Source organism: Parasteatoda tepidariorum, chromosome 1, assembly GCF_043381705.1.
Source record: "Parasteatoda tepidariorum isolate YZ-2023 chromosome 1, CAS_Ptep_4.0, whole genome shotgun sequence".
Taxonomy (NCBI): domain Eukaryota; kingdom Metazoa; phylum Arthropoda; class Arachnida; order Araneae; family Theridiidae; genus Parasteatoda; species Parasteatoda tepidariorum.
In genome coordinates, this window is record NC_092204.1 from 45946749 (window position 1) to 46018837 (window position 72089).

General features: G+C 30.1%; 6 protein-coding genes across 10 annotated transcripts in view; 3 read left to right on the forward strand and 3 right to left on the reverse strand.

Moving 5' to 3' along the window:
• Nucleotides 1-6747, forward strand: part of LOC107446083 (fatty acid hydroxylase domain-containing protein 2) — a 73035-nt gene extending 66288 nt beyond the window's left edge. For both annotated transcript variants that reach the window (XM_043051606.2, XM_016060630.3), the window contains exons 6-7: nucleotides 2582-2854; nucleotides 4399-6747. In XM_043051606.2, the coding sequence (XP_042907540.1) occupies nucleotides 2582-2854; nucleotides 4399-4552 (427 nt within the window). In that variant the 3' untranslated portion in view covers nucleotides 4553-6747. The remainder of the gene's footprint in view (nucleotides 1-2581; nucleotides 2855-4398) is intronic.
• A 4499-nt stretch (nucleotides 6748-11246) lies between these two features.
• Nucleotides 11247-15753, forward strand: LOC107447823 (zinc finger protein 888). 2 transcript variants are annotated; one of them, XM_016062853.4, is made up of 2 exons: nucleotides 11247-12314; nucleotides 15540-15753. In XM_016062853.4, exons 1-2 carry the CDS (start codon nucleotides 11400-11402, stop codon nucleotides 15543-15545), a joined length of 921 nt encoding a protein of 306 aa, XP_015918339.2. In that variant the 5' UTR covers nucleotides 11247-11399; the 3' UTR covers nucleotides 15546-15753. The 2 variants fall into 2 exon arrangements, with proteins under 2 accessions (XP_015918339.2, XP_042907484.1); XM_043051550.2 differs by having other exon boundaries at nucleotides 11266-12877.
• A 4641-nt stretch (nucleotides 15754-20394) lies between these two features.
• On the reverse strand, nucleotides 20395-37568 carry LOC107447822 (protein toll-like). 2 transcript variants are annotated; one of them, XM_043051544.2, is made up of 7 exons: nucleotides 36126-37568; nucleotides 33547-34438; nucleotides 29980-30545; nucleotides 27329-27455; nucleotides 26359-26547; nucleotides 22542-22668; nucleotides 20395-20997 (listed from the first exon to the last, which is right to left on the reverse strand). In XM_043051544.2, exons 1-7 carry the CDS (start codon nucleotides 36804-36806, stop codon nucleotides 20730-20732), a joined length of 2850 nt encoding a protein of 949 aa, XP_042907478.1. In that variant the 5' UTR covers nucleotides 36807-37568; the 3' UTR covers nucleotides 20395-20729. The 2 variants fall into 2 exon arrangements, with proteins under 2 accessions (XP_042907478.1, XP_042907476.1); XM_043051542.2 differs by lacking the exon at nucleotides 27329-27455 and adding an exon at nucleotides 28598-28724.
• A 3497-nt stretch (nucleotides 37569-41065) lies between these two features.
• Nucleotides 41066-49405, reverse strand: LOC107447819 (uncharacterized). The gene is made up of 4 exons (XM_043051534.2): nucleotides 49247-49405; nucleotides 44836-44953; nucleotides 43638-43759; nucleotides 41066-41318 (listed from the first exon to the last, which is right to left on the reverse strand). Exons 1-4 carry the CDS (start codon nucleotides 49283-49285, stop codon nucleotides 41199-41201), a joined length of 399 nt encoding a protein of 132 aa, XP_042907468.1. The 5' UTR covers nucleotides 49286-49405; the 3' UTR covers nucleotides 41066-41198.
• A 6073-nt stretch (nucleotides 49406-55478) lies between these two features.
• LOC107447821 (uncharacterized) lies at nucleotides 55479-64283 on the reverse strand. Of its 2 annotated transcripts, none has more exons than XM_043051525.2 (4): nucleotides 63852-64283; nucleotides 62248-62322; nucleotides 59109-59145; nucleotides 55479-57358 (listed from the first exon to the last, which is right to left on the reverse strand). In XM_043051525.2, exons 1-4 carry the CDS (start codon nucleotides 63863-63865, stop codon nucleotides 57143-57145), a joined length of 342 nt encoding a protein of 113 aa, XP_042907459.1. In that variant the 5' UTR covers nucleotides 63866-64283; the 3' UTR covers nucleotides 55479-57142. The 2 variants fall into 2 exon arrangements, with proteins under 2 accessions (XP_042907459.1, XP_042907452.1); XM_043051518.2 differs by having other exon boundaries at nucleotides 62248-62325; nucleotides 63852-64250.
• Nucleotides 64284-64311: 28 nt separating this feature from the next.
• LOC107447820 (guanine nucleotide-binding protein-like 3 homolog) lies at nucleotides 64312-65916 on the forward strand. The gene has a single exon (XM_016062850.4). It carries the CDS (start codon nucleotides 64517-64519, stop codon nucleotides 65825-65827), a length of 1311 nt encoding a protein of 436 aa, XP_015918336.2. The 5' UTR covers nucleotides 64312-64516; the 3' UTR covers nucleotides 65828-65916.
• Nucleotides 65917-72089: the final 6173 nt, after the last annotated feature.

Sequence of the window (72089 nt, forward strand, 5' to 3'; positions counted from 1 at the left end):
ATTAAAATGTAAGTCTTCTAAAGCAGCACTGTGACTGAAAAAAAAATCTGACATCTTGATGGTTAACCAGAAATCGAAGTTACTTACTGTTAGTTTTACTTACTTTTGAAAAATTAAAAAACTATTAAAAAAATAAAAACTCAAAAAAATGTATGCTGGTGATGAGACTTATTCCTGTGGTTTAAATTAGCTCTAAATCAAGTCCTTGAAATTGTTCAAATGTTTCACTAACTTTGAGGCAACCATTGATGTTTTTAGGAATAGATCCTCAACAGTAATAGTGAGGCAGTCTAGGATGTAGTCCGAAGATGTTGGCATGTTGCAACTTGAGCATGGTCGAAAAATTTTCCTTCCTTTTTCAAATCTCATGCCATTAATGAGTGACCAGTTTTATGTCTACAAAGCATTGTTAAGATCCTTCAAGGAACTTCAAAAGTTATCCAGCAGATTTCCTAATAAACCAGTGATGAGCAGGGTCTTCCATAGGTCTAGTTTCTTCCTTAAAATGGAAAAATCCTTTTCAGAAAGAGGCATCATAATTTCTTAAATTCCAGGTAGGTCTTTGGCTCTGGATTTTGACAAGGTGCCATCCCTTTTATAAGTAAGGAGATCAGCTACAGAGCTAGATCTGATTCCTTATGAAAATTGATATGATGGACTGTACTTTTAAGTAGTATATCATGACTGGTGAAGCATTTTTTAATGGCTAGGATTACTGTTTGGGAATCAATTAAAAAAAGCTCTTTGGAGAAATTTCTTTTAGAAGGATCTTATAGTATTTCATGTACAGTATGCTAAATTAAAAAATGTATCACGCTCTAATGATTGGATTTTCAGGCACTACGTGTCCATTTTAATGGTTCACGGGGGTGACTTCAAATATGCTAATTAGTGCTAACTATTAATTAAGTTACGAAATCAGACACAAAAATGTACTTTCTCAGAATAAACATAGATATTTTTTTTGCTTATTTGGATTTCTAAACCTCAAACAGAGATGGGCATTTGTCATTCAGAATAATGAATGAAGAATGATGCATAATTATTCAAAATCTTCCTGAATAATGAATAAAGATTTATTCATTAGTCAGAAATGTTTTGAATAAAGAATAAATCATTCATTATTTTCAATAATTATTATTTAATTCATTGGACAAGAATAACTGAATAATTTCATTGCTCAGCAAAAATGGGCACGGAATACTCTAATTGAGTACAATTGTGACAACTGCAAATAAAACGTACATGGTAATTGCTACATTAATTTCTATTGATATACTACTAGAATTTTGTTTTGTGGTGGCATAATTTCTTTTTCTAGACATTTCAAATACAGAAAATTCTCTATAATAAATTTCTGCCTAGAGTAGTGTTATATTTTTTAATTATATATATAATATAATATATAAATTACAAACATTAACTCTTCGCGGTTCACTGTATATTTTGACCACTGCTTTGTCAGTACATACTGCAGTATTAAACTGTAATTTTTAAAAAATATATCTGGAAAAGTGAGAGAATTTTATTCTTCTGCAACCCTGAAAAGATACTTATTTTTTGTTAACCTTTTTGGATTTTAGAAAAAAATATCAAAGTTTTAAAATTTATTGCTAATTCAAATTTTTAAAAAAGAGTTAATATTTTTTTATTTTATAATCAGTCATAAGAGTATTGGGTTGTAAAAAATAATATTGCTGCAATAATTTTTCCTTTACTTTGAAAAATTCAAAAAAATATAAACAATTTACTTGTTCCAAAACTAATTTAAAATTTAAATTAAGTAAGATACATTACACATTTTCAAATTTACGATTATGTGGCTGCTAAAAATTAGAATTTTACTGATAGTAATAGTTTTCCTATGACTGATGAATGTGATGCAAAAAAGAAACTTCCATTTTTATTTGAAATAATTTTCAAATTAATGGCTGCACCAATAATATTATTATATCAGAGAATATTTTTTTAACATGGTTTAGAAACATGTGAAACTTAATATTGTTTCATCAAAGTTAACATTATGAGAGAAAAAAGCTGGCAGGGTGAAAATTATGTAAAATATCAGTGAAAGCAATATTTATTTTTTAATGTAAATATAGATGTAGAATTGCAATCTACAGCAAATTTATTATGCAATAATATGATGAGAATGTGACAGTAAAAAAAATTTGGTAATGTTCAATATTGAGCAATATTTAAGAAGATAATAAATTTCAATCATTATAAAATGATCAATTTAATTAATATCCGTATAAAGTGCCATGAAACTTATTGTATTCTTTGGAAAAATATTAATTTTCCATCAGAACTATTGCGAAACACATTGAAAAGAAACTAACAATTTGTATAGTTGCATTTGTATAAATGTATATTTTCAGTTTTAAAACTTTTTTATAGTTTTAAATTTGGAATATTTTTTTTTTTACTCAAAATGTGTTTAAACAAGTGAATTAAAAGTTTTATTTTAAGCATATTTTTCTAATATTTTTTTTTCTGCATTGTATAATGTTTAACTTTTCTATTTTTCTTTTCATAATCTAATGTAATGTTAAAGAAGAAACTTTTCTTATAATTTTAGGCTTTTACACCACCCACGTATTTACAAATATATTCACAAGCGTCACCACGAATGGACTTCACCCATTGCCATTACTGCTATATATTGCCACCCTGTGGAACACATTTTTTCGAATTTATTACCACCTTTGTTGGGGCCCTTAGTTCTGGGTAGCCACACAGCAACGTCTTGGTTATGGTTCTCAATGGCTATCTTATCTACCCTGAATGCTCATTCTGGTTTTCACTTTCCTTTCTTTCCTTCACCTGAGGCTCATGACTTTCACCATTTGAAGTAAGGACTTTCACACTTACTATATTTTAGAATATAAGTGGAATAATCAACCCATACCTTCCTCCAAAAAATATTTCTACATTAAACACGGCTATATCGCAACAAAATTTATGTGTTCAAAGCAATCACCTTATTCTTTTTCTTTTATGACATTAATTGATTTTGTTCTTATAACAAAAGTAGTTAAGAAATTTTTATTTTATAATTTTTGATTTCATGATTTTGAGTTTGAGAAGTCTATTACTTAGCAGAAGTGGAATCTTTATGTGACTCTTATGTTTATTTCACTCTTTATTTAAGTATGGCAATTAAATATGACTTTGTTTATTTCACTCTTTACGCTATGAAATATTGCTGTATTAATCTTATACGTTTGATACAAGAAAAGTAACTAATGCTTCTTTAACTGAATGCTTTTTATTTGAAATAAGGTACATTTATCTTAAAAGTTTATAGTGATATAAAAATTAATATTTTCAAACTCACTTAACTTTTCTTCTATAATGAAAAATTATTTTATGTTTCAATGTTAGTAAACACAAAGTTAGTAAAATTAAAAACAATTACAATTTTTTAATATTTGTTTATTTTAGTATTACTAAATTAACAGCAATGATCTGTAATTATACAGCATAAAGAAATATCAAATTTGTGCCGAAAGTAAAAGTCCAAGATTTATATTAGGGTTTGTATAAGACTATAATTTAAAGATGTTATCTATTTTTCAGCTAATTATTAAATATCATGCCATCAAATATGATGCAAACGACATTTAATAATAATTCATTGTTGACAACTTCAAATTTCTCACTATTTTATAAGTTGATTCCATAATTAGCAGTTGCTTTTTTTAAGTATATGTGAATTATTTTTATTCTGTGATTTCATGGTCATCAAAAATCATTTAAAAATATGTTTATTTAACCAAAAATGAAATGTCGAAATTTTAATTTTGCTTCCATTTTAAATATTTAAGAAAAATCTCTCGCTCAAAAGCAGAAAAAACTTAAAAAATATGTAAGTTTAAGGAAAAGAAAAATTTTTTGATTTTAGCATATTTTATCAGTTGCTCATTCTACCTCTTTTCTTACTCATTCTCATATTTGAAACAGCTGTAACAGGTACCTTTCTCAGCTGGTTTATAACAGAGAAACACTATCAGTATTTTTTATTTGCTGTATTATAACCAATTTCAAGCAGTTGTTCTGTCAGCATATTTTCTGAGTGAATTTCTGACTGCCATTTTTATTAATTTTTGTACATTCTCTGTTATGCATGGTACATATTTAAAAACTGTGTTATTATTCCTCATTTTTATTCAAACCAATGCAGACATTAATAGACTATTTTTGAAAAATCAAGAACTGTTAAACTACTGGTTTAAACCACAATTTTAGACTACTTTTTGTAGTTTGATACCAAAAAAATGTCTGATGCATTAACTACTCCTATCATGTATATTTACTGTAAAATATCAATATCATGAAAAATGTACATATTTTGTTGCAATTTTTTAATAAACCTAACTTTTTTCTTCCCTGCAGATTTAATCAAAATTTTGGAGTACTTGGAGTGTTAGATCGCCTGCATGGAACAGACTCCCTTTTCCGCAATAGCAAAATGTATGAAAGGCACATCATGTTACTCAGCTTAGTTCCTTTAAAACAGCTCTACCCAGATGATCCCAAGAAGAAATAGTATTGTTTTTCCCCCCACTCTCATTTTTCAATGTGATTTCACTCACTGTCTAAATACGATTGTTATTAGTCATTGGAAGTGCGCTTGGTTTCTACAGTTAATTCATTAAACTATTGTTATAAAAAAAAGTCTTAAATTTCTTTATTAGCTTTTAATTTCTCCATTCCAACCATATCATTACTTTTGTTCACAACTGTGTTTCAATTATAGTAAATTGTGTATGTAGGTATTTATAGTTAAAACATTCACTTTCTTCCTACAGAGGACTTCGTAGCACTTTGAATTGTTGAAAAAAAAAAAAAAGAATTATATTAGTCATAGGAAGTTAGAAAACATAATTATATTGTTCTTGCTGAAATTTTTAAGCTACAGATAGAAAAATAGGTTTTAAGATTCTGTAATTAAGATCCAATTTAATTTTTTCTTTTTTGTTATCAGGTATATTCCATTTAGAAAGAAAACATTTAGAAAAACATTTTTGAGGTGATAAAAATTGCAGTTATAATGTAAAGTTTGATGTTAAATAAAGTAAATTTTGTAAACAGCGTTTCAATAATGTCATATGAGTTGTAAATATATATATTTATCCTTAATATAGTTAAAAACCTTGCAGTATCAATATAAGTTTTTTTCATAACTTTTAATTTTGTTTAAAATTACAAGTTTAAAATAAGTATTTTCTTTCTAATATATTCATGTTAGTTTCTAATATATTCTATTGTTACTTCAAGTGTTGATTAATATCTCAAATAATATGTATAACAGTTTTTGTCATGAAATATTTTGCACAATTTTCATTAGAAAGTTGTTATTTTTAGTACTTCTCCATTTTCGCTATATGCTAACTAATTTAGCTGTCGTCTTGCAGAGAAAGCTTGTTAAAATCCCCAAGCTCTTCAGTGCATCAATTTGTGTTTCTAAAAATAAAAAATAAACTTTTTTTTTAAAGTTTGTTGCTAACAATTTTGAGATAAAACTGAGTTTATTTGTTACCATCTTTCTTAATTATGAAAAAATTTGTCAGTCACTTCGTTGGAGAATTTTTTTTTTCTGTTTCTAGCATGCAGCTTAATTCATGTACGGATATTTTAGTTATTCTACATCTGAAAAAAATTTTAATTTATACTTTTATTATTGAGTCATCTAATATTTTATAATTTATGTTAATCTTAAATATCTAGTCTATTTTAGTTTACATTTAAAGCTTTAGTCATTGTTATTTATTTTATCAGGTTTTTCTTTCAATATTTTATTTTTGTTATAAATTCATCATTACATTTCATTTATTCATGTTCATTTTATTTCTGTGTGCACAAAATTAATGTTATTTCTAATTATTTGTTAAAAATTATTCTTGTTATTCATTTTGCATTTTATATTGATGCCTCAAAGTTTTACCTTTTTTCTTTATCTAATCATAAGTAATGTCATATTCACTTGTACTAGCAAATGAGTTTTAATCGTGTGAGGGGAGTATTTACTTCATTCACATAAAATACCTGGTTTGACAAGAATACATGACCAGACCAGGCATGGCCAGGTTTGACCGGAATACATGACCAGGTTTTGAATACATGACCAGATAGGGTTTAATTCTGAACAATTTATTTAGCAACCAGTTATTTCTTTTTTCCATTGATTTTGCAGACCTATTTTTTAAAGCGAAAATTCTGCGACCTGAAATTTTTACTAAATATACTGGCTGATGTTTATTAAAATATATATATATAAACATCAAAAAATATTGCTTACTTTTAAAAAACTGTGTGCTTATTATTTTGTAAGCTAATTGTTAAAATACCTTTTTGTTTGCTTTCTGAAGAATAAACAATTGATAGTAACAATGATGGTTATTTCTACTTGGTTTTTACATTTTAAAGTGCTCTACATGTTTGATAAAAATGTAACATCTCTATATTTATTCTATGTTCCATGCAATTGCATTATTCCTATGTTGTTATTTTTAATCTTAATTTAAATATAAATTAATGAAATTTCTTCGTTGATAAGAAACAGGTTTGAAATATTTTTAGTATTTAAATGGAAAATGTTTTTATAACGTTATAATTGTGTTTGAGTATTCTTATTTCCCCCTCAAATCGAGTAAATTAATCTTGCTGTTTATTAAGATAAATTGTGATAATGTTGAACATGTGTATATGTTTTTATGAATAAATCGATTTGCTTGAACTATATTCTGTAAGTAGTGTTTTTTGTATGAATTTATTACTTAATATTTTATAAAGCACTCATCTTAGTTGAGAATATCACAATCTCAAAAACATGTTATTGTGCAATTAAAATTTCCTTTTAATGTTAATAATTTCTGTTCACTCATTCATTTAGGAGCGTCCACTTATTTTAAAGACGCTTCATTCTACTATATAGATTTTATAATTATTAATAGTATGTAGAAACAATTTGTGTTAAATTAACTCTTTGATGAAAATTGCATTTCAATGTGAATTCTTTCCTGTATAGCAAATCAGTTTCTCACATGTGAATGCGATGAATTGGTAAAACATGCATATATATTTGTTCATTTAAAATGAACACCTAAGTATTATATATGTAATGACTTAGTATTTAGAAAAATTAAAAAATTATAAAAGCCAGTGTACTCTAATAAATATGCGCAAAAGCTGCCGACAAAAATTAGAGCAAATATTATGTGTGTGAGAATATATATACTATATATAGAGAGAGAAGTAGAAATTTTCAAAAGATGGTATGTATATAGGTATAGAAATTTTCAAAAGACGAACGTCATCTGAGCATTTGAATTTGGACAAATTTTTAAAAAGAAATAAGGAATATCATTATTTTAATACAGTTTAAAATAAACATAGCCTTATCTGCCTATTTTTTGGCTCAGTTACATTTTTTGAAATTATGTCTATAGTCTCATAATAATTCTCAATAATGAATTATTATTTAATTACTTTAATTTTGAAATTTATTTTGTCTTTACATAGATATGCACTTTCTCTTTACAAGATTTGTTACTATTGTTAAATTTGTTACTATTTTACCAGTTGTAGAACAATCAGGTAGCAACTGACAGCATTATTTACTAATTTTAGCTAAATAAGTTTTTCTACATTTGGTCAATGGTCAACACACTCAGAAGTGTCCATGCTTTATAGTGAGGCTTATATATATGTACAGTGAAACCGGGTTGAACGGATACTCTTGAAACCGAAAAAGTTGTCCGTTTCCTTGAACAGTACCCTAATAGCAAAGTTTAACACCGTAAATTGTTTTTATAATACAGGATGTTTATAAATTCCCGGGCCCATTTTGATGTTTAATAACTCATAAAATAATGAAGATATAAACAAACTTTTGGCATTTATTGATGGAATAACTCATATATTTTCCTTTTCAGGTTTGAATATCTTTACTTTTGTAAATATCGTCTGCGTGTGTGGTTAATTTCATTTTCCAGTCTAAATATCTGTACTTTTCTAAATATCGTCTGCTTATTAATTGCATTTTTCTCTCGTTTATTTTTGGCAACTCTTGCAATGTTATGTTTACTTTTGATGTGTTTGTTCTATGTAGTACTATGTGATGTTTTATTCGAACGGATATTAAGGAGAATGCATACAACAACATGCTTGCCGCTACCTGGCGTGGAATTGACTATCGACTTGATATTCTCCGTGCGACAAAGGAGGCAGTTCATTGGCAAGGGTCATGAAACTTTTTGAGTCTATCTAACCATTTATGTTATTAATTTTAATCTATCTCTATTATTTTATGAGTTATTAAACATCAAAATGGGTCCGGGACTTTATAAACACCCTGTATTTTCAGTGATGTAAAGCTAATTTACTAATCTACAATAACTATCTGCAAGGATATTCATTTAAACTTCAAAAAGAATGTATGAAAAAGTTTGATACAAATACATAATTCTGGATGTAGCTACAGATAAATGAATATAATTTTCCCATTAACACAGATATGTTAGTCATATGATACCGAATAGGAGCTTTTAGTCCTCAATCGGTTTCAATTACTATGTTACACTCCCTAACACCTACCCATCACTTGATAGGAAACTTCCTGCGATTTACAGAACGAAAAAAAAACGAAAGCAATGCTCACCTGTAAGGCAGGAGGACTATGATGGAGTTGATATATTCACAATTAATCATCTATCAAGTGTCTGAATAAATGTTTCATTCATATAAACACCTCAAAGATTATATTTTGGTTCTCTCTCTTTTCTCATCACATATGGTAAATAGTCTTCAATTTGAAAAGAAATTTTCAGTGGGCAAGAAGCATCATCATTTTCGCTTCTTTCATTGCAAAGATCGGGCAAGGTGACAGGAGAAAGATTGATTATTTAGTAGTGAAATAGCTTAACAATATTTTTAGTTATGGATAAGGTAAAAAAAAAGTATTTTTTTTTTTTCAAATTTAGAAGAAATAGTGTCCGGTTTGAAGAGATGAAAAATAACTTTTTAGGGCAGAAATGACTGTCCGGTTACGAGAGTGTTTACTTTGCGGAGAATTTACATAAATGAATGGTTTATTCATGGGGAATTAAAAATATGTCCATATTGAGAGGCATCCGTTTTGCGGGACTGTCCGTAACAGGAGGTTTTTACTGTATATCTATGAATGATGTTTTAGCCACATTAAAAGGAAGCATATAAAATTTATAACAAGCCAGCCTCATACTAATGCTACACTCTAGGTACAATGATAAAAACAAAAGTTTTCTCACTACTTTTTTCAAGAATGAATTACATAAACTTGCTTTTTGGGTGACTTACGGGTCATTACAATAGGTTTTACCTTTTTTTTTTTAGTATCAATATCTTTGATTGCAATGAGTTAAATACTTTACAGAACTACTGACTATAGCTGCTGTGTAGTTACAATAAAAAGTAAACGTTTATCATTCGCTGGAAGATTATCCTATAGCTTTTTATGGGACTAACATATCCCTTACTTAATCTTAACCTTTTTTTTCGAGTGGGTATAAGAAGAAATTTTTTTTCTTCTTTTAAGTTAAGATTTTCTACAAATATGGAATTGTAAAATAAAACCTTTAAAATAACATACAGGTTGTTACTCTCCATTATCTTCACCTAAATTTTTGTTTATTTTTCCCCTCAAAGCCCTCTTTTTTTTTTAATATGATTTTGTTCTAATTAAAGGAAAGCGTGAAATAAATGACCCGGGGACACCATTAAGGTTCGTACACCCAACTTTAAGGTCAGCAGGCTCAGTTTTAGTTAATATCAAATCCCTTTCATTGTCTGAAACAAAATTATTTGATACTTTTAGAAAATGCACAGTTTTGAAAATATACATCTATGAGTATTTAGTTCAAATATTATTTACTTGTTTTTCAAATGAAGAAATTAAGCAGTGAGCGTGTTAAATTGCTATGTTAGAAATGGAAAAAAAGTCGCGCAAAGTGTTGTGGCAAGAGGGGCAAGGCAGAAGAGAAGTATAGCAAATCATCTTTCTCAGTCCCACGTATAAACTAATTTTTGAATATTTTAATCACTCTTTTTCTGTGAAAGAACTTGCTTGATAATGATTGTTTCCATTTCGATAGAGTATATAATCGTAAATAGTTTATTTTACTTCATTATTATTATTTTTTCTTCATTTTCTAACGTCAGAAGTTAGAAAAGAATTAACTGATAGAGGAAAAAAATATATAAAATAATTATCGTAATTTAATTAAAATCAAACTTTCGTCTTTGAGACTTGCTAAATCAGAATATTATAGAATACTATATCATAGTATACTATGATACTAATAGTTTCAGTTGTTGTCTTGTATATGGCAGCGCAAAATATTTTCAATTTCATGAATAATATAAATTTAAACAAAAATAATTGGCGTAAACTATTAAATTTGTCAAAAAATGCATCGTTTTCTATTTAATGAGATTTATTCATTTAGATAAGATTAAGATTTACATTCAGAAATTGCTAAAAGCAATAATTAATTCAGAAGTCTAGTGTTTTCTATCACTGCAGTATTATATTGCATATATCTGATGTTAAATAATATTGTTGAGCTACCAGGATGGGTATCGCAAAAACAGGAAGATATACTTAAATATCTATGTAAAAAAACTATAGTTAATTTTACCAAATACTTTTGATTAGGTAAGAATATGTAAGTCATTTTTGACAGATTCATTTAACATATATTTCACCAACTGCAATTTACGGGGTAAGAATGTGTGCGTTATTTATATTTTTACTAGATTATTTACATTGAAAATACGTCTAAATTTTCGTAAAACTATATGGAAAAGAAAAAGGAAAATTTATGTTAATATACATTTAAAAAAGTTCGCTTATTTTCTATACATTTCACTTTCTTCGAGAAAGGAATCCATAAATTATTTTGACCTATTATTTATTTCAACCATCATCAGGGCGTAAAAATGTATGCATGTAAAATTGATGCGTCTTTTTATAAGAAAAAATGACTAACAAAAAACGAAATTATCAGTTTAATTTCATAGTTATTTAATTTCATTAATAGTAATTTAATTTCAAAAATATCATTTTCTAAAAGAATCTAATTTTAAAATTCAGTAAAATTTAAAGTACAGTTTATAAGCTATAAATGTGAAGAAAAACATTTATTAAGCGCCACCTATAAATAATTTTTTTTTCAGCACTAGAGCTATGTAAAAGATAATTTACTGTAACCGTATCTGTTTTTAAAGCAATAATAAAAACTGAAATCCGTAATGTTTTGACGTTTATGTTTACGATCTACGATTTACGGTCATTTTCTTTTAAATTACTCTTATTTTTTCATTCTTTTTATAATTATTAATTATTTTTTTCTATTATGATCGATCCAGGAAGAAAATATAATGAATTTTCTTTGCCTATGGCTGATGACAATACACCAAAAATACATGATCTCATTGCGAATGGTAAAGAGACTTTAAAAACCTTAAAAGTTTATGTTCCTACTATTGAATATAACAGCGCAATGACATTTGAACAAAACTTAGAGGAAGGTAAAATCAAACTTATGAGCGAATTGCCTGTTAGTGATATTAACTCAAAAAATGACCCAATTCAAGAATGCATGACCTCCTCGAAAATGCATCAAGATTTTTCTCAATTCATCCATAGCAGCAATCAAAATATTTCAGACTTTGATGCCCTCGTAAATCCCAATCTTCAAAGAATCAAAACAGAGCAACAGTCTAGTTCCACGAATTATTTTGATACTGATAATCTTAGTGATACTTCTCAAGATGACGATAAGCAGCATGTATGCGATGTCTGTGATCAGAAATTTAATCGGCGACGTGATCTTGCTCTACATTATTTAACCCACAGTGAAAAGGAAAAGAAGCGTGTCACCACGAAATGCGACCTGTGCAAAAAAATTTTAAAACAGTGCAAGTGCAAGAAAAGAGGGAAAAAAAGTCCAATTACCAATAACTTCGTTCAGTCGGATTGTATTTCTCTATCTCGACCTCTAAATGCGAATACTGTATTTATAAAAGCTGAATCTGTGTCTGGAAAAAGCGATGTCATTAAAAGAGAATTATTCCACTGTTCTGAATGTACTCAAGTATTCGGACTACTTTCTCAAATGAAACAGCACCTCCTTGCACATAAGAGGGAAAAAGCCCGTAAAGAAATGGAAGGAAAATCTCTTACTTGTAACTTCTGTAACAAAAAATGTATGAGTAAAAGTGAACTGTTATATCATAAATCAACTGTTCATCCTAGTAATTCAGATGTGGTAAGTAATCAAATTTATGCAATTGATTCTGAGACCTTTTCGTGTACTGACCTGCAACCCCAAGTTTGCAGTTCTTGCCGAACCGTTTTTAATGACATGAACGGTCTCCAAAAACATTTTAAGCGTCTCGGTTGGGTTTGCGGAATCTGCAGTACTTATTTTTGTCTTAAAAGTGATTTCAATGCTCATTGTTTGACACATTTAGATAGTGTGTCTTTTGATAGCAAAAACGATGAAATACCAACAACGGAAAGTTTGCTTAATCCGGCGACTGAAAACAGTGAGACTGGCGTTTTATCGTGTAAGAAATGTCCTAAAAAATTTAAATTTGTCTGGATGTTGAACCAACACAAACTTAAACATACTTTGAGAAAGAATAAATTCTGCTTTAGGTGTAAGAGAAATTTTAAACATAAAAGGAATGCTTGTATTCATTTCTTCAGCCATGGAAATAGTAAGAAGTACGAATGTGGTGAATGTGACAAGATATTTTATGAGGAGAAGTGTTTACAAGTTCATTTGTTTAGAGTTCATTGATGTTTTACTGAGGATAAGCTTAAATTGTAACGGAATATTCATGGAAAAATCATACTTTAGTTTTAAAAATAAAGTTTATTTATTTTGAATACTTGTATTATTCCATAAGTTAAACTATTCACTTGCTTTTAACCTACATTTATATAGCCTCTTTAATAATATTACTTACAATAATATTTATAAAAAACTACTTTAGATTGTTTTTTATAATGTAAAATATATGTATAAAATTTTTTTTTTCAATGATTATTTAGTTTGTATCACAAAAGTTGTTTTATAATTTTACCATATTTTATTTAAGTTGTTTAAGATAAGTCTAATAGTCACTTACTCTTATTTTGTTAACTTTCCTGTTATGAAAATTAAAAGAATGTATTCATATTGATTTAATATCCCCTTGATACTGTGTGATATAACTTTATAAGGAATAACTATTTTACCTTTTCTTTTTGCAAACTTAACTTTTCTGATTTTTTTTATTATTCTCATAAATTATATCTTAAAACTAGGGATAGTCAGTCTACCTTTAGATTGTAACTGAAACTTTGGTTGTGGGGAAGTTTTGTACAATATCTTTTGGGCAAGTTTTCCTAATATGTAAAAATTAATCATTATTGTTTGTAATTATAATTTTGAGTATTTTTATTATTAAATGTATAGAAAATATAGATTTAGTTGACCAGCCACAATATTATTTATTTCTTTTGTTACCACATTATTATTTAGCTACAAATCTATTTTTTATTTGAACCATTTTATTGTAATTAACGATTCTTATAATTAATCAAATTACATGGGCAGTTCCTTTTGCAGATGTTTGATAAATTGCAATTAAGTGCTTCGATTCCTTAAAATATTACTCCTTTCTGATTTTAAATATCTTTGTTGTTTGTCTCAACAATGCGCATGCATTTGCATTTCCCTTAGCTAAGGGATTAATGGTGTATCCGATTGAAATTAATTCCTAACATTCTTAAACAAATATTTTGAAAACTTATTTACTTATTAACAATAAATTTTGCTACAATAAAATTTAAAAAACTTGTTTTTTCAATTGCAGGGTGAGTCATTTAACATACCTTTTACATGTGCTTTTACTTTTGAGTGTATTCTGAGAATTTCTGTTATCATTAATATTACATTAAAACGCAATAATTAAACGCAATACTTTCTGTCACGTTTTTGTCCATCTGATTTTTCTTTGAAAGATGTTAAATTTTGATAGAATTTTTTTCAAACATTACCAGGGGTCTGTTCAGACATTTTGTGAAAGGTCCAGTTTTTGAAAAATTGTGAAAAAACTATTCATTATTTGTGAATATAAAATAAGCGTTAAGTCACATTCTTTCAACCAGGGTCCTGCTTTTGTGAATTTGTGCAAATAGGGTCCTGTTATTGCAAAAATTGCTAAAAACCTTTTCAAGAAGTTTTTAAATTGTAAATAGATACAAGATTCTGCTCAACAATTGCTGCTACTAAATTAGAGATGCAACATACAAATATTTGGTATTTAGCCTATACTGCTCAACACAGAATATTCATTTCGGACGAATAATGGAAACAAAATCACTCACATTTTTAATAATTTCAATTGACATATTTTAAATAACACAACTTAGTAATGTATCACTTTTAATGTGTTACGCATTAAGTAAACTTAAACAATTCTTAAATTTATAATATTTTATTTAAAAAATTGCCAGAAATTAATTTTTATTTGCATAATATTCTATTAATTAATTTTATGAATAAATATAAAATGATCAATTATTTATTTACAAAAAAATAATTATGATTTATTATTAATAAGAATGCGCACACGATGTTTGTAAAAGTAGAAACCGTTTTTCATCCCCCCCTCCCCGGGAAGGGTTCATTCGATTAACAAAACAATGATGAAGATAAATAAATTTGTGAAGGGTCTGATTAAGAGATAAATTATTTTGTGAAGGATCCGTTTTTATGAAAAGATATTTTGTCAAGAGTCCGTTTTTATGAAAAGATATTTTGTGAAGGGTCCGTTAACAGATCCAAATTTCTTCTAAAAAGACCCCTGACACTTAAAAGTTTTTAATTTTATTTCCTAATTTTTGCTCCAATAAAAGTATCCGAACATGTTTTTCTATCAGTATAGTTATTCATTATAGCTTATGTAATATCTTTAGTTTAATCTTTAATTCTATGTATTTTGCTTTTTCTTACTCTAACTTGTCATTTTTTTCTGTATTTGAAACACTCTCTCCTTCATGACAGTGCAAGCTGTTTTTTTCCTTCTCTTTTCTTCTTTCGAAGCATACAGCCTGTTACAGGCCAAGGCCGTCCCAAGTAGTCTTCGTCATCTGGTCCTATCCGCAGCAAGGTTCTTTCAGTTTCCATTATTTCTTTTTATTTTATTTTCTTCATTTTAATATCCAATTACTATTTGTTTCCAATTTACCTATTCTTACTGATCTCTTTTTCTGAACTTGAAACACTCTTATTTTTTTTTTCAAGTCTATACATGTTGTTTTATTTAGTTTCTAAGAGAAGTAAAGAATAATTTTTCTCTACATAACAAAGTATTTTGTAATTTTTCTCTACATAACAAAGTATTTTGTTCAAAATGTATGTTACAGTTTTATATATTGTTTCAGAAATGATTTCCTGATTTGAAAATTTGATGTGTTATAACTGAATTATTGTTTACAGGTGTGACTGTGACTACTTTTTCATGGTTTCAGTTTGAGGTGGAAGGTAGAAATCCTATATCCGAAGAATGGACTAAGTGCCTTTTATTTACAGAATTTATTTTTTTATTCTAACTATATACCTCCTTTTGAAAGACACTATATTAATTTATAAAAAGTAGTTTGCATGTTTCAAGAAGTGTAATCAAAATAATAAAATATAATATGTTTGCTTACTTTTGTTTGCTAGTTAAAAGTAAAACTAATTCAATTTATTATCGGGGACATCATACTATGTGAAGCAATTGAAGTGACTATTTTTCAATTCCTACTGTTAATTCACACTCTCTCTATATCTTGTTCAAACTTTCAATCCTTAATAAAATACAGTCAAACCTCGATATCTCGAACTTGAAGGGAGACGAGAAAAAATTCGAGATATCGAAAATCACATGTTATCGATGGTAGAATAAAGAAAAATGCTCTTTACATACCTTATTTACTATTCCATATTTATTCTAAAAACACTTTTTACGCTTTCATTTGAAAAAAAGATTGAATTGTTTGCTTCAGAGATGTGTAAGAAAGTTTGTCTATAACTCTTTTTAAGTGGACTACAGCTTTAAATGTCTCCTCTGACATATTCGGATGTCGCTCATTAAATCTCCTTATAGTGTCCACTGCAGAAAGGGTTTGTTTGTTAGTAACATTGGGCTGTAAACCTTCGATTTCCTCATCCTCTTCTGATAGTTCACAAGAAGCTTTCGTTTGAGCGATGATATCATTGTCATCCCACTGACCACACACTGTTACTGCATCATCTACGTTTACAAAGTCATGAAATTCCTTGTCATCAAGCTTCATGAGTCCGATCAATCTGTTCCAATCATTTTCGGTGTAGTTTTCAGCAGAATTAACGATATTGATTGTTTGACCACTTTTCTGACCTTTAATGAATCTAGACTTCTTGAAGTCATTCATTATCGTAGAGGAAGACACATCATTCCATGCCTTGTCAGCCATTCTTAAAAATTTCTATTTTTTTTGGAATATTTTTTTAATTTTAGAAAAAAAATCTACTCTATTTATGGTGAGAAAGAAATTCAAGTTATCGAGGGATTAGAAAAAATAAATTCATGAAATCAAGTTTTTTTTAACATTGAGTGTATTGGAAATTTGAACGGAATTTTTTTTTTCTTCGAGATATCGAAAAATTCGTGAAATCGAGGTTCGAGTTAGCGAGATTCGACTGTACTTCATCAAGGTCAAATAAGTTTTTTTAAACTTGTAGTGGGTGACACTTGATGTTAATACAGCTTTTTCAAATATTAATTCGTTCATTAAATTNAATTTGAAGGGTGACGAGAAAAAATTCGGGATACCGAAAATTCGTATTATCGAAAATCGCATGTTATCGATGGTAAAATAAAGAAAAATGCTCTTTACATACCTTATTTACTATTCCATATTTATTATAAAAACACTTTTTACTCTTAAAAAGATTCAATTGTTGTTTGCTTTAGAGATGTGTAAGATAGTTTGTCTATTACACTTTCTAAGTGGACCATGGCTTTAAATTTCTCCTCTGACGTATTCAGCTGCCTCTCAATAAATCTCCTTACAGTGTCCACTGCAGAAAGTGTTTGTTTGAGAATTGATTATGATTATGAGAATTGGCTTTCTATTCTTAAAAATTTTTTTGGAATATTTTTTATATTTTCAGGAAAAAAAATCTACACTATTTATGGAAAAAAAATTCAAGTTATCGAGGGATCAGAAAAAAAAATTCGAGAAATCAAGGTTTTTTTAACATTGAGTGTATAGGAAATTTGAAGGGAATTTTTTTTTCTTCGAGATATCGAAAAATTCGTGAAATCGAGGTTCGAGTTAGCGAGGTTCGACTGTACTTTTTATTCATCCATTTAAGTTCAAATAAATTTATTTTTTTTATTTTTAATCCCAGCAGATCACCGAAGTCAAGCATCACTGGCTACGGTCAGTATGCGGGTGGGTGACCACTTGGATCAGTCTGCGTAGGGACCGAGGGTGTGCGGTATGGGTCCTCGTTAAACTGTGCTACCGTAAAGTGCTCGACTTCGCGCGCAGGTCGTCGGGCTACCAAAGCGGGGGTGCCCTCCCCTCCGCAGAGGATCAAAATTGTGATGTCATGTCTTCGGATCATCCTCCGGGATGCTTCCCAGACCGTCGCCAATAGCCCATTGTGCAGCTCTAGTGCGACGTAAATTAACAATCAATCAATCAAATTTTTTTAAACTTGTAGTGGCTGACACTTGATGTTAATACAGCTTTTTCAAATATTAATTCGTTAATTAAATTAAGTTTTATATTGGGGGAAAATTGCAATTATTAAATAGAAAGTAACTAAAATGAAAATTTTTGTTGTTAACCTATGTAGGAATTGACTTTAAATTATTATTTTTTTATATTACTTGTTATAGATAAAGTTGGGGATTGTTTTATATTTATGTACCTTTAATTTTAAATGCTTGAACTAATATTTAAATATTTAGTAAAATTTTAATGGGACATATATTTTAAAAATTTCTATTGAACAAAATCAGGTTATGTAAATACCAGACAAAATAAGATTTCAAATTCATTAATGTTAGTTAAACTCTGATTTATTCCACATTTGTAGCATTCATTGAACTTTGCTCAATCGAGGGAATATGGTTTACTTACTGTTGTGGGTATAAATCTATTGTTGTATTGTCCCAAATATTGTAAAAATGGTTAGAGATTAAAAAGAAGTATAGTTGAAAAATAATAGACGAGAAATCATGGTGGTGAAATTAGTATTTAACGAAATTTTAGGTAATATGTTTTATGGTTTGCAAAAAAAATTAAAATGAATAAAATAAATAAATCAAAATGTTAGTTGTGAGAGTGAAACTGCTTAAAGAAGTACTTAAAAGTATTTTAAAAACAATATCTTCATCATTTGGGCAAATTATGATATGGTGAACTACTGATAAATATAATCTCGGGGGTCTGAATTAATCTCATTCGTGAATTTGTATTTCTTTAATCCATGTTAAATGAATGAATCTTCATTCTGAGTGAGTTTCATAAGTCAAATTATTACAATCATGCTGTAGAACAGAAAACATTTAATAACAAGAAAATATGATATTAACGTTACAGTGGTTGAATCAAACCTGAACTAATTGATATAAAACTGTGCGAAGCATTAAATAATATCTGCACATTCAAATTATTAGTTATAGTTGAAGTTTTAACAATTTTTATATAATCTTATTTAAAATAGGATTACTACAGCCCACAGTTAATATGTGTGAGACATTTCTTCTCTTATGGTTATTTTGATTTAAGAATGTTCATGATTAGTTTAAATTTGAGTAAATAGTTAATGTACAGGGTGACAATTATTGTACTAATTGAAATAAAATAAGATGCCCGGTGGCTGAGTGGTAGCACCTGGGTTTGATCCTCAGGCCAGGCAAGGATGCCTCAGCCTTTCATCTCTTCAGTGGGTGGATGGATGAGTACCAAGCATGCTTGGGAACTAAAAACTGGCGGTTTTGCTTTCGACTGACCACCTAACCAGATCATCTGCTCCTGCATCCCAGAGCACAAGGTCAAGAAAACTGAGATGGACACAGTAGGCCTTGGCCCTCTATGGGCTGTCGTGCCCCTGAGTTTTGTTTTTTAGAAATAAAATTTATAACTTTTGAATCGTTCAATTAAAACTTTGTGGTTAAAAGAAAGCCATGGTGGGATAGTGAGAGTACTTTTAATTTGCTTATTTTTTTGGTGAAAATATCAAAATCAAATTTAATGTATTTCAAAGATATTTCGTTACACTTCAGTGTGTTTTGTAGAATTTTGCTATTATTGCCACATCGTAGCCATTAATGGTAAGCATTACAAATGCTACATTAACTAAATCCAAATATCCGTTTCTTTTAAAATTTGCATAATTTTTTTTTTTTTTAATTCGCAGAGGTTTTGAAGAATTTATTATTTTTATTTCATAGCTCAATTATTGTCAGCTGTGACAATAAAATTTTTTTTTTTCCAGAACAAGAAGTCAAGGAAAAAAAAATTGCTTATATCTTCTTAATCAAAATATATGAACTGTAGATTTAAAATATACAGGGTGTTCTGTGAAGACCACTCTTGTTATATATTTTAAAATTCTTGTCAAAAAGTATGCATATTAAGGGTCGCTTATTAATGATTAAGGAGAACCAAAAAGGGTTTCATAATCCGTGGAATTGGTGAGGTAAGCGCAAAGAAAAGCATAATAACCAGTTTGAGTCCATGATGAAATTTAGAGATGTTATGAATTATTGCCTTTCAATTCCTCTCTGTTTTCTCAAGCTCTCAAACAATTTTTTATGAATTTGTTATTGCGTTCTATAGTAGGTATTTCAATAGCGTTTTTCTTTTTCCCTCGCTTAAACATTAATATGTAAACTTAAACCTTTATGCAACCTTAACCCTTTAATATGCAACCTTTGTTTACTGCATTTTTGACAAGCTTTCTAAATTATGAAGGGTGATGTTTATAAACACTAAGCGTGCAATAGTCACGAAAGTTGCTTCCTTATTGGCTATTTGGCTAATATAAAAAATAATTATATTATTGGCCATTTATAAAAAATAATTTAAATATATTTTAAATTATTTTTGAAACATATTTTAAATTATTTTTTATAATGTCAATTTAAAAGACTTATTTTTTTTGTTAAAATTTATCACTGTTTTACTTTTTTTTTTCTTTTATGAGATTTTCAAAAATTAGAGCTTCCTTCGGATATTTGATAATTCCTTAATACGAAATTTGATAATATCCTTAATTCCTTTCATGAGATATTAAAGCAGACATAATATTCAACCTCTCATAATTTTATTTTAGACACACAATGCAGGAAATGAACAAATCAACATTATCTTTAACAACATTTTATCAATTATCGCAAAACATCAATTTATTTATCATATAACAGTTAATCGATTATTTATCATAAAACTTTAAATTGGAGCATCTTAAATTGATTATTGCTGTGGATGCTGAGTATTGTGTTTCAATTTCACTCATAAAAGATAAACTTTAAAAATTCGATTACTGCTACAATAACAATAAGTTGAAAAAATACTCTCAAATTTTTAAAATTGCACACCCATAAAAATTGTTATAACGATGATTGATTTCTTAATGTTCACGCTAAATCAATCTTTCAGACTCTTCTTCATTGCTAGTGACTGTTTTTGACTTTTTGGGTAAACTGAACTTCAATTTGGTCCAAAAAAGGCACTCGCCCCATTTTATCAAAGTGCTCCTCTTCACTAGACAATTCAGTACAGCATCCAATTTCAATTCTGGTGGTATGCTATCCGTAATGATGAAGATGAATCGTTGGGCTGTTTTTTCGATTGAGCAAGCCATAGCCGTTTTCATCAGTTGCATGCATTGAGAATTTCGTAGAAAATTGCTGAAAAAAGAAAAATCAAAATCTGATTGAAGTTATGCAAGATATCAAGATTTAGTTTCTTGCACGCAACATTTCAGTACCGAGTGCACGTATATTATTGTCAGTTTTTTGCGACATAATGTTTCAGAAAGGAAATGTGATTAGAAGAACTATTAAGTTCCACTGTTAAGAGAATTTTTGCTAAGTAACATTTAAGATTTTTAAGAATGTTGGTCTGTAAAATCCTGTCGGAACATTTTCGCGAAAACTCAAAAATAGCACTAATTATCACGTTTTTTTTTNTTTTTTTTTTTTTTTTTTTTTTTTTTTTTTTTTTTTTTTTTGCCGACAGTGAAAAGTTACATACCAAATATATGACTATTTACTTTTATTTAGTATACATAATTCATATACAGGAATATATATTTTAACATTATGTGCTCAAAAATTTTGAAAACTGTAAAAATATTTTTCTTAAAAAATTAACTTTTTGTTTTAATTTCCATTAAATATGCGCTGATTGCAATATTCAACGATTTGGTGAAATTTGCGCTAGCTTTTTTGTTTGACAGGATTCTACACAAGTACCAAAATTTTAAAGAAGTGATACTCCTCCCCCCTCTTTTTTAGCTCAAATAGTAAGTAAGAAAATGTAGACTTTCCAATCTACTAAGTAAATTCAAAGTATGATAGATCTTACCCTTTTCTTTTTAATATATTTTATTTTTTATCTTCAACAGTATGAAGGCTTCCCAAATGAAAAGTGCACACGCTTAATAGCGTCAGAATTCAGAGTTATCTTACAGTTCGCATGAGAGCATTCTAAGTGAATGTAAAGTCATAAAATGCTTGTGGCCAGAACGCAATAGTAAGATTCTTAGCAGCGGATACAAAGCTTATGTGGACATTAAAAACCTTTAGGGTAGAACGGTTTATGTCTATTTTTCACAAAAGTTATGATTGAATCACCATTTGCTGCCATTTAAGGATTATTAATTGAGAAAAAGAATGGGGGGTATGGTCCCCTCTTACAGATATACAGGCCTTGCAACGTAATTTCATACTTGAAATAAGGCAGTTTATCATTTCCTGTGGCAATAGGTCCCACTCTTTCAGAAACACTGTTTTCATTCCCTGGATGGTTCTCGGAGGGGGTAGCGAGTTGCAATTGCCCTCCCCAGACATGCTCCTTAGGGTTGAGATATGGCGATCTGGCTAGCCAATCCATCCGACCAAAAGAGTTCTATGTGACCTCGCGTTATCGTTCAATAAAATGAACACAGGGCCCACTGCACCCCTGAAAAAGCGAACATAGTGCTCCAAGACCTGACACAGTCGCAGGGCTTCTTTCAAAGTCATGGAGAGGTGTACGGCCATCCAACATGATGCCTGCCCTGACCATTAAACCTGTTCCGCCATAATGGTTGATTTCGCGGACAATGGAGGGTAGTTAACCCTGGGTAGCGGGTCCCTGGTTCTCTCTGGTTTTATTCTTTTCTAGAGAATAATTACGATTGTCAAATAGAGATCTTCCTGTTTATTATTATTATTCCTTGGAATCTTACCTAGATAGAATAACTATAACTTTACAACAGTCTGCTACGGATGAATTGATACTGAGGGGAGAGGATGACAGAAGTACTTGTCGGGAAGGTACAAAGAGTCGGTATTTTCTGGAATCAGTCTCTAAGCCTGTAAAATTAAAAGAAATGTAAAAGGGGAAATTTTTTCAATATGCTCAAATGAAAATAAACATCAGGTGATACTTGTATATGTCAAATAACTGACACAGAGGCCGGGATAGCCTGGTTGTTAGAGTACTGGGCCCTTGTCCAAGAGTTCATGGGTTCGATCCCCGCCGGCCGAAGTAAATGACGAAGAAGACTCCTCGTGTAATAAATAGTGACTGATGCACGCTAAATCTGTCGAGTTACAAAGTCCTCTATGTTCCCATAACAAATCAATACATCTAGGGGTACTGATCCAGGAGTTTCCTTGTCTTCTGGATCGGTTTAAAATTACAAGGCTACGGAGTTAAACATTAGTAGTCGTAAACCCCAAAATTGGGTCGGCTGTTCAACGACGGTTATAGAATAACTGATACAGTGTTCATTGCTCTAACACGATCGTATGGCAAACCTCACAATATATGTACACGTCGTTCTTTAATAACCCATTCAATATTTATCAGGTTGAATTGGCTAATGTAGTTTCCTCTGCACGTAGGAATTTTGAAATGTGTTTTATAATTTTTGAATCGTAAAACGTTGAACCCTGATTTTGCAATAATTTTCATAAAAATGGCTCTATTTTGTAATTTTTCTAAAAAGAAAGAAAGAAAGACCTATTACCCCGTGTAGTTGGTGACTGATGCACGTTAAAATTCTGTCGAGTCGCAAAGTCCTCCATGTTCCCATAACAAATCAATACCTCTGCGGGTACTGGATTGGAGATCGATCGTTCTCTGATTTAGGTAAAAATTACGATCTGTGGATGTATGAATGGGTCTGCCTTATAAACAGGTGTGACGTATGATGTGGCAGAAGTCAAATTCTTGGCCATAGATGGCGCCACTGAAAAACAAGAATCGCACACTCTGCCTTAAATTTGTTCAGTTTCACCAAACAGGCTTGCCCGTGTGGCAAGTGGCATTAGAACCAACCAACCTGTGAATAGTTATGTAAATAATAACAAACTTCCTAATTCCGGGAGAAATTTACAAAAGTTTGCGTGTATCCCTCCGCTTATGTTATGCTTACGGAGGTGACGTGTGAATGTTGATATTCTAGGAAGTTTTATTATTGTGATTTTTGTAATCAAATGTACGTGAAATTTCACCATTCATAAGAGTTTTCTGTTATTTATAAATTCTAACAGGTCGTGAGCCGAAACCAAAGTTAACCCTTTCGCGCCTAACGGGACACATACGTCCCAAGCAAATTTCAAAAAAATCTTTTGGGACAGAAACGCTTTTCTGTCTAGTGGGAGACTTTCCCACCAGTCCTGCCAATATTTTGGGAAGTATTTTTATTCACAGAACATAGATGGCACTACCGTACATAATGCAATTCCTGCGTTTTTGAAGTGTTGTAGCAGCTCATTCTATACTGTACGAACGTAAATAGTTTAGTTTTGAAAAATACCGTCTATTTTCGATTAAATTTTGATTTATGTATAAATCTAAGGCCAGAGAAGTTACTCACGAAGCGGATTACCTCTAATAAACTGATAAGTAGCAAAGTTTTACTTCCGTTTTTATTATCGGGACATATGTTTCCCTCTCGTCTTGGATAGTGGGAACATATTATCCCAACAGTCCTATGTGATCATTGGTTTTCTTTTCCAAAATTACTCATTGAAGACTACTAGGACACATATGCCGCAGTTGTCAGGACCGATGGGACATATATGTCCCGATCCTAAATCAGTGTTTAAAATCTTCCTAAAAATATAACATCTTAGTTTCATCTAACCCTACTCATAGTTTATGCTATCAAAATTGTTCTGTTGTAAAAAAAAACTTGTCGCGAGAAGGTTAAGAAAATTAATATCGCAACTTAAATAAAGTGTAAGGTTTGCCGTGTTTTGAGTGTTATCCCTTGGTTGGCTACAATTGCGTGGAATATCGCTGGTTCTTATTTGTTTCGTTGGAAGTTAAATTGAAAGAACGCTTAATATTACAAACATTGTAAGTGTAATAATATTGATTGGCGTGCTTTACCAAGCTTAGGCGTGAAAATCATTCGGAAGTAGTAACCCGGAACTCTTACGACGAATTTCAACCCCTAGCGCTATCTGTGCCTAGCTTTGCAGGGCCAACCATACATTATAGGCATCCATTATTATATATTTGCAAGTGACGTAGTGTGGGTATCTCCATCCTGATTGGTTGTTGAAACGTGGCATTTGTTTACATTAACAACTGTTCTTTCCATTCTATTTCGAGTAAGCCAAGTCCGTCAAGTATCAATTCTTTTAAATGACACAGTCTATATTCTTTTACTATATATTTCTTACTTAACACAAGGACAGGCACGAAGCCATGCAGAACATTAACAAACAAATTATGCATTGAAGTTGCCAGGTACACAAAACAAAAATATATAACGGTTATGATAAAATGCATAAGCAAACAATAATTCTTAGTTAAGTAAAAGACGTTAACGAAGAAGAATTATATTTCAACAAATTCGATGTTCAATACAAACTTGTATTTAATTAACTTCACGTAAATTGACATTCTAACTTGTGTGTAAAACGACTTTACCTGCCATTTTGCTTACAAACGAGCAGTTGGCGCTGACGTCATAGGTCACATGTGTGGGTATCTGATTTTCTTAAAATGCATGTACCCATTTGGATACCTACAAGTGACATAATCGTTGGTAAATCGTGATATTTGTCGATGCAGGAGCCAATCAGATTCGACACACACGCGTGACGTCGCTTACAGGTATCCAATTAAATCTGCTTACATGGTTAGGTCAAAGAACTTATACAATCTTTACAACTTATTTAGCAGGAAACAGTTTCCCATCTTCACCCTTATACAATCTTTGGTTAGGACTAATCACTTCACTTAAGGTGCATTCACCCAATTATCCGACTTATCGAGTTCTCCTTTTTTAGGAGTTTCTTTAAAATTATTTGATTGAAATAATTTTAATTCAAATCATGCTACTTTATTTATTATGCCCTTTATAAATTTGGAAGAAGAAGTCGTTTCTTTGAGAAAACTGTAGAAATATTTATTATGTCTGCACAATAAATTCCGTCCAAAATTTACAATTTCGCGAATCTTTAACGAGTAGTTTATTCAGTTGAATTTTTGCGTTTTTAGTTACCTGAATCTGCATTTTAATATTTTATTGATAATAGGACTTTATTGATAACAGGAATAATTTCCTTTTTCCTAACATTCCATGAATTATTGCATAATGATATCCCTTAATATATATTTTTAAAATATTTGTCAAAGATAATTTACACAAATTAAGGGTTGCAAAGTGCTTTCGAACTCTAATACATCACTGCTGAGCAAGTCACGACTATAAACATTTGACTACCAGAAGAAAAAAATATAGTTGAAAAGCGATTCTTAGAAACGCATTCAATTTTCATCTGGCAATCAAACTGGTTTTACTGTTTTTTATTCCACCTCCTTCCTCATTAGTGATTTGGCAGACTTTGATTGCATGTTTGTTTTTTCCTTGCTTAAACATTAATTTTCAATCCCTTATGTGTATACTTTGAGAAAGATACATTACGAAAGCCATCTGCACATAATAGAGGAAAATAAATTGATTCGCTGATAAAAGAATAGTGAAGCGTTTGATATTTTTCATAATTAATATTTTAAAATCTTAATGAATTAGTACAAACCTTCTTCAATAACTCCCAAAGCGAATTCATCATCTTCATCTGCAAATAATAGAAATGCATCAAAGGAATAATCATAGTCTTCTTCTGTCTTTAAGCATTGGCATCCACATTCAAAGAAGATAGCTACGAGTAGTTTCCGATATAAATAGAGAATGAAACAGGTCATCAGTAGGAACACTGAGAAAATTGCTAAAAATTGAAAAGAATAACACAATTAAAAAATATTGGAAAAAAAATTTAAAATCTTGAAGTGGATGTATCAAAAACATAAAGCTGTTGATAAAAGTTTATTAATGTTGATAAAATGTTAAAAAAATCGAAAAGTGAAGTAAGAATTTAGTCAAATTTATCATGGTAGGGTTAACAACGTTAACTCTCAACTGCATCACGAATCTCTCTTTTTTTTCTTCTTTTTTAAAAAAAAATATATAACAGAGAATGAAAAGAGAATTTACAAAGGAAAGAAGGAAAGAAATATAGTATATATATAGAAAGAGATTTCGAATGTTTTTTTTTATTGTTTTTATAATACGAAATTTAGTATTTAGATTTAAAAAAACGAATTTAAGGAATTCGGTTATGAAAATGTTATTGTAAAAACAGTTGTTTTAAAATTATTTTAACCACGTAATTGAGTTTAGCAAAATATAATAGTAGTTAAATTATACTTTTTTAAAGTTAAATAAGTCATAGGTATAAAGATATGTAACAAATCACCCTTTCTTTGAATTTCGAATTCGAGGGTTTTTTGGCTTTTTTTGATGAAAAAAAATTTATTAATCCGAGAGTGAATCCCTTCACCAGTGGAAATAACGAAGTTACTGTGAAAATTCGGAAGAAACTCAGAGCTTTATTAAAAACTAGAATACATTTTAGAAAACTATAAAGTATTTGCTTGCTTAACACTTATTAAACTAACAAATAAATGTGAGTTGTTTTTTTTTGTAAAATAAATAATACATTTTTTTACCTATGATAACAATATAGGTATCCTTCTCCGATTTTTCAGGACAAAAATTTCCGTAGTTGAGATTGATGATAACTTGATTTTTCAGACTGCCATTGTCTCCACACTTGATATCTTGTAAGTCTAAAATCTTCAAAATAAAAACACTGACTTCAGGAACTAGAATTAATTTTTAAAGGTGTAAAAATATGATGTGTGTAAATGTAATGATATTGTGACAAAAGTAACTTCGAGTGCTTTTTATAGTTAATGTTGTAATATTAGATTTATTGACCTAAATAAGTTCGAAACGTGTTTTGCACAAAAACTTTAAAAGTTATTAGCTAAAATAAAATAAAACTTTAAAAAAAAATAATTCTTAGAAAATTATTTTGAATAATTTCTTTATATTTAAATTGCTTTACTTTTCTTCAAAATTAAATTTTCTTATTTGCACATGCGTAATTAAACATAGAGCTATTAAAGCATTATTTTCGCTTTTAAACATTATTATTATTATTATTTTAAATTCTTCTTACTTATTTCGTTGTATAATTCTCTGGATCTGATTAAATTAGCATTTTATCTCTTGAAATAGTTTTTTTTTTCTGAGATTACTTTAAGATATAAATTCAACTGAGAATACAGATATAAATTCAACTCAGATTACTTTAAGATATAAATTCAATTTACATGCTTTTCAGGGTTAACCTAAATAATTAATCGATTTTTAAAAATGACTGCTTATTTGAAAACATATAACGTACAAGATGGGTGATACATGAAAAAATACATATGGTTATAGTTTGTCTGAGGTAAGAACTCCCCTAGCTAGTCGCCTGTACCCGTGGCTGTGACGATGGTAACGAGGTATAACTATTTCAAGTAGGGGTGCGGGATCATTTCTTAGGACATGTTTTGGCTCGGTTCGGCGAGAGAAAGGGAATTTTTTTTCTCCGGTTTATTGTGTTAGCCCTAGAGTGGAGAAGCTACCCTCTCTGAAATGCGCTATTCTTGTTTCCATAGCAGCAGACGGCCTCAGACTTTGTGGGGGGGGGATTTCTTACCGTAGACAAACGATACAAAGTTCCTGACGTGTGCACCTTGGTCATCTGACGCTGTCACACATCCAAATAGCAAACCAGTTTCGGCCTTACGTTCAATAGTATGATTCTAGCATTGTCCATCCCTGAACCAATGATGTGTTCCTGCAGGCCTTAGGGATATAGTGCGGCTTTGAGGAGAACTCCTCCAGACTGAAAGTCTGNTAAAATAAATAATAAATTTTTTTACCTATGATAACAATATAGGTATCCTTCTCCGATTTTTCAGGACAAAAATTTCCGTAGCTGAGATTGATGATAACTTGATTTTTCAGATTACCATTGTCTCCACACTTGATTTCTTGTAAGTCTAAAATCTTCAAAATAAAAACACTAACTTTAGGAATTATAATTAATTTTTAAATGTGTAAAAATATTAATGATATTGTGACAAAAGTAACTTCGAGTGCTTTTTATAGTCAATGTTGTAATTTTTGATTTCTTGACCTAAATAAGTTCGAAACGTGTTTTGTACAAAATCTTTAAGAGTTATTAGCTAAAATAAAATTAAACTTAAAAAATAATAATTCTTAGAAAAATATTTTGAATCTTTTTTTTTTTATATTTAAAATGCTTTCCTTTTTTTTTAAATTAAAATTTCTAATCTATACATCTGTTATTAAACATAGAGTTATTGCATCATTATTTTTGCTTTTAAACATTACTATTTTTTTTTTTTTTAATTCTTCTTACTTATTTGGTTGTATAATTTTTTGAATCCAATAAAATTAGCATTTTATCACTTGAAATAATTTTTTTTTTCTGAGATTACTTTAAGATATAAATTCAACTGAGAATAGGGATATAAATTCAACTCTGATTACTTTAAGACATAAATTCAATTTACATGCTTTTCAGGGTTAACCTAAATAATTCGTCTATTTTTAAAAATGACTGCTCATTTAAAAAATATAACTTACAAGTCGAGTGATACATGAAAAAATACACATAGCTGTAGTTTGTCTAAGGTGAGAACTCCCGTAGCTAGTCGTCTGGACCCATGACGGTGACGATGGTTACGAGGTATAGCTATTTCAAGTAGGGGTGTGGGATCATTGCTTAGGACATGTTTTGAAGTGGTTTCGGCCAGAGAAAGGGAATCTTTTTCTTCGGTTTATTGTGTTAGCCCTAGAGTGAAGAGAATCTACCCTCTATGAAATGCGCTATTCTTGTTTCCATAGCACCAGGCGGCATCAGACTTTGTGGTGGGGGTATTTCTTACCGTTGACAAACGGTGCAAAATTCCTGACGTGTGCACCCTTGGTCATCTGACACAGTCACACATCTTAATAGCAAACCATTTTCGGCCTTACGTTCATTAGTATGATTCTAGCATTGTCCATCCCTGAAGCAATGGTGTGTTCCTGCAAGTCTTAGGGGTACATAAACTTGTTGAAACGAAGTTTAGTACCCCCAATGCCAATTTGTGAAAGACAAAATAAGTAAATAGTCTTTTGAAACTTTATAAATTATTTAGGGTAACCTGTTACTTTTAGCATTTTTTCTGTGCACCAAAAACTTTACTTCATTAACATTAAAACAATTTTATATGTTCGAAATGCAAGAACTTACCGACGAGTTATGAATTAACAACCATTGTCTGAAGTCCCATGCTTTACAGTCACAAATCCATGGGTTCACAGATAAAGTAATTTGGCTTAATGTTGTATTTTTCCAGTTCTCATACGGAATTTTTGTCAAATTATTTCGAGACAAATAGAGCTTCTCTATGGAAGAAGATAATTCAACTTGTATGTCTGTCAGCTTGTTACCCTCTAAGTTCAAAACTTCTAGTTCTGGATAATCGGCCGTATTAAATTCTATAGCTGTTAATTTATTTTCACTGATATCAATACTTTTTGCGTTCCTAGGGAAAACACTTGGTTTGTTGGTTAGTTCTTTATCGGAACAGTTGACATTAGTTGAAATGTTTATACCGGCAGCAACACACTTGCATTCGCAACTTTCAGGACAGTCTTCATTCCAATCTACCAACAACGTTTCGTTTAGATCTTTTATTGCAATGCCATGGAGATTGGAAGGTGAGTGACATAGTGGATTGTCTTGAAGTTTAGAATTATTGTTTTTCAGCCATTCTAACATCCAAAGCAGTCTACAGTCACAGGATAGGGGATTATCTGCAATAAATTTATATATTTTAAAGCGTTACTTTAAGTAAAGCTAAAGTGACAATAAATAACTTGGGCAAAGTTTAAAACTAAATACATTTTTCTTTCTTTAATTTAATGCCAACTTATTTTGGAAAATGTGATGCTTCCTTGGTCACAAAAATTCTTATCAAACTAAAGATGGACATTAAAATAAAATAAAAATTATTCAAACAGGATCCTGCTCCCGCACATTTTGTTGGAATGCCCGAGCTAAAAGCACTTAAGAATCGTGGGAGGTATATTTTTTCGTCTTTCTCATCAATACAAGAAGGACAGATCATCAGACTTGATTTAGCAGGTGTGAATTCAATGGATCAGATTTGAATTCAAATAAAAATTTCATTTGGTTTCTTTTGGAGACAAAAGCTTTGTGCTAAACCTCATAAGACTTTGCCAGTCCCTAAAAAACTTTTGAGCTAGAAACGCGGAGAAATACAGTAAGTTATTGGCAGAAAAAATTGTGACATGTTTACATCTCTACATTTAGGCCAACGATGATCCTCTTTTTTAAAATGTGTAGCTATGTTAGAGGAGGCAATGTTTCCATTTTTATTTTGAAAGTTTAGTTTTAATATTTAAACAAATATTGAAATTGTGTATTTTGTGAGTTCAAATTATTTCTTGTTATGCTGTAGATTTAAACAGTTAAATTGAGTCGTAAAAAATAAAATAAAAGTTTTTTTGTGATTTTAATTTATATCTATTAAAAATATTGAGGCAAAACAAACTTTCAATCAATTTTTTAAAAAAAATGAACCGTTTAATTTTAATCAATGGATTTTTCTTGCTCGTCATATTTGATCGCTGAATCTGTATCTATATCTGTATAATCTATGTATCTATGTATAATCTGTATAATATGTATAATCTGTCTGATCTATGAATCTGTATCTATAAAAAAAAAGAAAGGAAAATGATGACCAGGCTATGAATTGGACAGATAAATCACGCATTATGATGCAACTTTCTCTCATTAAGATCTGAATTACTTTGGATGCTATCAACATAAAATTAATGAAAGTAAAATGAAAGCATTGTTTGCCTCTGAATTTTTTTTTTTTTATTTTGTTTCGGATTAAAGAGTATTTACTACAAATATGTATAAATAATCTTGTCATAATCTTATTTTCATTTTGACTATTATTACAAATTAAAGGCATAAAACTAAAAGTTGCGTTTCTTTATTGTAAAAGCAATCCTGTGATATTACCCAATTACGGAGTATTTTAATTTTAAGTATATTTCAATATCATATTTTATGATAATTTTTAAACTATTTTAAAATTAGTAAAGAGTAAATAAATTTATAGTACATAATTATCTATTTAATTACACATGCTAAGTCTGTGCTTTATATTTCCAATGTAATACTAGTATATATAATTATCTATGTATTATACTGTAAGTCTATAGTGAGGAAGATCTCCGTATCTTATCTGATTCGCTTTATGATCGAGATATTGATTTCAGCCTTGTCCCGCGTGCTTCAAGAAAGGATGAAATATTCTTCTAATACTCCCTTTTTTGTTGAATGATATTAACACAAATGATTAATGAAATTATTCGTATTTATCACTGTATATTTTTTCACGAATTGTTTTTGTATATGTCTGGTTTAGTGGTTGATGGACAAGAGTTTGAGTCCTGACTTGGCAAGTAAGCAGGCCATTTTGTCCTATGAAGCAGTAAGTGTATGGGAGCATTGTATCTGTGCCTGAATCACTGACCCTTTGCTATTAAGTTCTCTACTGTCTGTCCATGGAAAGAACTCCCCACGCCATTCGTCCGGTGCAGTGGCGGTGACTAAGGTTACGAGGTTTGACTGTTTCAAGTAGGGGTGTTAGGTCGATATTTAAGACAGGTTTCGACTTGAGTCAGTCGGAGAAAGGGAATCAGGGGAAAGAGAAGCTCTCCTCTTTGAAAAGTGCTGTTTCTTGCTTCCATAGCAGACCTCAGACTTTAGGGCGAGGGGAGTTCTTTCTAAAGACAAACTATAAAGGAGTTGCACTGAAATCTGGGTCGGAGAACATAAAAATAAGGGGCCCTAGTAACTTTTTTTTTTAAAAAAAGAAGCATATTAAAATTTAAGATATCTTATTTAGCATATTAAAATGTTTCTAGCTTCCACAGGAGCAGAGCTTACCTGCAACATTACCAAAAATTTGTAGACTGTAATATAAACTACAATGATAACGAAAAGTTTAATAATAGATTTTTTAGAAAGATTTTTCAATCATGATTACATTTATTTTATTTTATACTTTTTAATTTTTGAAATTAAAAAAAAAGCCTAAACAACTCGAATTCGATGATATTTCTACCATGATTTTATGACATTTCATTGTTGAAAAACACAAAACAGGCATAGTTATTCAAAATTAGTTTGCGTCAAAAATAGCACAGTATCTCAGTAAATGAATGGACAATGTTTAAGCATTTTATTTCTAATAAATTACTATATTGCTGTTTTCGGGGTGGGGGAAGAAATTAAAATAAGGCTACAGAAATACTGGAACGGAAGATTAACTTAAATATTTTAATTAAAAAATAGCCAATTCGCGATATTTTTCCATCTAGAAGAAAATTATCAAAAACACTGCCTTATTTTCAGTTCTCGCAAATTTTCATGAGCCCAGACAATGCAGTATTGCAGTAAGCTTGCAAATATTAAAAATTAAACCACAAACGCATTTCATATTCATAAAACTGCGGCTTTTTTCCATACTGACGTTTTGCGCCATTTTCAGGACAAGCATAGACAGCGCTAGCTTTAGATAGGCTTAACTTGTCGTAACATGTCATGAGTAACTGTTGCAAACTCACAGCAGTTATGAAAATAGCATATTATTCGCAACGCAAAAAAAAAAGAAGCGTTTTTTCGTGCAATGTCAGAGACTTTGAAAAACAGCTTTATAAACAAAACAAATAACTCTGCCACGTATTTTGTAAAGATCAAACTTATTCTTACCTTCAAGCCACAACTTTTGGAAAGAGTGAGATTTGAGCTTAACTGTAGGTAAAGAACCATTCATCAGAGTTGTCAAATTATTTCTGGCCAAATTCAGAGCAGTCAAATTGTAGATGTCCAAAAATGCATCCGTTACAGACATAATATTGTTGCCATCCAAATATACTTTTTTTAAATTTCTAAGACCTTTAAATTCGTTTTCCAGTGACTGAAGTGAGGAAGAAGTCATTCTAAGGTAACTCAAACTACTTAAACTTGTCAAAAACTGGTTCAAAGTTTTTATCTTAGTAAATGACAAATCAAGTGACTGGAGTTTTTGTTGTCTTTCAAAACTTCCCATTTTAACATCAGATATTGGATTTCTAGACAAATTCAGATATTTTATGGATGTTAAATTCATAAAATCAATCTCACTGATACCAGCTACCTGATTTCCACTTAAATTCAAATAAAGAATACGTTGGTAATGGCTATCAATTTTAATAGATGAAATTTCATTTTCATTGAGTGCGATGGACTCTAAATTAGGTAGCTCAGTAGGGGTGGTAAAGATTAAAAGATTATCCATTGATTTGAAATTGTTGCTACTTAATACAATTTTTCTTATATATTTTGAGCCAGCAAAAAAATCCTTTGGAATATTCGACAAATTATTTCCATTTAAATGCAAATCGTGTAAATAATTTAAGTTTTTAATTAAATCAGGATCCAAACTCATAAATTGGTTATTGCTGAGACCTAATGTCATAAGTTTCTTCTGGGAATTTTGGAAGGTGGAATTACTCAGGTTCAAATTAGGATTTCCACCAAGATCAAGCCATTTCAAAGCATATAATTCTCTATTAAACACATTATCCACATCACTCAGGTTGTTTCCGTAAAGGTTAAGTGTCTGAAAAATAAAATAAAAAATTATATTCCATCATCTGTAGCAACTAATTTATGTAAACTGGAGCTTTGTGAGTAAATAATGACAATTACAGATACGAAATTTAGTTTAAAGATAAATGGGAACACTGAATTCGCTATACTTCTTCTCGAAGCCTGACGGCAAGGGGACTCTAACCCATGATTCGTCTACCACTGAGGATATTTCACGTCTGCACTGTGATTGGTGCAAGCCGGATGTGGAATTCGTATCGACTGGGATTCGAACCCGGTTCGCCACATTGGAAGGAGAACGTTCTATCCCCAGAGCCATCGCTGCTCAAAATGCGACTTTTGTAACAAAATGAATTTTAAAATTACTATTTTTGAAGAACAATTCTTCCTAAAATTTTATTAAACAAATCTTGAGTATTTTATCTGGCATATGTTTCTCTTTGGAAATTGATCTTCTTTAACTAAACATGAATAGGTTAGTTTTTGTTACATTGAGTACAAACTAACTAATTCACACTCAGAAAAAATCGGCTTACCTTTGAACCGTCATGTCGNCGAACCCGGTTCGTCAGATTGGAAGGCGAGCGCTCTATACCCTGAGCCATCGCTGCTCAAAATGCGACTTTTGTAACAAAATGAATTTTAAAATTACTATTTTTGAAGAACAATTCTTCCTAAAATTTTATTAAACAAATCTCGAGTATTTAATCTGACATATGTTTCTCTTTGGGAATTGATCTTCTTTAAGTAAACATGAATAGGTTAGTTTTTGTTACATTGAGAACAAACTAACTAATTCACACTCAGAAAAAATCAGTTGAACCATCATGTCGGTACCTTGAATTACAGGGCAAAATTAGCGGTCGCCATCGGTCTTAGAGGACTAAATATCTTGGCGACTAAAATTGTCTACCAGTTGCCACTTGATCGCTACTAATAATATATTTTCGTCGAAAATGAAACCCCATGTGCATTTCTCTTATTATTATTTTAAATTAATATGGAATTGTTATGAATATTTTATAATATTCTGAAACTACTTTATTTTATGCTTGTTTTCTTAAAATTTTTCTTCATTTTAGGAGAGAATCTTGTAATGCTTGCCATATTTCGAGAAAGGCTTCAAGAGACAATGCCTGGTATCATTAATATCAATTTTTTTTAATCGCTTAAAATTTTCGATTTTTGAAAAATTGGCCAGATGTTTTAAGAACTGCCACTGTTAAAAATGTTATAACTATCACTGGTTAGTCCTATAATTTTGCTATATGCCTTGAAAAATAATATAGTTCAAATTTACTGAAAATTTAATAAGGTGTTGAATTGAATCATATATCCGTTAAAATTGAATGATAATATCGTATGATCATGTTTAAGAAATGCGGTAATATGGTTCCATTTATCACAATATTAAGGTTGCAGTTGAACTGTATTATCCAAAAATTTTCGATTCATATATTCAATTACTCCAAAATTTCGATCGTAGCATGCATTTCGAGAGAAAATGGCTGGTAGAGTAGGTGTTGATTTTCAGTTTATAAAATTATGTTAATATTATAAAAAGCATATTTAATATTTTCCCCTCCTTGCACACCCCTCTGAGTTCCGACCTTTTGAAATTGGTCAGAAGAATTTCGAATCACCCAGTACAGTCTTACAATTAAACAGCTTATGAATGAGATTTGAAATTGCCTTACCTCTAGATTTAAGTTGTTAAGTATTCTATCCACAGTCAGAAGCCGATTGTAGGCTAGATTCAATCTTTTTAGGTTGAATGCTTGCCGGAATACTGAGACGTTCAGAATTTCCAAGGAATTGTGCGACAAATCCAGATTTGTCATCGCGAATGCATTCGCGAAAGCATCTGCTGCAATGTAACTTATGTTGTTATTACTGAACATAAAATCAGCAGTTGTCGTCATAGCATGCAACTCATCATGGATGCCTTCTAAGACGCCATTACTCATTTCTAAAACTCTGAAATCGGACAAAGCTGCTCCTTTTGGAATGGTCGAGAACATTGTACCATTCAAACTAACGATTTCTAAATTTTTGATGAAAGCTAAAGCATCATCAGCTATATTTCCTAGAGGACCTGATATTTCCAAGATATCAATGGACTGGTTTGCAAAGCTCTTGCTCTTGAGATATTTCAAGTATTGTCCAGATAGGCTTAAAGTGTGAACACGAGGATAATTCTTTAACACGTTGTTTATTGGTTGAACGTCACCAACATACTTGCATATTATTGTAATGCCAGTTTTGTAAGTATAACAATAACATCTTGGTTCTGTGAGGCATAAGTGAGATTGGCTAGTACTTGAAATAAATAGAAGAACTATTACAGTTAACAGAATTCTAGAAATTAATCCTTCCATATTGCAGCGAACTTTCGAATTCGTTATTTTTTAGTAACAGAAAGGGCACAAATACATACAATTTGACAATAAATCATCTGTACTAAGATATTTAAATGAATATGTTTTCAAGTTTTGTCATTATTACATATGATTTAATTTCTATTTCTAAATCAGAGACTTTATTTTATATACAAAAAATAGCAGCCAAAAGGGAGGAGATTATTTTTAGACTGGTGTAATTATATTAGCACTGCATTTGATATTGGCACTTAATAATTTTAAATAATTTCATGCATTATCTAACAAAAAGTTATCAGCTTCAAAATATGCATGGAGATATATTTTTTCAGAAATATTATTTCCTTTAGCAAACAACAATGATTCTTTTCTGATTTAAAAACATGCCACTTTGGTAAATAAAGTACTCACCGCTAAAAAACGCTAGCTTACTTCAGACATTTTCTTCTCACCATTTTTTTTTTAATATATATATCTTTGATTTTAGAACATTTTTAAAAACAAATTTCTTCTTTCTATTACTTAATGGCTAAGATAGTTACATTTTATCTCGTTTTTTCTTTTAAAATCGACGCTCGTATACAAAACAACAACATATAATTTAATCTATACTTCTGGTAAGATGCTGCTTTCTTGTAAAATGTTAGTTCTATTTGCCGCACCTTTTTCGCAAAACGAAACTTTAGACATAAGATAAGATATTTATATCAGAAATGTATGTATTTATTAATATGTTGAACGGAAACATTTCTTAGATGTACTGAAGGGTTTTCTTTTTTATCTCTCTTTCGTTTAACTCTTGCAAGCTTTATCTAAGTTACTTTCGCCTTATGCTTAGGGTTTAATCAGTTTTAAGATATTTTTTATTTTATGCCAGCGGTAAAGTATGCGTTCGTTTTAACGATNTTTTTTTTTTTTTTTTTGTTAGCTTCTCGTTAATTGGATATGATAAGCTCACCGGATATAAAATTAGTCACCCTCAGAAAAACTTCGAAAAGCATAGTTTAATTTTGTTTCGCTTATGATTATTTTTTGGTATTTTTCTTATGAGGAATTTGGCCCGCTAAGTTGACCAAAACCAGCAGGTTTATTTTAATATTATTGATCATCAGGTGTAACCTTTCAGTCAACATCCTCATGATTTGAGTATGCTGTTGGTGTGTGGTGTCAATACCCCTTTCCTTCAAGAGGACAGCAACAAAGCTCTTATGGCTGGAAGAGTAAAGAGATTTAGTGGCAGAGAAAAAGAAGAGTAGAGAGATCTGAGTTCAAAGCGCATGCGCGAATATTTTCCAGCAAATTGCAAACAATTAGAAAATAAGGTTAAAATTACGGATAACATAATACAGACGCTTTGCTAATTCTCTATTATGTGATTGGATCTATGAACAATCACTAACGCTATTACATCTCGATTGGTTTGTAAAATCACATAATTTGAGTTGAATCTCATAAGGAATCTGTGAGACATGTTGGAACAGCCTATAAGCCAACATTTGGTTAAATCAAATACTCAACAAGAATGCTTAATGTGGCTGCGACGCAACTGCAAAACGTCGTGGATTTGCTTCCTATGAATGGAGGAAGATGTAAATTCGAGCAGCGAAGTTAAACGGTAATGAAGGATACTTTTTCAGATATCCCTAAGGATGACAAATGTTTATACTTTTTAAAGTTTTTATTAAAAAAATGATGTTTTTGTCTACAGTGGGCCTGCGGTATGGGGTTTGTAAATAATAAAATCGGTTATTTAACTTTTTGTTACAATAAAGCTAGTAAAAACAAAATGGAACTAATTTAAGAAAAATTAAATTTTTTATAAAATTAAACTAAAATTAAAATTTGTTAAAGCATTAATTTTTCCTAAATTTTTTACTCTGCAAAATTTAATAACATTCTCATAAAACGTGGAAAAAATTAGTAAATAAATTTATTACTTCACCAAGTTTAACTTTTTGAATAAATAAATGCTTTTTTTTTTTATACTAACCTCCATTTTTATTAAAGAGAACTTAATGTGGATATCCCCACAGCCTAGCGTCCAAAGCAACTAAAATCTGCCTCTCAGGAGATAATTGCTCATTCAAACTTATAATAGATTAAATTTAAAAAAATGTAAATCAAAAGTGAATCTTAAAATATGTGATAAAATATTTAATCCCACATAATTCATCTCACATTTAAACAATGAATAAAAATAGTCCAGAGTTAAAGAGTCAAACACAAATAAAATTAAATTTTTTAAGATAAAAACCTTATATTATAATTTACTTTTAACAATCTAGTATGGGTTATCATTTACCTGAATATGAAAGTGCAGTTTAGTAAATCAGCTAAAATTTACAAAGACATTTTGACTAATAAAAACAGACTTATTTTAACTATCCATATTATTTCCCCTCTATCCAACTAAATAAGAATGTTGATATTCATAAGTATTAAGTTCAAAACTCATAATTTTATAATATTAATTATCATTAAACATTAATATCGATCAAAAGATCGATTTCCTTCTGAATACAGAGCAAGGAGAATAGGGAACTTGTCCCTAGAATTGGGAAAAATGTAATTGATTACAGTAATCAATTACTTTGTAATCAAGATAACATTAAATGATTATTTTGTCATAAAATTGCAATTGTAATCAATCTTAGTTGTAATCGCAATTTTATGTAATCATAAATCAATATTATACTTGTATCGTTGTTCATATCCGGTTGTAGTTTTAATTGAGATCTTAAATTGTGATTGCTTTTAATCATTAATAAATTTACAATCGTTAATTATTATTGCTTGTAGACATTTATAATGAAGTTAATTATGATTGCATTCTGCCTAAGTGTATTCTCTGTATCCTTTACCTGAGAAACTCTTATCGTTTGAGTAAATGAAAGAAATTAGGAAACTATTTTCGACTATCAGCATTCGCAAAAATGATTTAAATGAATGCTTTTTTTTTGCGATGAGATTGTCCTCAAACCCTAAAAGAGATATCCAAAAGAGGTTGAGGTATGTAGCTATGTAGAGTTAATAACAACGTGAATAATGCAGAAATAAACGCTCAGAAATGGACATACTAAAGTTTAGGTTTTATAAATAAAACCTCCATTACACCAGTACATTACCGGAGTCAAGTATCACTGGACTGGCAACGATCAAGAAGGGAGTGGATGACCACTTTGATCAGATTGTGAAGGAACCGAATGTGTGCGGCATCGGTCCTCGTTAACCTGTTCTATCTTAAAGTGCTCAACTTCACGTAAAGCCTGTCGGGCTAACAAAGTTGAGGAGCCATCAAATCATCCTCAGGGATGTTTCCCAGACCGCCGCCAACAGTCCATGTTGTAGCTCTGGTGCGACGTAAATAAAGTACTGCTACTACAAACCAGAACCTTCCTCAGTATCTATTTAAACAATGATGAATTTGTGTTCTTATTTTTAGAATCGAAATTATAGTATGTCCATTTCTTTTTGAGCTTTACTCTTGTTGTTTTTGCTTCATTCTGAGAGAGGTATTTTTAATAAAATCATATTCATGGGCCAGTAGTTTGAAATAGAATTTTTTTTTGTAGTGGACTTTAATGCCATTAAATTGCAAAACAATTCCGTCAAAAATAATGGATTTCTTGAACCTGTCGGCTATTCGCTTTAAAGCACTTGTAACATAAAAGCCATAAACCTGCGATCTAAGTCTCTGGGCAACCCCGGACAAAAAAAGATGGAAACAGAGGTCTTGTATGATAAAAAAAAATTATGCGCGTTGCTGTTCTTTCCTCTTGATGAGGCCCTGATTATCGCCTAGGCCAAATACGCATGGGCCATGGGCCCACAATTTCTGAGGGCCTCAAAAATTAGTAAAAAGTTAATGAAAGGTGGGCTAGCTTTGTGTTGGTATAAGTATTAAATAAAAAAATAATCCCGCTAATCAGCGGTTTTTAGCAAAAATCAATGATTTCAATTGTTTGTGGCCACAAAACTACTTTTATTTTGACATAACATTATTTTGTTGTTTTATATTTTGCTCTAATTTATAGATACGTAAACTGTATCCCAGAAAAATAATCTTCAATTGTCTGCTTTCAAACTTTCTTAGAATGTTTCTCTTGAATCATGCAGTTCAATAGATTCTTTTCCATTGTTAGGACTACTCTTTAGTAATTTAATTTCAAAATATTTTGTAAGGGGCCCGGAAAATTTGGTGGACTTTGGGCCTGAATTTGTCTTGATCAGTCCCTGCTCTTGATATTAAAAAATAGATACGTATTTAAAACAAATTTTATAAATCTAGTGAACAATAATTTTACAATTAATGAGAAGGTTAAAATCTAAGAATATATATACAATTAACACAGCCAGTAAAATTACAATCGAATCACAAGATATAAATAGTTGCTATCCATATTTTAAAAAAGATCCATTCGTCAGAGCACGTAGTATCTTCGGCCTTTCTTGAGCTTTAATTGGAATTTTGATGTCTTCATGCTTCTGACAAGTTGAATTGATGTATTCAGTCTGAAGAGAGTGATGCAAATATTTAAACAATGAAATAAACAATACATAATAATATTTCCACTTTTTAGGAGCATCTTAATTGATAATTTTAAGTTGGCTGTTTGACTTGTGTATTTAAGAGAAGCCTCTAATGTCTATTCTTTGCACCCATGTCAATATTGAAATAATAAGGGGCGAAAATTAATATTTAAGCGAGAAAAAAAAACAAAGATGTCAAAATGAACCACTAGTGAAGAAGGCGGCACTGAAAGCTCAAAACCTAGCTTTATTTCTCGAGGAAATTGAAAAGAGTTGAAAAATAATTTTTAGAAACACCTCTAGGTTTCTTCTCGAAATCTCACTGGTTTCGATGTTTTTTCTACTCGTTTTTCTAACAAGAAATTCTAAAATTTCGATACCGTTTTTGTTTCTTCCTTTGCTCTTAAATATTATTTCGCTATCCCTGTAAGAGTATTTTTTCCTTACATTTTTGGAAAGAATTCTAAACGTGCATATCTATCTATCTATACAAGGGAATTAAGAATTGGGAGAATTATTCTAAGAATTGGAACTGAACATTCTAAGAATTAGGCTCATAAATAGCTGTTTTGACAACCAAATCGGGGTGCTCTGCAAGTTAGTTGCCAATCCAATACGCTAATATAGGGCAACTGTTTGGCTTCTTGAATGTATTTTCAGACAGTAGACATAAAATCACATTAAATTAAGATAATTCAGATTTATAAAAGAACTGGTATAAAAGCACATGGACAGAGAGTTCATAATTATGGAGCCATAATTAAGGTGGTCCATAATTAATAGGGAAGCTCTGCAAGCTGCGGGCAAGGATTTTTGGTGCCATGGGTTGGTATGCAATTTTCAATCCCTTTAGTTGACCCTACCTATCTTTCAAGTTTGTAACAGCTGTGCTGAATTGGATTCTTGTAATTCGAGAAGAAGTGGAGTGGTTATGCCTAACCATGTGATTCAAATCATATTTAAGTAGCGTGTGCGTCGAACCTGATTTTCTTCTGAATCGACAAATGCCACAATTTACCTACGATGACGTTACTTGCAGGCATCCGATTACACAGCACATCTTGATTTTACTTCCTCGCAGGAACCGATCAAGACAAATTGAGACCCAATGCCCACCACATTTTCCGGGCCCCTTACAAAATATTTTGAAATTAAATTACTGAAGAGTAGTCCTAGCAGTTAAAAAGAATCTATTGAACTGCATGATTCAAGAGACTAATTCTAAGACATTTTGAAAGCAGACAATTAAATATTATTTTTCTAAGATAAAGTTTATGTATCTATAAATTAAAGTAAAATATAAAGCAATAAAACGATGTTATGTCAAAATAAAAGTAGTTGGGTGACACAAACAATTAAAATCAGTGATTTTTGCCAAAAGTCTGACTATTTAACTGAATTATTTTTTATTGTAAGCTGTGATTATTTTTTATTTAGTACTTAAACCAACCCAAAACTAGCCCATCTTTCATTATACTTTTTACTAATTTTTGAGGCCCCTCAGAAACCGTGGGCCCTAGGCCCATGCCTATTGGGCCTAGGCGATAATCAGGCCCTGCTTCCTCGTGTACCGACCGTGATCGATGCATCATGATTTAAATGTCTTCATAGAATCTTAACGTTTAAAAAAAAAAGCCTAAATTAGATAAGTTTGGTCTTAATAAGTAATTTAGTGTTCGGCGAAAAGGAAAAGATGTTAAATAGGCTGTCCTACTGTTAATTAGCTAAAATTAGAGTTCCACTATATAACTTTGGTTAGATGTTAGGAGCTCTAGTTTCGCATGTTTATGATAAAAAAAAATATTAAGAAGAAAATGGAATTTGATGAAAATTTACAAAACAAGCAATCAGTTATAATACGCTGGTAAATCATTTTATTGGATGGTCGAAGGATGAAGCCCACGACAGTAATAGCCACTTTTACTTCAACTTTGATGTCGTAAGTTTTGTTATTTCTACAACTGGGTACTTGCAACTCGAAAAGTGAAGTGATTATGCCTAACCATGAGATTTAAATCAGATATAATTGGATACTTGCAAGTGATGCCAACTGTTAAACCTGATTTACCTACGATGACGTCACTTGCAGGTATCTAGTTGTCGTGCGTACCCCTTCCACTTCATGGCTAGATTAATTCATAATGAAAATAGTACAACTACAATGCTTCACTTTGATTTGGAGATCAAGATTTGAGTTGAACTTTTATACTTGTCAGAAAATTATGATGCATATAAATAGCAACTAAAAATAATTAGACCTAAATTTATAACTTTCGCTTAGGACCATAATAATATAATTACCTCATCACTTCCTTCTTTGTGTAATACCTGCGATACACATTCAAGACCTTCCAAGCAAGGACAAGACATCAAATACATATCTCCTATGTGAGATTTAGCGTTCTCGGGTTGGCATGAACATCCTGAAATATTTATTTTTACTACAACAATTACTATTAAACAAATATGTCATTGCCAGTAAGTGGCGTGCAGGGAGGAAGCATAGGGGCCCATCAAATCGACAAAAACGAATAATACTAAAATTTTAAATTTGTTATTAATTGTATTATTTATGACTTGATATAATTTACAAAAAAAATTTTTTTTCCCGCTGTTGATAATGACAAAGGACATAGGTCATACAGGCACCTGAAGGGCAGATTTGTTGGCCACTCTTTCAGGAGCACCATATTAGGTGGGCCAACGTTTCTCTCACAGTAAGGACAGATAGTACACAGAAGGAAAGAACATGCATGCCTTGCCCGGGATTCGAACCGAGAATCTTTCTGATGCAAGGGCAGTTCCCTAACCCCTGCACAGGCCGGTCGGCTATTTACAAAGAAAGTTAAATTTGTAAATTTATGACATTAAAATGTTGAAGAGATCGATCACCTATGAAATGTAAATATTCTTTAAATTTGAGAGAAAAAAAGAATATTATGTTGGATATAGTTACTTTTTCCTATAGAACAATTCCAGCTTTAATTGACATTAAAAAATGAATTTAAAATTTCATAAATATGCAATTTTCCATCGTTTTTTCAATTGAAAAGGATATTTTGCTGATTACACTCCTCTTTTGAGGGGCATCTAATGTCTATCTACCTAAAGAACTCCCTTCGTCAATTGTGCAGTCGGTGTTTATGGCTACGAGGTGTGGGGTAGGCATTTAGGACAGGTTTTAAGTCAGGTGAGTGAGAGAAGTATTAAAAGCTAAGATAAGCGTTTTTTTTTTCTTGTTTCCAGTGCAGAAAACGTTCCAGACTGTATCGGGAGGAGTTTTTAGGTTAGATCAGCGCCTTTGCACTCCATCGTTGCTTGCAGAGAATAGTTAGAAATTAAGATTGATCGAAAGTAAATAAAAAACATTCACTGCAAAATTTATTGAAGAAGCTTCCAATTTGATATAAATTTTCTTAAAGGATTTGTTTTGATAAAATTATTCATAAGTTTTTCTGATTGCTAATTGAAAACGTGAGCTGAGATTTCAAGCCATTACCTTCACATCCCATAGATCTGCAACTTCCTACCATAGAAGTTAGTGTCATGCAGCACTCATTTGAATGGCAGTGATCGGATTTTTGACATGATTTTCCACTCACCGCTAACAGATGCACCTGGAATATAAATAAACTGTAATTGTGCAACAAATTGGTTCCAACGTGGAAACCCGTAATAAGAAAAAGGAACACTAGTGTTTACGGGAAATTTTGTCAAACAATTCACTGTTTGATGACAAATCTATTGAATTCTATCCCATTGTTGTGCCACTAAGAAGTGTGTTGAAATGTTTTTATGTCCCGATCATTAAGACACGGTTCCCAGTAGATCACCGAAGTCAAGCATCACTGACCGTAGTCAGTGATGCTTGACGGGTGGGTGACCACTTGGATCAGCCTGCGTAGGGACCGAGGGCGTTCGGTATTGGTCCTCGTTAAACTGTTCTACCGTAAAGTGCTCGACTTCATGTGCAGGTCGTTGGGCTACCGAAGCTGGGGTGCCATGCCCTCTGCAGAGGATCAAAAATGTGATGGCATGTCTTCGGATTATCCTCAGGGATGTTTCCCAGACCGTCGCCAATAGCCCATTGTGCAGCTCTAGTGCGACGTAAATGAACTACAACAACAAAATGTTTTTCTTTTTTTTTTCTTTGTCTATTACAGAATTCGTTTGACTGTTGCTAAACAATGGATTTGTGTGAGAAAAAATTTCCTACTAAACACTACTAGACATTTCCTTGTGAGTCTATAGGTTTTTATTAAAAGCCAATTTTCGGCATCGGAGTATATAAGAGCAAATCTTTCGAATGCTGCCGTGTTTTCTTCAATAGTAGCCGTAGAAACCGCTCTAATATTACGTAAGCACATAAGAAAATGAGGGAGTTTGTGATTTGCTTATTTTATGCATAAGACTCTAAAATCCCTGTATTTTAAATTTATTTAATGCAAATAAAAAATGAATAAATTCCAATTAATTTTTCGAAAATCGAACTTAGAAAATCAAACCTTAATGAGAAGTGCATAGATAGCATGTAACCCTTCGAAACTGAATAGTTTTAAATAACGAACACACATTTTATTTATTTATTTTAAATTGATTGAAATAGAATTCACCGTGGTAAAATAAGAGGCGCAAGCTAAAAAAAAAAGAAAAGAAAAAAAAAAAAAAAAAAAAAAAAAAAAAAAAAAAAAAAAAAACGCAGCATATTTTTTGGTTAGGTTTATGGTTAATAATTTTTCCAAATAAAAAGAAGATACGCTAGCATTAGTTTAGAAAGATAAAGCTAGCATTAATTTTAAATTTGATGAATATTACTTGAAAATCATTTCCTTTAAGATACAGGATTGTTTAAGTGTTGTTTCGACTGTAAAAGAAGGAAATAAAATAAAAAATACAGAAAAGAAAACGAAACACTAAATAGCCGTGAAAGAAAGAAAATAAAACATAACAAAATAATGAAATCCGTAAAGATTAATTTTAAGAAAAATGAAGAAGAATAAAGTAAATTTGCTATTCATATTTTGACAATATAAAATTACTTTTTGACAACGCAATTGTAAGGGAATAGAGAAAAATGACCTCAGTTTAAAATTTCAACGCATTATTTTTTAAATAAGCACAATTTTTATTTCTTAACCAAATTCGTATTGAAGCATTGTATACATAAAATGTTAAAAGGTTACTTTTACAGTGTGTCCAACTTAAAGCCATCTTGATTTTGCACCATAACTGGACGCAAAGAAAACCAATGAGAGCCAGACTTGTATATTAAGAAAGTTTATGAATAAACACATTATTACAAGCAGTAACTCACTTCCTGCACCGCCTCCTATGGTATATAAGGTCAACCATGATCTTGGTTAAATGAGACACTCAAAATAATTGGGCTGTATTTGTGTATTTCAGTTAATTAATTCATTTAATTATTGTTTTATTTATTCATTTTTTTTAAAGATAAATACCATTTTTATTAATGCAAAATAAAATAAAAATGGCTACAAAAATTTACTTTGAATAATCTTATTCTATTTCTTTTTTTTTTTCACTTACAGGATTTTTAAAATGTATAGAAGGGGTCAAATACCTCGAGAAAATCTAAACCTAAAATCCAGGAACAAAAATCTAAAAATATGAACAAAATATTTTGAAAAGATGCATTCTATAATACCAAACTTGACCTCTCCCCCTAAAATTTCCGAATAAGGCTATACTCCCTCCTGTTTGACATTGTTTGAGCTATCAAAACTTAATTTTGTTACATTTATCTCGGTTCACAAATGTGGACCTTCGCTTCTAAAAACACGCTATAAGGAAGTTTATAGTTTTACCTTCACTGAAACATTCGTGGATTTAAACTTTTTGGGGATACGGCAATCGATGCAGAAAATGTAAGTTATTTGGTTAGAAATTCACATAAACAGAAGTGATTTTCGGAAAATGACGCTAAATCCTCATGCGCGAAAATGTAACTAGATTTAAATATTATATAATTCAGTTATTCTGAAAATAATTTATTTTTCTTTTGACTTAGTAGTTCTGTGATATGAAACTTTTAAATTTGTATTTACTTAATACATAGTTAAAAAAAAAAAATACTGTCAAGAACATGCAGGTCCTTGACAGTATTTTTTGGTACGTATGGTGAAATTTATGATAACGTAGTACTCAAGAGAAATCTCATAGTATTATAAAGTATTCAATTTTATATCTATTTAATAATATTTTTTGTGTACCTTAATTAATTGTTTTATATTAAGATACATACATACATTTAATAAGTTTAACTTTTTGTGGGTTTTTTTTTCTTCATAATTTTGAAATTTTACCTCCAAGAATTATATATTTTTTCATAGCTAATAGAAGATTCTTTTCAATAATTATTTATTTTGGGTCATTCACAAAATTAAAATAGTTTTAAAACTGAGATTTTAATCAGTAATGCATTGGTATTGCATCTCATTGTAAAAAAAAAATTTCGTATTTTTAATTTTTTTTCTTCTAAATACTTATTAAATCTATTCATCATTGTATTTAAATAGACCATAATATAACATTACGCATGTTTGTTCCTACTTTAGTTGCAATTTAACATTTGTTGTTGTTGTCGTCGTCGGCCGTTAAGGCAGAGGGGGTGCGATTGTTCTTGTTTATTAGTGGCGTCATCTATGGCCAAAAAATTAAATATTTGAAATATTTACATTATTTTACTTCGTTAAAACATGAGGTCGTTTTTGTTTATCTTATTATCACTTATGGCAGTAAAAGAGAAATTCGGAACAGTAAAATATTTTTTTCCATATTTCTTTATACTTCAGTAGTGAAGAGGTTAAATTACAGGCTACTAAAGAAGGATGGTTATCATGTTACTCGACTTCAATTTTTCATTGCTTCTTAGAATATTGAATATTTGTTTTTGCTTATAAAGAAATAGATAAAACAAAAGCATGAATCACTGCTAGTTTCTTTATTTATTTTGGCTCAGGTTAAATAGATTAAAAGGCAAATGAAAATTTAGAGTTTTGCTTCATATTATGTCATTCACATTCAAAAAGAATTTTTCTTATATTATCCTTAGTTTTGAAGCTTAATACTGTACTTTCTTGATTTTTCATTTATTTATTTTTCTATAGCTATGTTGCACTAGATTCAAATTATAAAAAAATAATTTTTTATTTAAACGTTCATACCTTATACAAATACAATTTAGCACCGTTTGTGCGGTGAATATTTTTTTTCTGTTATTCTTATACTTTAAAATTGATATTTAATATTGTTTATTAAATCGTAAAATTTTATCTGGTGGACTTAAAATAAGGTAAATTTCGAAACCTAAAACAGTAATTAAGTGACACATACTTTTAAATGTTTAGTACTTAAAAGCATTTAGAAAGAATGGTGCTTCTTATTAGTCCCGTAAATGTCTAATACACGACCACTAGGTCTCACAAATCAACTCCTTTCCTTGGAACTAATATAAGACAACGGTTTTAAGTTTTAAAATTTTACTTTTAAGACTTTCAATGTGTTCTTCATTTTATCTAAACACAAATAAACAATATAAAAACCAAGTTATTATTATTTTTTAACACAGATTTGGCAGTTATAAAGTAACAGTGAAAGTTAAAATTTTTGTCTCGTATTTGCTCCGTATTGGGCAGGTAAATTGATGCTATAAATATTTACCTCAGAAAACAGAAATATGTAAATTGCTTAATAATAATAACAAATATTTAAAGGATAAAATCGCTTCGTAAAGTAATTTTTCTCAATATAAGGTATAATTTTTTTTTTAAAAAAAGAAGGGTAAATAAAAATAACTACAAGAAGGGAAAAAATTCAACATTACCGAAATATAGTTATTTATTATATACTTACGAGATACGAAATATAGTTATTTATTATATACTTACGAGAGTGGTGAGGCAGATAATAAACAAACAATATTTCATTAGAATATAAGTTATGCTTCCCCAAATTTATTCGCGACCTTGATATCTGACTGGCACAAGCATAATTTGGCGCCGAAAGAGAATAACACTATCACAGACACAATAGATAACAATGATAAGAATAATATTGTTCTTCACTAATATAATCGAATGATATGATGTGGGTTATTTTTCTTTGACGCAGACAAAAAAAATAATTTTCAGTCCCTTTTGAGCTTTTAATATTTACTAAAGACCATTTACCACAAACCACAGGAATTTACACAAAAGAATTTTAATCCGGACTACTACTTAGTTGTTTCCATTCTTAGAAGACAAAGAAAGTTACAAACTAGTTTTTTTTTCACTCTATTGTAAAATCTAATCAACTTTCACTTCCACTTTGAACGATATGCAATTTACTAACGAGTTACAATTGCACTAATATATGTAATGATTGCATGAAGTTCATACTCTCAAAAGAAACATGTTTTATCGAATTTAAAAATAATTACAGAATTATAAATAATTGCAAACTTCTGTTAATCGAATGATATGATTTGGTTCATCTTTCTTTGAGGCAGATAAATAAAATAAAAAAAAACTCAGTCCCCATAAACTTTTAACACTTACTAAAGAGTATTTACCAAAAACTACAAGAATTTCTAAGCGAATTTTACCCTGTGCTAAATTGTTTTTTAAATTCCTTTAAAATGAAGAAGGTTACAAACGATTTTTTTAAAATGTAAAATCTGATTAACTTTTACTTCCACTTTGAAGTTGCAGCTGCACAAAAATATGTAATGCATAGAAGTTTATGTTCAAAAAAAGGAACTTGCTATATCTAATTAAAAAGTAATTACGGAATCATTAATAAGTGCAAGCAGGGATTTTGTCAAAAAAAGTTAATAGAACAAAAATTCAATTGAAAACATAAACTTTTACATTCTCTTAAAAATAAATAAATAAATGTTAGAAAAAGAGGTAATGAGAATATTAGGGGTACATCCAACTAGTCCGCATTTTAAAAGTTGGAAAATCCAATATTTGTATATTAATTTTTCTTTATTTTTGTAACTTTTGAAAAGGATAGTGATAAATTCATTAACATCTTTTTAGAGCAGAAAAGTTGACTCGCTAGCAGTTAGATTTGTCTGTGACTTTTTATTTTTCAAACTAATTTTAATTTTTTCTTCTTCATATGTTCGACTTTATTTGTCTTAAATTTATGATTACAGTTAAATCAGAGCTGTAGTTAGTTACTAAGTAACAGTTGTACGTTGTATAAACAGAGTTATAGATAGTTACTAATTAACAGTGTACACTGTGTGATGCTTTTCAAATTCTTTACAAAAAAGTTTTAAAAAAAAATTTTTAAAAAAAGAAGAAAAACTGTTAAATGCTAGATTTTAAGCAACCAAAGTGCTCATTCAGAATTTTATGCACAAAAACTAGGAGGTAAAAAAAAACTATCTTCCTGAGTTTCTTCTAACCAACTAAATTATTGGAGTTAGGTTTTCCAACGTGTACATTTCCTATTTATGAATTCTAATTCATTAAACGAAAAAGAGAGGAAAAAGAAATTGTAATTCTCTCTCTCTTTATATATAGAAATTACATGAAACTAATATTAAACACTGGAAAAAATATAATTACTGTCCAGGATTATTATTTTTTTACTACTAAATTTTTAATAGTTATAGCTCTTTTTTCCCCTTAATTAATTCAATTGAGAACCATTCTTTGCATTGCAAAAATCTAGTGCATCCAATAGATAAAAAATGACCAGATTGACTATGTGACTTTTATTTCAATTGAATACGTTTATAACTTAATGTGTACCTTTCTTAAGGGAGGGACACAAAAAATCAATTTGGTTTTCGAGGAACACGATAAATTCAATTCTTTTTTCTTATTATTACTAATTAAAATTTTTTTTTTATTTAAAACTATTAATGTGTCTAAAACAGTAGAACGCATAATAATTTCGAAGTAAAACAATTGCTTTTATGAATCTTTTTTTATAAAAATTATTGAAGCAAGTTTTAAACCTGTGAAAAAGTAATTATATCATTATTATAATTACTTGCTTACACCCTTCCCTTTAATAAATAAACTCTGATAACAAAATCATTAACTACATGCTTTGATCATATTTTAGTGTAGAAAAAACTTTTTAAAAAATAGGAAAAAGCAAAAGATTTAAATTTTTGACTCTCAAATTATGGCTACTGCATTTTGAAATTTTAATATTATAATTTCAATGTTGCTTTTTTTAAAATTATTTTATTTTATAACCGCCATTGAAAAGCTGACCCAATTTGTTTGGGCTCACAACTATTAATATTCAACTAAGTAGCCTTGTAGTTTTGAAACCGATCCAGAAGACAAGAGAACTCCTGGATTAAGTATCGGAGGTAATTTGCCTTCGTGGCGGACTTTTTGATGAAACTAACCCTCATTTGCATTACATGGAGAGGAATACCACAAGAACCTCTCACGGTTAGCCTAACGGCAAGGGGAGTCTAACCCATGATCCGTCTACCACTGAGGATATTTCACGTTAACACTGTGGTCAGTGCAAGCCGGATGCGGAATTTGTAACGACTGGGATTCGAACCTGGTTCACCTCATTGGAAAGCGAACACTCTATCCCCTGAGCCATCGCTGCTCTTTTTAAATTATGGAAATTAATTTGAAAATAAAATATAAATTTATTTGCGCAAGTTATGTTGTTTTTCATATTGATTTGCTAGAAAATTGGGGGTCGCACATTGACCGTTCGAGGGCCAAATCCAGCTCCCGGGCTACAGCTTGTGCATGGCCACTCTAAAAGATATTATTATTTTGCTGTTTTCACAAATACACAATCTCTCTTTCTTTTTTGTTTTCTCAAGAAAACAAAGAATGTCTAAATCTTGGTTCCACAGTATTTTTATATTTGTTTATTTTTTATTTATTTATTTTTTTTTTTTGTAGCAAATTTGTAGCAGTTTCCTCCCCTCTTGAATTTACGTTGAAATTGAAAAAAAAAAAAAAAAACATGGTTATGCGCCAGGAACCTTTTTGATAAATATCGCAGAATTCAACTTAATCATGAATTATGAAAGGAAAACAAAAGTGAAAACAGAAATAAAGTTATCTATAAAAAACAGAAGAATTATCAATTAAACAAATCCATATCAACAAAAATAGGAGTCACTTAAAATAACAGGATTGAAAAATTAAATTTCAATCTTCCTAAAATGATTTACATAAGATAAATTTGTCTTAACTAAATTATTTTAGGGAGATTAAAATATGATTTTCAAACAAATTTAATAATTAAGTTTCAGATCATTGAAATTTATATATTCTTTGCATTTGAAAGGAGGGAAGGAGGCGTAAAAATGTAATGTTGTAAATAATAATTTTTTTTTTATCATACAAATTTTTTATTTACTTTATATAAGAAAAAAAAATTTGAATGTTGATTTGGTCCTTTTTTCTTTAACCCTTTTTTTCTATTAATTTTATGTTACAATGTTTTGATATTCAGATTAATTTATCAAAAGAAAATAATTTAGCTTATTACCATTGATTTTTAAGACCATTTTTTTTTTGGTAGTATGGGTGGGGTTTTTTCAAAATTTCATCTACTATTAAGAATTAGCCTTACACTTCTGCGCTTATAAATAAACGAATTTATAAATTCTGTGTTTATGAAAACAAATAAAACTTGAGTAGAAATTATCAAACGAAAAAACGCACAAGAGAAAACAGCTCCCCTATGTCAGCCTCTCTTCTTGGCCACACACTAACCTACACTGTTTTTTTCTTAAAAAAAAAGCCTCTACATTGGTACTTTCCCCCTCTATTTTCTTGAGTCAACAGGTGACCACACAAATTCATAGGGGGATAAGTTTCCCATCGAAATTTAAAAATTAATNAGAGTGCAAAAAAATGTTTATGGACCTCTGGAGGGTTCCTCCTCCGCATAGTTGGTATTTCAGAAAACGACCTGGAAGTGCCTTGCTTTTTGAGGGACCTAGAAGCCAGCAGACTTGTTTATCTCGCTTTGCAAGTGGTCACTTGAGGTGTCTCTCGTATGTTCAGGGGCAAAAGACTTTTGGACTTTGCACTAAATGTAGGACTGCTCAGGCTTCGCCCGAGCATATTCTAAACTGTATCGATTTTAAGATCGACGAGGTTTTTTCAAAACCTCATCTGTTTTTAGACTTCCTGGACATTTTTGGACTTATGGAATTGGTCTAAGTGGGATGGACCTCTTGGGGATTAGAAACAACAACAACACAGGTGACCACACAAATTCATAGGGGGATAAGTTTCCCATCGAAATTTAAAAATTAATGAATTTGATATAATAACAGTATACTGATGATTATGTAAAGTATACTGATGAATATACATGAATAAAAGTATGATGATGAATAAAAGTATACTTCCCGAAGCAGGTTTAATTACACGAATACAGGGTTTAAATTAAACTTCTTCTTTTCCCCAGGGCATCCAAACACTTCAACACACCACTTCTTAGATTAAGTCCCCTGTTGCATAAGTAAATACAGTGCGCAACATAAAAAAAATGGACCACCCTTAATAACTTTTGATCTAATGATCAGATCTTCTCTTTCTAGGAGCCATTCTTAATGATACGAAGGGTTAACCTCAAATATGCTGCTTAATTAGTGCAGACGATATTTTAAGTTACGAAATCAGACACAAAAAAGTACTTTCTCTGAATAAACATAGCTTTTTTTCGACGGATTCGGATTTCAGACAGCCAAAATATAGTGGACAGCCAAAATCTGGGTCTCAATAGTTTGGTCAGGAAAGAGGTCCAAAGTTAGGATTTTTCATTGTTAATTTTATTTTTTGCGCATTTCACCATATCTCGAAATTTTTTAAAACAAATTTAAAAATTTTTTTGCTTACAATTATAAATATTTACTATTTTATTTAATATTAGTGGGGAAAAAAATTTATTGTAAGGTATACTACTTTTTACATCATTTCAAAGAATATAATTTGACATGGCAAAATTTGAGTGAAATCGGTCGAATAGTTCCTAAGAAATCTAATTTCAAAAATTGTCACCTTTTGAAGTTAGAGGAATTGACCAAAACGCCCACATATATTTTCCATCCAACCACTCTCTCTCCCGTATGCCTGTTAAGGGAGAGTAGTGCGATTGTTCTTGTTTTTCAGTGGCGCCATCTATGGCCAAGAATTAGACTGCTACCACACCCATACGTTACACCCGTTTATAAGGCGGACCCATTCATACATCCACAGATCGTAATTTTGACCTGAATCAGAGAATGATCAATCTCTAATCCGGTACCCCCAGAGGTATCGATTTGTTATGTATGGTTACTTGGGGAGTTTGATTGGCGGGGTTCGAACTCACGAACTCTCGGACATGGGCCCAGCGCCCTACCGAGCAGGCTATCCCGGTCCATCCAACCATTTATCATAGTGATACATTTGAGAAATTGACCCTTTAGGCAGCAAACTTTGGCGCAAGATTAATTCATTCTATAACATTAAAGGATTGGATATACAGAAGGCTAGTCTTGAATACTGTTATTACATAAATGTTCGCATCATTCTGTTCAACTTCTGAATATGTAATTAAAAATATTAATTTTTCCCTATTCATTTTCATAACTTTTAAAGGAAAAAAAAAAGTCTATGTAGATTTAGAAATATACACATATATTTGTGTGTTGAAATTTCAGTTATTTTACATAATTGAGTGTTTTTCTGGATTGTGTTATATTGGAGTATATTTCAAAACTTTTTAAAGACAAAAAGAAATTCAAAATAATTCATTTCTGATACATAAACTTATAGTACATGAATTCAGTAGAGTAGCCAAGATAAATAAAAATCAAAATAACTTGATTTGACAGTGGAATGATCAGCAACTAGTTTAGTCCTCAAGGTCTTATACTTGTTTTGCAAATGTGGCTGATTGATTACCACCTGTATTATAGTTTTTTTTTCCTATGTTACTCAATGAGTAGGAATTTTTGCCAGTATGATTAAATTATAACTCATTGAAATGCATTAGTTTTCCTTTATGCAAATTGTTGCATAAAACAAAAAAATAAGGTATAATTTTATAAAAATTTACACACTACTCTAAGTGAGATAAAATTCATAATATGAGTTATATAACTTTGACATTAGTATAAGGAAAAAAATCTGCTTAGATTTGAAAAGAATGATTTATTATTGCAACTATTACACAAAAAAAAAAACACATGAAGTCACTATTTACAAGGTAAATAAATATGAAATCTTCTTGCAATAAAAATGAAATATAACAGCAAGAGATTAAATAGCTATGATGCATTAATGACATGCTACGATAGTAAATACATAATAAAAAGAAATTTCATAAAGGTTTTAAAATTACAAATATAATACTACACTGAAAACTGCACTATAATTCTCTATTAAACTTACTTAAGACATAAATAAAGGAATTTAACATCAGGAAGAAAAAAAAGGGATTGATCCAAAAAGAATTTATTTTACAGTTAACTATTTATTTTTTAATTTTTGTCTCTTTCAGTTGATAATACTATCTTGGCAAAACTGATCTAAAATAATAATTAAAAAAAATATATAGTAATATCTTGACTAATATAGAATTGAGTTAACAAAAAAAAATTTCTTTTGTGTACTCTTTTTAACCCTTTAACTGTGTTGTTACTTTAGCAAGTTTGTAAAAAAATAACCTTGTGAAGCACTGGCAAAGCTATTTTTTTTAGGAAGAAAGACAACTAGACTGCACCCAAAAACAGAATTCAAATTTGACAGATAACACAAGAAAAACTTCAAATTGTAGTATACCTAGAAAGACTGAAGGGGGCAGTTTGGCCCTTCCTAGATTGTTAGTGTGAAGATAAATTAGACATCCGAAATGATAAAATATAATCAAAATTAATTTAATAAAAACATATTGGAGACTTAAAATAAATAATTCCAAGAAACTGAAATGGCAAGATATTACCTGATTCAAAACTTCTTTTGCTTCAATTTGTTTATTTTTGCATTTGTTTAGTTTTGAAGCGAATTTCCAATCAGGTAATTCATTATATACTTGTTCATCGAAATTTAATGGTATTTTATTCGATTTGGTTAAAGAAAATATTTGATCAAGCAAAACACTGTTTTTTTCAAGTATGTATACAATAGTTTATTAAATAATTGAATTTGCCTTTATCTATGAATAATAATTATAGATATCTTGAAATACCCTTGCTTTTATCAAGACAGGGGTACCTTATATATACCAAAGGGTACTTTATAACCGAAGCTACCCGGGATTATGGGATACCTAAAGAGCCACTCTGGTCCTTCCCATCATTCATTCTAGGTATAGGTTCTATATATATATTTCTATAAGGCTAACACGTGAATGATTAAATAAGCATTTACATTGGATCAAATAATAAAAAGTCAGAGAAATATTCAAGATTTTCAGTAAGTTATTTTTAGAATTACAGGGCAACAAAAAACAAGAGGATCCAAATCGGTTTCATCTGTCTTTCAAGTGTTAAAGGGTTATATAAATAAACAAAGTTTCAAGAGTAATAAATAGCAATAATAGAACAGAATAAAAAATAGGCCATAAATCTATACAATGAAAGTAAAACATATTTACAAAATAGAAGATTTCTTTTTTTATTTATATTTTATATGATACACATTTAAGTGATAAATCTCGTTAAATGAATGAACACAAGGCAACACTCTCCTAGCTTTCTGTTAAATTTTCCACTCATTTATTGCCCATTCAAAAAGTCAAGCACACCTTTTGATATTTATAATAGTAATAGAAATAAATATAAATCAAGGAGGTATCTATTTTGATAATCTTTGCATGCGCATGGCGTGTGCTTCGTACAGAACACCATTAACTTGATAGTAATAAGGATTTTCAGAAGCACTTAGTTCAGGCCTGTAAGCACCCATCACATTCACTTCTCTTGTCATGCCAACTTCCCTTTGCATTTCAGGCACATACATTCCATTAAATATCTCCCGCACATTTCGTGCTCTTGGGTGCATTTCTGGAATCTACAGGGGGGAAATAAAATATCAAAGAAGAGTAACGAAAATAGAACAGATAACTACATCTATAAACACAATAAAATAAGATATATGTCACTAAATTTGGAGAGTTTTAGAGTCAAGAAGGCACTTAGTGTAACGTAAAGGTAGACAATAACCATGTAAAATGTAACTTCAAACCAAATTTCTGACTAAAATCGATTTTTCAGTTTTTTAGAACAACTAAACCCATTGAGCTTAAAGGAGTAAGCTTAATTTTTTTTTTCTCTTCAAAGTGAAGTTGATACCTTTTTCTTCAAAACATAACTCCTTATGCTTTCTTAGGACATGAAGTAAATCACTTATGCAAAAAATTCACAAATAAAAGACAGAAATTAAAAATTTTAAATTCAATGAACACTTGCAGACTTTGAAATTCAAAATTTTTCAGTACTTATTAAACAAATAATTATATATCTTTTTTCTTTTTGTACAGAATTATCTTTAGATAAACGTGTTTTATAAATCTCTTGATCAGCTCAAATAATTCCAGACGTATGGTAAAACATAAAAGTTTAAGGGCTACTCCACCTGGCAAAACTATTAAAATCAGATTTTTACCAATTACAATATCCTAGAGGCCTCACTCTTCAAAAATCGCAAAATTGAACATTTTTTAATTGCATTTGTTCACCGTGACTTAGAGGCATTGGCTGAAACATTTATTAAAAACTAGCTGAATACCCATTTTTTTGTACGGGGTGAATATGTTAATAACCAATAAATCGGTACAAATCAACACTAGGAAATTATGCACAAAGCTGAAAAGCATATACTAGCACAATTGATCATTTTGCTAACGTAATTCAATTTTTTTTAAATTTACGACTATTTATTCCCTTTTCTGGAGACTTTACATTTTTAGATGAAGCAAAGTACTTTTTTTTCAGATCATTTCATCAAAATAAATTCGCTTCACAATTCAACCATATTAAATCTTCTGATTGGAAAATTTAATAATTTAAACCTTCTTTCTTTTTCCTTCATAAAATTACTCAAGAGTCTAATAATTTTGATACAATTAATATAGAATAGATAAGACTCAATCAGTAGAATACATTTTACAAATAGTCTCCCATCACAGTAAATAATGTAAATTTACAATTTTTTAAACCAAATGCAAAAGCTGAAAATAAAGAATGATAGAAAGCTATTGTTTAGTCACAGAACAAAGATGCATGTTGATTAAAAATTATTATTTCAATCTTAGAACTACGCAAAGTTATAAAAGCCTTGTAAAACAGATCAAAAGTAATTTAGGTATTCCATTTTTATTTTATGCACTGCATATAACAATGAAATTATGAAAGCCGATATATAATAAAATTATATCTTTTAGAATATATTTATTGAATCATAAATTTTTATAAAATATGGGATGTTATATCAATGAAAAAATTTTTTATGATCATCACTATCACCTCCTAATTTTTCAATTAAATTAGTATCAATTTAATAGTTAAATGCAAATGCTCCTAAGTAATTAGAGGTGTTATTGATAAAGAAAAATATTGCAATTCATACCATCTAAATTTATCCTAAAAGTGGTTTGTTAGAAGTAGCTAATGTTTTAACTTAAATGATACCAAAAATTTGATAGTATAACTTATTTAATAATCTCATCTTAGGTATTACAGATATAAAGAAAACCAACCATGTATAAATGAAAAACAAATTACTTCATTAATCAAAATCTTAAGATGTTTATAATACTTACAGTATTTATTGGTGCACTTGGATCTGTTAATCCACTCCTAAGCAAAATATAAATAAAGCATATTACTATACGCAATTAGAATATCATCAAATTTACTATCAAATTTGAAAAAAATTACATAAAACTTTTTATCACATCATGAATTGTTCAAACGTCTCTTTGTTTTTGACAGTCACACAAGAAGTAAGCATTTGAGAATTGCCGACATGACAAGTTAAACTATCAAATTGACATTTATCTTGAAATCAGAAAAAGAATAATTGCAGCCAATCGCTGCTTCTATGGTTTAAGATCATTATTGAAATCTCACTTAATAAAAAGAAAGAAGGAGATTTTACTTTATAAGGTATTAATCAAGTCAGTTTTGACTTATGCTTCAGAGACATGGACTTTAACAAAAAGGGAAGAGAAGTTATTAGCAACCTTCAAAAGGCAGGTTCTACGAACCATCTTTGGCGCTATCCGCGATAGCAAACAACTGTAGAAAAAGATATAATTTTGAGAGGGAGAAGGGCAGAATGGGAAAAGCTTCTGAGGTAGGCCCAGACTCACAAAGGTGCCAATGCTGATGATGATGATGCTGCTGATATGACAAGTGTCCACACAAAAGGAAAAATTTTAAAGAAGAGGTATTTACTTAATGACAAAGAATTAAACAAAATATATGATACTAAATGGGGTACCATATTATTTAATAGGCTGATAGAATCTTATAAGCATGTCTAAAATAAGAAGTAAATGCTAGAAGTAGTCACATTAAATTGTTTAAACACATGATTTATTCCTAACAAACTTTTCTCTTTATAAGTAGGGCAGTTGAATGAAAAAGGAAAATACACCATAAAACAAATATCTTGCCAAAAACTCCAACAATGTCAGTAGATATCAAAACTTCCATCTGGTAGGTAAGAGAAATGCATAGTAAAAACACGCAAGTCTACACAGTTGTTTCTTTCCTGTTCTAAAATTGAGTGTAATGATAAGTGTCTTCATCCAACTTTTGAAATTGAAGCACACAAAGAGTTGCACGGGTGCGTGGATGAGAGATCACGCAAAAAATTTCCCCACTCGGCAAATTTGATTGGCTGCTCGGCACAGTTACGAAGATTAAAGTTTTGTTAATTAAATTAAATTTGAAAATACAAATGAAATTCTGCATGACAAGTTTTACTTTGACAGACAGATGGATACATATCTCAAGCATAAGGTTTCAAGTCAACTCTACAGATCAAATTTTAGATCTTCAGAACTGTCCAGTACCTTACCCATTGACCAATCGCGGCACCTCTTGACTAGAATAATTAAGTATGAAATCGCTAATTTAGTAATATATTAGTAGAAAAAATTAACATATTGTGAAAATATTAGCAACAGAATAAATTTTTTTATTGAAGCTATTGAATTACGTATTTATTAATTTATGATTCGGCAAAATGGGAATGCCCCCCTCCCAGAAATATAAGTTTACTATGTCCCTGAAGAGGTTTCTTTTATTTCTTGGTGGTTGAGGGTGCTGGTACATATTAAATTTATCATCACATGTCTGAATGAGTGGCAGAAAAAATTCTTAAAAGGATGCCCATGCAGATCCATTACATTGAGCCAATAAGTTATATTTGATTGCTTGAATTGATGGTCTGATCATGGAAAACCAACCAGTCTCAGAAATTTGGATGGGAAACACTTTAATATTATACAACTTAGAAAGTTCTTTTAATTGTGACTTCCATATCTTTGGTGATTTGAAGAAAGACATTGGTTGATGCCGGCATTGCTTGGACTATGAAGCACAAGAATGGGTGAATTATAGATCAATAAGCAACATATCTCTTTCTATAAGACTGGAATTAAGCATATCGTTTCTCAACGGGGTATATGTATCAAGACTTTGGTAATTAATTTAAAATAAAAAAACAAAATGCAATGTCACTTTAAAGCAGATGTTTAGTTTTCCTTTGTCTGCTTTTAAAAAATAGTGTAAAACAAGTTTTGAAGAAAAATTTTTAGATTATATTTTGTAGGATCATAAAATTTTACACCTAGAAAATATACAATATGCACAATTTTACATCTTCCATAATAAAACAGCAAAACATTAAAGAACAGTTCTACAAGGTAATATAATGACAATTTTTAGTAGTAGCAAACTTATTTTTTTAGGAAAAATCAGTACACAGGATGCGTAGCCAAATATTTGAATCAAAAATAAGCACTTTTTAAAAACTTTTCAAGCACTTTACGAAAATGTTCAAGCACTCAAAAAATTCATATTCAATCAATGATATTATTGAAAAACAAAAACTTTTTATGAACAGTTTTAGCGTTAAAAAACCCCCAAAAAGAAACGGGCGTAAATCGAAACAATCAGTACTTTCCCACATTACCGAGTGAATTCAATTTGACCCTGAACTCAGAACAAAAGGAACAAAAGTACCCTTACCCCCTACGGCAAAAAAAGTGTTAGAAGTAAAATAAAATAAACAAGAACAAAATTAATATGTATAATATAAATATTCTCTATCTGATTTGGAGCACTCGGGTTTCGGTTTCAAGTGTGCGCGCATGCGCAAGTCATAACATGGGTACAACATGAAGTCCGCGTGAATGATTACGTAGCCAACTCCCCATTTTTCGGGAAATACATGGGATACACCAGATATCACTGAAGGGAAAAAAATTATTCGGAAAAAAAGCACTTTTTAAAAACGCCAGCTGAAAAAAGCACCTTTAAAAGCTTTTAAAAACGAAATCCCCAAAAAAGCACCTTTAAGTACTTTTTACAAACGCTACGCACCCTGGTACAGTTTTATAGTCCATAATAAGACATAATAAATATCTTCCATAATAAAACAGCAAAACATTAAAGAACAGTTCTACAAGGTAATATAATGACAATTTTTAGTAGTATCAAACTTACTTTTTTAGGAAAAATCAGTACAGTTTTATAGTACGAAATTCTATTTTGAAAAAAACATAGAAACCACAATTACTTCAAGATAATAAAACAATTGAACTTAACAAAATATTCCATTCTACATGAATCCTCACAAATTAAGTGAAGTTATATAAAGATTTTACATTATTAACATAAAAAATTATATGGAAAACTGATAATATGCTGAAGAAAATTATCACAAACCTGATATGGAGATCATTAATTCTCTTTGAAATAGGCATTAATTCACAACAATCTTCTTCACATCTAGGGCGTTTTCTGCTATGCACAAAAAAAGAATGCTTTACAAAATAACATTTCAAATTAACATTATCATTTTAAATTAACATTATAACTTTTAATTTAGAATTGTGAAAAAAAAGGCAAAATAATTTAGAAGCTATGCTATATGCTTAAAATTGATCTAGTAAACGCTGCTGACACTACATCGGTCAGAAAATGTTTTTTTTAAATGATGGAAGAAATCAGAAAGAGATACATTTTTTTCAAAAATTGTCAGATTTCAAAAAGTTAAACACGTTATATAAGTGTTTTTAATTAAACTTTTTGCAATTAAGAGTAACTTTATAATAAATAAAAATATAAACTTTTCCTTTTAAGCAGAATCCTGTCCATAACCAAAATCATATTATTCTTCCGAAAAAAGGACAAAAAGGTGTATAATAATTCAAAGATATATATGGACCTGATTTATCCTGAGTAGCAAGAAGATGATGATAAAGATATAGATATAAAATTTGTTGACAGGTAAAACAGTCATCTTTTCATTTTGAGGCGTAGCAAAGCTAACTATCAATCTAGTTTATCGCCAAGATATTAATATTTGCTGCAACTTTGTTCCAAATCTAAAAAAATACCAATTTTGAAGCATGTTCCACTTTCTCACTACATTGAAGCAAAGCTGGTTATTTAATATAATCGTTAGAATATTTTTCCTGGTTTAAAATAGCAACGAAAATCGAGGTCAATATTTACAGAATAAAGAAAACAGTTAAGAGGCTCCATCCATCTCACATTGCTCATTCACATTGCAGTGTATTGAATAATTGCACTAGTTCTTCACCAGTAAAAAATTCATGTAGCAGAGTTTTTTCATGGTTTCTATGACAAAACTCTCTAGCACTAATATCTTTTTGCAAGATACTTTTAATAATAACAATCAGATATGTAACTAATTTAAAGGAACAAAAGCACTGAGTTTATGCAGAAAAAAAACTGTATATATATTTTTCAACTGAATATGTAATATTTTTTTAAAAATTCTAATAATATAGGCAATATTCATGTATTTTGCTGAGAGAAAAGAGACCTATTTGTTTCTATTTTTGCATTTTGTAAATCATCATCGCATAAAAGGAATAGTTAAAATTCGCGAAGTCCGTAGCAGTAAAATCAACAACGAAATCACACAAAGTAGTAAATAGTAGTTTATGGATAGAATAGTAAATTGCAATAATAAAACCTGGTAAAAACTGATATCAAATAGAAAAGTTAAAACTAATACAGTATTCAGGAAAAGCTTTGTTGAAATTAAAACCATAGTGCTAATTTTCATATAAAGTTACATGAATAGGACTTCATACATTTTTAAGAAAATAACTAAAAAGACAAAACTCTCTACTATTTTGGCACTTATAGCAAGACAACATATGAATATTAGAAACAAAAGATGAACAAGACATTTAATATGTTTCAATATTAACCTAAATTTCATATAAAAAACACTTATTTCTATTATATTATTTTAGTTTTTATTTAAAATTTAATATTATTAGCATTAGACATACCTGCAGTGTGTCATTGTTTCTGATTATAAATAGATAGTTCAAAAATTTAATTAAAAACTTGAAATTTTCCTATCATTTAGTTAAAAAAGAGAAAATGTTGATTTTAATCCAATTAGTTTGTAAAAATAATTGAATTTGAAAAAGAATTCCACTAATTTACAAGGACAAAAACCTGCTCGCTCATCGCCTATATTTGTTGATCTAAATTCTTTTCTAAATCGTAAATAAATAATAATAAAGTGAACATTAAAAATTGGATATGAATCAACTGCATGTTCTGAGTAAACTTAAATAGTGCGTGATTTTTCTGAAAATGCTATAAAATTTGAAACAGTATAAAAAACATATCAGTTCGCAAAATCTATTCAGTTCTGCTGAATTAAACTTTTACGACGGATAGAATTACGAACTTCCTTTTTGATGCCAGATATTTCTGTATCGAATTTTGAAGATGCCAGACAATAAAGTGTAAAACTTAAGTCTTAGGAATGAGGAGGAACGATTGCTTGTAACCGTATCTCTTTTCATTTCCTGTGTAAACACCATGGTAAACACGTGTGTTTGTATTTTAACTTGATTTCCTAAGAAAGACAGTGAAGTTTTTATATTCAAAAGAATCTTGAAAATTGATCATTTGGCTTGACTAATATTTTAAAATATCGAAAATGCCAGCTAGAATGCATCGCAAACAAAGCAAGCAAGTTCATTGTCGAATAAAATACAAGAGAATAAAAAAAGCAGCTGACCATAAACGTAAGCTTCGTCGAGAACAGAAGAAAAATCCTAATAAATGGAAGCCTAAAGATCCTGGCGTTCCAAACAGTCTTCCATTTAAAGATGAGATTCTTAAAGAAGCTGAGTTGAGAAAACAACGTGCAAAGGATCTCCGCGAAGCACAAAAGGCTAGTAGACTTAAACAGCAGATGGAAAATAGAGGACTTGAAGCACTCGTCGATGAAGCTGTTATGAAGGATAGTGAGTATGAAAGTAATATTATTGAGTATAAACCAAAAGAAAAGAAAGTGAATAGTGAAAACTTCAAGTCATATTACAAAGACTTGAAAAAAGTAGTCGAAGCAGCTGATGTTATTTTGCAAGTTCTGGATGCCAGAGATCCTTTGGGTAGTAGGTGTCCACAGATTGAAGAAATGGTCATCAGTAGTGGAAAGAAGCTAGTGTTGGTATTAAATAAAATCGATCTGGTTCCTCGAGCAAGTCTTGAAGCTTGGTTAAAATATCTACGCCAAGAACTGCCAACTGTTGCTTTCAAAGCTTCAACACAATCACAGAATACAAACCTCTCTCAATCTAAGGTTGCCGCTATTCATATCAATGAAAGCTTAAAGCAATCAAGCAGATGTGTTGGTGCTTCTTTTCTAATGAAAGTGCTAGGAAATTATTGTAGAAGCCAGAATATTCAAACCACAATAAAAGTGGGAGTTGTTGGCTTTCCTAATGTCGGTAAAAGCAGTGTCATCAACAGTTTGAAGAGATCAAGATCATGCGGTGTGGGTGCTACGGCAGGTGTGACCAAGTCTGTTCAGGAAGTATCGTTAGATAAACACATAAAAATCTTGGATTCTCCTGGTGTTGTTTTTGCAAAAGACGGCTCTGCTACGACATTAGCACTGCGAAATGTTGTTAAAGTTGAAACATTAAAAGATGTTATCACACCCGCTGAGGCTGTCATAGAAAGAGCAGGTCACACTCAACTTCGACTACACTACACCTTTCCCGAGTTCACATCGACACATGAATTGTTGTGTTTGTTAGCCAAAAGAATGGGTAAATTTAAAAAGGGTGGCATTCCCAATGTTGAGGAAGGTGCTAGACGCCTAATTAATGACTGGAATAGAGGTTATATAAAATATTGTACACTACCTCCTGAGGTATTCAAGCCATCTACATATATAAGCTCAACTTATGTTGCAGAAATGAGCGAAGCATTTGACATTTCTAGTCTGGAATGTAATTGAATTGAATTGCAGCGTGCATGGTACTTTTTGCTAAGTTCAAAACTTAATAATTTTCAAACTTATCAATAAAATGTTAAATTTTTTTTAAACCTCTGTTCTCACTGTACATTTGTCTACACTCCTATCGTAATTTGAAATTTCTATGTTTTATAGCTTCTGAGCAGCAAAACAAAGTTGAACACTTAAGACCGTAGTAAACTTGTGATTTTTTAATAGACCAAGTAATATTTTTGAATGCTTTATTTTTTAAATAAGGCAAATTCACTTAGTATATTGAAAATGTTAAATATATAAGAGCCCACTACCTTATATTAACTTAAATTCTGCATAGCTTACAGTTATGCTTATTCTAATAATATTAAACCACTGGGAAGGTCAACAAAAAAATAACAAGCAACATCATAAAAAACTTTGTATTATTTGAACTTTATTATTTGTATATGCTTTGTCTCTCAATTTTGTGCTTGATTTCGTAGTGTTCTTCGGTACAGTTTTATTTATTTCCTTTTTACCCAGTACGAAGGACAAGAATTTCACCAGTATGAAACAAAATGCTGCTTCTTCCTTCAAAATGCTTATAATGCGTCTAGAGGTCCTACAAAAGAAAAAAAAATTCAAAACTTAAAACATAGATTTGAAAAACAAAAAATATGTAAAATTTTCATGATGGTTGAAACATACATGTTCTCACTTCTAAGGGCCCAGATATGGTTTATGAAAATTAATAGATGGTAAAACTTAAAATAAAATGAAAAATCATATATAGTTCTGAAATTTGAGTAAGAATCATATAGGGCATCTAATCAAATTAAAGTTCTTTTAAAATAATAAAGCAAAATTAAGTTTTGAATTCAAAATTAATGGAGGAACTTGTGTAGCTAATTGTTTTGTAAACTTGAGTTGGTCGAGGACAATAGTATAATTATCGGTGCTAAATAATTTTAGGTATAGTTAGCTTTATTTTGATGACTTAAAGTTCTAAGAAAGTGTTTTAATCTAACAAAGTAAAATAAACAAGAAAAGCAGTGAATAAAAAAATATACATATATTGGTAATTACTAACTTTATTTTAACTCTGCGTTAACATCTGCATTTCCATTTTGTGCGTGATTGAGTATTGGTGATTAAAAACGATTTATGCTATTTATTTTTTTGTTAGACCCCATACGACGAACATGTGCAAATAAAAAAGTAATGCTATAACTTTGCTTTTTTATATAGATCATTCTACAACTTGAACATTGATTTCCTTGAATCAATTCACTAAAATTGCCTTAATTCTATATATAATAACAAATAGTTTTTATTTAAAAACATTTTTCAGGTAGACTGAAAAGAAGAAAATAATATTAGTTTTGTCAGACATCAATCAAGAGCCTAAATTTCGGAAAACATAGAGGAATTTTCGATGGTGATTGAAGTTAATTATGAGAGTGGCGAAAAAAAATTTTTGTCTATAAATTTTCTTTTCTTTTTATCTAACTTAAATTTATCAATCGAAATTTTGAGCTATTTCCGACGCAAATCTAACAGACACAAAACTAAAACGAGAAAAATAAATCTTACAATTAAGAGACGATAGCAAATACTTAAGATGCATGTATCTTTGATGCTTGAATAAGTGATTTAAATTTTCTTCCTCAGTGTCATTCGTACAAGTAAGTGATGTACTAGTTTTCATTTAAAAATTGTTATACCAGAAAATTTTTAATGAATAACAAAAGTATACGAAATGTTTTTGCTTCTAAAAAAAGTTAATTTGTGATTAATTGTTATTCTTTAAAGTTTTGGTAAGAAAAAGATTTACATCTTTCTTTAAAATAACGTAATGTTATCTTATTAAAATTTCTTTGATGCTACAAGATGTTTCAAAAATAACTTTTGTCCATATCTTACCCTGAAAATGAGAGGGAGACACTTAACAATAAATAAAAAAATATCAGAGATAATAATTTCTGATGTTTTATGCAGAAATAATTAAATTTTAGTTTTTTCTTTTTTGATGACCACATAAAAATTTGCAGATTGAAGCAAGCATTTGCACGTAATTAGAAGGATGTAATAAATTAACATATTTTCTCTCTAAATTCTGTAATAAAATGTTGAAGAAAAACTTGATAAATTTGCAGGTAATAGTGAGATGGCAGAAATAGAATTGTTGACTAGAGATCCTTAGAGTGGCTGATCCAGTCATTTCAAAACAATAATCTTAATTGGAAGAAAACTGGGTTAATCATGATAGATAAGGAAAGATACTACAAAGAGGGAAGTGCTTAAGGAGAAATTTGATCATGTATCTCTAGCCATTTGTTTATTGTAACATTTGAAAGAGAGGTATCTATTTATCAATATTAAACATGAAAAAAAACTTGAAGGTAAAAAAAAAAAAATTGATTGAAAAATTAATTAAAAGTGAAATTTTTTTTTCATTTGTATCATTCTTCAGCATGAATTTTTCCTTACTTAGCTTATATTAAGCAATTGCAGAAACATCTTTATAATTATAGGGTACAGCAGTCCTTGCTCGTGATCCGACTGATCTATTATTCTTTTTTTTAAGCAATATTATTATACATAGATAGACCAAACTGTCGGACAATTCGACAGTATTTCGGACAGCAAACTTATCCTAAAGTCCTAAGCTACCAAGAAAAGTAATAGAGTAGAGAGGACTAGTGTGGGCATTTTTTACAAATTTGTCCACAAAAAAAAAGGAAAACCTTATTAAATATAATTTTTAAGTCGTGATGTATTTTTTTAACAGTGATTTGGGCGTTTTACTGCTTTTTTTATTTTTATACCTGAAGTTTTTCGGGCCCAGTGTGGGCAAGGTATAAATCAGCCAACAAAAAAAAGTGGGCACGTCCCTGAAATTTTTATATTTTGAACACCCTTCCTCGGGAAAACTTTTTCTTGGAGGTACTGTTTTGTGACATGCTATTGAAAAGCTATAAATACTTTTAAAAAATAATGATTGTCTTTAACTACCATTTATTAATTCTAATCTATTGTCTATTTTTTTTTAATTTTTTGACTAAAACATACTTTTTAAAAAAAAAATATTTCATTTGTCAACAGTAATAAACATTTACAAAAAAAAATAGAATGTATTATTTAGATGCTAATTAGAATTAACGTATGCCTAATATAGGTATTTCTTGCTATACACTGGTAGTGAATTACGTGAAGCAATAGAAAGTTATGAGTTTTCATAGATTTTATAATTTACAAGCTTGCCTCTCGTATGTATGTACTTTTCCCCCCTCTCATTCTGACTGGAAATTCAACCTTGTATTCCATTTGTTTTATGAAATACAGATGACTATGATTATAAGAAATAGGGTTTATGTGTGCATCGGTGGTTTTCTAAAAATTATGCAAGATTCAAAAAGTTTTTCCTCTAAATGAATTAGTTATGTTTAGTTAGCAATAAAAATTGAAGAATATAACCAAAACAGAATAATTTTTTTATTAAATTCATTAGTAAAATGTTTTCTCTTTATTATATTTGACGAACAACAACATCAACCTATTGTATTTAAAATGCCGTACTTAAGTTTTTACACACCTCTTANTTTTTTTTAAATTACCGATTTTACTTTATTTTTGTGAGTGTCTAAATTTCAGGAGGGGCGAAACGCATCGTTTGCCCCATCACTTAAATTTTAGAGGAGCCCTCTGCCTCCTCCTGGTTGGCACGCCACTGGGTCTGACGCTAGATAGTAGAGGAAACAATGTAAACCAGAAGTGGAATGTACAGAAAGTGTTAACAATCAACTACATGCAGCTGTGGCCTTTCCCCTTCTCTGCAAAGCGTGTTTGTTCTTATGAGAAAGGGAAATATAATTCGCGAAAAGCTGTTATACCGTTTTTTACCCTTTCCTGTTATAGTAGGTAAGTAATTACAAAAAAGAAAATTTTCAGCATCTCTATCTTAACACAATTTCTTCCCTATATATATATAATTAGAGTATTGTATTTTGAAAAAACATGATGTGGTGGTCTCTTCATATGGGGCCCCCTTGACCGTCGGGGCCCCAGGGCGGTGCCCCGGCTTAGTTACGACCCTGTCTCCAGGTCATCATAGGTATGTGTAAAATTTTAAAAATATTTTAAGTAAACTAAGTGTATTGAGAAAAAGTATAAAAACCTTGCTTAAATTTTTTTCAATTTAAACATTTTTTTTTTAACTCAAGAAATTTTCCGGAATTTTGACTTGTGCTCACAATCACCCCTGAATATCCCAAACTTCTACTTAATAAGGCTGGCCTCAGGAATGAGGCTGTACAAGGAAAATTTAGTTAATAAAATATGGACAACAGACTATAATATAGGCAACAGTTGCGGGGACTGCTAACTGACTGATTTTCTGTTTTTATTTCTAGTGTTGATATTCTATTGTTATTCGAATATTTTAATTTTTTTTTATTTGTTGTTATTCCTTATGCATCTGTTCGGAGTGTTTTTACACTCCAGCGACTGATGTACACATCCAGTGCTGCTGCTAGAAATAAAAAACTAAAAAATAAATTTAAAAAAAACCCAGCTACAATATAAAACGTCGCAGAGTCTTTGAAAACAACACCAGTTCAAATCCCCCAGAAATAAAACTATGCACCTAACCAAAAGTGGTGGCTAAATCAAGGTAAAAAATATGGGGAGTCATTTCTTGTCACAAATGAGTTGGCAGATGTCAAACAATTAGACTGGAAGCAGATATGCTAAAAGATTTAGAACTGATACAAGAGATTAAAAAATAATGACGTGAGCTTCAAAGCCAATTATAAATGATCTGATTAGACAATTTATAATATTATTTTTAGTCATCGGAAGAGAAACAATAATTTTAAAATATCAGTTACGGAATCACCACGTTTTGCTGCTACTTTGACAGGTATGAAAGAAATAGCTAAAATTTCAATAACTGCCGTTTTCGATGTAATAGAAAATCTTGATATTAATTTGGTATGTAATAAAAAAAGGATGTGCAATTTGATTTTGAAAATGATAAAAAATAGACTTAATATTAGAACTATTAAAAAAATTCAGTTAATCAGCTCTAAGTTTTGCTGAAGCTAAAATTGGGTAAGATAAACGAAAATTTATATTAAAACTTGATGTGTATGTATACTCTTTTATTCGTTGGAATCCTCTAGAAAGAAAAAGTGAGTAGACTTATTTGATTTAAATTAACTCGCATGTGTCTGAAAAAAATATACCCTTGCAAACCTTTCTTGCAGCGATTTTTAAATTATAATTATTGGACGATTTAACCACCAATTTAAAAAAATATCAAAGGAAGCTTTTATTTTATTAAGCATTCAGTTAATCCCTTTACCTCAGTTAATATGTGCATTGACATTTAGATTTTTATCCGATGTCATTGATACGTGACACGAATATGGTTGAAACAGATCTAATGACACGCAAAGAAATCAAATTTTAATTAAATAATTACCAATTTTGAAGAAGATAATTCGATAGCTCCCTAATTCTGGCCACTAATATATATTTAACGAATCCTAGAATAAAAAATATTGGTAGGGATCAAATTAATATTTAGGAGAGAAATAACAAACATGCTGTTTAACTCTGATCAAAAACATGATATAGCGAGGTTAATAAGAGATGAAGGATTAAAATAATCTGAAATTCATTTAATCGGAAACAAAGATTTGTAGGAAGGGAAGCAGAATAGAAATCAGTTTATTGAATCAAAACATAGAGGCAAGTTCTTTATAATTCCAAAATCTTGGAGTATCAGTTTTATAATAAAGCATTTACTCTTGATTTTTGTAGTGGTATAAATGTTTTTTTTTAGATAACCATCATATTTTGCATTACATGTAAAGGGGAACCAGGAAAATATCTTTCAGATTGTTTGACGTTTAAAGTATTCCACCTAAATGCTCAGTAATCTCAATGTATTTTTTTTTATATAATGAATAATTTTTTTAGCATTTCATCTTTGTGAATATAACGAGATGCTCTTTATATTTTTGTTATTTTTAACTCAATTCAAAAATCAAAGAAATTAGCTACGTAAGTATCGGAGTAAAACCATATTTATGAAAGTTATAAAAATAATTCACTTTAGTTAAGATTAAATTGAAATTAAAATTATCAAATTTTGCGTTACACGCTAAGAAAAACCTTGAAAATGTTTTTCATGAAATGATTGCTTTTATTGGTAGTAATTTAAATGTCGGAGTACAATCATATTTATGAAAGTTTAAAAAAAAAATTTTTTAATTAAAATTAA

Bases quoted from the DNA above. Each gene is read 5' to 3' on its own strand.
- LOC107447823 (XM_043051550.2), top strand. From the start codon at position 11,400: ATGATCGATCCAGGAAGAAAATATAATGAATTTTCTTTGCCTATGGCT.
- LOC107447822 (XM_043051544.2), bottom strand. From the start codon at position 36,806: ATGGAAGGATTAATTTCTAGAATTCTGTTAACTGTAATAGTTCTTCTA. The intron at 22,669-26,358 runs GTTTGTACTAAT...TTAATTTTACAG, and splicing joins TTTGGGAGTTATTGAAGAAG to GCTTAGAGACTGATTCCAGA. The intron at 20,998-22,541 runs GTAAGATTCCAA...TTCTTTTTTCAG, and splicing joins GTTATAGTTATTCTATCTAG to CAATTTTCTACGAAATTCTC.
- LOC107447819 (XM_043051534.2), bottom strand. From the start codon at position 49,285: ATGAAATATTGTTTGTTTATTATCTGCCTCACCACTCTC. The intron at 44,954-49,246 runs GTAAGTATATAA...TTTATATTCCAG, and splicing joins TTATCTGCCTCACCACTCTC to GTGCATCTGTTAGCGGTGAG. The intron at 41,319-43,637 runs GTAATTATATTA...CACTCTCTTCAG, and splicing joins ACAAAGAAGGAAGTGATGAG to ACTGAATACATCAATTCAAC.
- LOC107447821 (XM_043051518.2), bottom strand. The intron at 59,146-62,247 runs GTTTGTGATAAT...TATTTTGCTTAG, and splicing joins ATTAATGATCTCCATATCAG to GAGTGGATTAACAGATCCAA. The intron at 57,359-59,108 runs GTAAGTATTATA...TCCCCCCTGTAG, and splicing joins CAAGTGCACCAATAAATACT to ATTCCAGAAATGCACCCAAG.
- LOC107447820 (XM_016062850.4), top strand. From the start codon at position 64,517: ATGCCAGCTAGAATGCATCGCAAACAAAGCAAGCAAGTTCATTGTCGA.